At 41.0% G+C, this 64,400-nt stretch overlaps 1 pseudogene across 1 annotated transcript; it reads left to right on the top strand.

Moving 5' to 3' along the window:
- Window positions 1–9,162: 9,162 nt before the first annotated feature.
- On the top strand, window positions 9,163–58,247 carry LOC308328860 (VPS10 domain-containing receptor SorCS1-like; annotated as a pseudogene). The gene is made up of 27 exons: window positions 9,163–9,870; window positions 18,297–18,364; window positions 18,974–19,073; window positions 19,332–19,490; window positions 21,339–21,412; window positions 24,232–24,296; window positions 25,092–25,210; window positions 25,563–25,652; window positions 27,137–27,316; window positions 31,153–31,299; window positions 33,009–33,111; window positions 33,420–33,496; window positions 33,829–33,920; window positions 38,256–38,363; window positions 39,217–39,334; window positions 41,039–41,172; window positions 43,554–43,667; window positions 44,167–44,338; window positions 46,865–47,051; window positions 47,185–47,318; window positions 47,636–47,759; window positions 49,229–49,348; window positions 52,531–52,658; window positions 55,246–55,345; window positions 55,985–56,093; window positions 57,350–57,504; window positions 58,189–58,247. The product of its transcript is annotated as a VPS10 domain-containing receptor SorCS1-like (transcript).
- Window positions 58,248–64,400: the final 6,153 nt, after the last annotated feature.

A 64,400-nucleotide genomic window follows, 5' to 3' on the forward strand; every position in this document is an offset into this window, starting at 1 on the left:
TTGTGACACTGTTTCTTTCTGCTCCAATTCTTTGCTCATTGAGTGTCTCAAATTTAACTTTGAGAGAGTGACAATGTGCCATACGAAGTTACAGGTCAATTTCTAAAATGATACTGAATACAAACAACATGAAAGTGCAGTGGTTTGGTCTTATTTATGCCAGGTATGTCATATTATGTATGGCTTGTCAGTAAAATGGTGATCCTGTATCTGAGCCCTACAGTGTGTGATTGGGTGGACTTCCTGACTGCCAGACCCCAGGTGGTCAGAGTGGGAAAACACACGTCTACTTCTCTCACCGTCCTTCTGGTTTTTAATTCATTAAGGCACCAACGGACGCGTCTGTGTATGCTGCCTGTGCCTTAATTAATTATAAAGTACAAGAAGGACTTTTAAGTGCTGGCTATTATTTTCTTATTGTGAGTCTTTGTGAGCCTTTCAGCTTACTGAGTCGCTTGCTATACTCACCTATATGTCTACAACCCCTATGTGCGGCTAAGAACAGTGAAAATGCCACCGTCAAGTCTGCTGACAACACAGTGGTGGTCGGCCCTAACTCAAACAACGACAAGAGGGCCTACCAGGAGGAGGTAGATGGTCTGACAAAATGGTGTGGGGAAGATAGTCTCTTCCAGAATGTAGGCAAGACCAAGGAGATGATTGTACAGAGAGACAAAGCTACTGATCAACAGTGAGCTAGTGGAGAGGGTATAGCTTCAAGTATACCTCGGTGTGCACATCACCAATTAAGGACCTGACCATGGAGTATGCACACAGTTACTGTGACCAGATGTCCCCCTTTTCGTGGGACAGCTTATTTCCAAGCCATTTCAGCTGTCCTACAAACTGAGACCTGTCCCACATTGTGACTGGCAGGCATCAGTGTTCAAATGCCCTATAATAGTTAGTCCCCTAATTGGGCCTTCTACTGTAAATCTCTCTCAATGTAACCTTTCCTGCAAGATGTGTTTTAAGCCTGTTAAAATATCATGAGTAAAAGTACCAAATCGGCCATACCACCTATGACCAAAATTAGTATTTTAACACATTTAGGCCTGAGGCCGATTCTAAAAAGGCCTTCTAAAGTTTTATGAAAAACGTTAAATATCTATATAGCAGCATCAAATTGTTTTACATTTTTGAATACTGTACATACTGTACAGAACCCCAAAATGGGTTCCCGGCCTGAAGGGGTAAGTAAGTAAATTGTAAAATTTATAGAGCACCTTTCGAAACAATGTTACAAAGTGCTGTACAACAAGGTAAAACAATCATGTTAAAACAAGGGCATGAAACAAACAGTAGAAGGTAAAACATTGAGATGCAAATAATTCAAGTAAAAATACATCATTAAATAAAGTGCTGACGAAATAAATACGTTTTTAACAAGTTCTTAAAACCGTCGACCCCACTTTGTGGCAGGGGATTCCACAAAGTGGGGGCAACCACTGCAAATGCACGGTCACCCTTTGTTTTGAGTCTAGTTGTTGGAATAGACAGAAGGCCTTTTTCAGAGGACCTGAGAGAACGTATGTTTGGCTTTGCATGCAGTACTTCAGAGATGTAAAGTGGAGCCAGTCCGTGTAATGCCTTATATGTTATTAAGAGAATTTTGAAATTGATCCTGGATTTGACGGGCAACCAATGGAGTGCAGCAATGTGAGATCTGCGGGGTGTGTTCGTGAGAATCCTGGCAGCTGTATTCTGTACGAGTTGAAGTTTATGGATTGAGGAGGAGCTGAGGGTGCATGGCGTAGAGTCCATTACAATAGTCGAGGCGGGAGGAGATGAAAGCATGGATGATTCTTTTCTAGGTCTTGGGGAATGAGAACTGGTTTGATTTTTGAGAAACACCAAAAGGGGTTCTCGCCCAGAATACAAAATGTGAGACGCCAGAGAGGTTTAATAACAAAATTATGGGAAATATTAGGCCTATGGTTGAATATGACATAAAGGTATTTAATAGCAATTTAAGTAATAAGTTGCTAACCCCGTCCCGTCCCATTTGTCCCACGCAACAGATACCTCTGTCCCTCAAATGAACAGTTTGGATATATGGTCACCCTAACACAGAGGCCATGTAGGAGAAAAACGAGGAAGCGTCTGTACCAAACGAGACAGCTGAAAGAAAGTCGGGTGTCACAAACTCACAAAAGATGTAGGAGGAGTAGCAAAAGCAAAAACTGTATTTTGAAGAAATTGCACAAAATGGCGATATGGATATAATATTGAACAATATTCCTTGCCTACACATCACCAATGATGCCAACATGATCTTTGTGTGGTTTATTTTGCTGAGCTGTGATTGATGTAGCATTAGGCTGAGCTGTGACTGAGTCTACTTTTGCTGGGACATACTTGCATGCATACAGACCACTGTTCTAGACAGATGGCCCATTCAGTGTCATAAATCAGCTTTCGGTGTCATAAATTAGCTTTATCACATTGTGGGGTCTTAAATTAAGACCTCTTAATGATGAGGACCCGGCCAAACCAGTTTTTGAACAATAGATAATTCTCTACCTCTATAAATATCCAGCAAAGTGACTCGGAGTGTAAAAACATATTTTCGTCAAGATTCAAAGCAAATCAAGGTCATATAATCTGTCACCTGTGTTGCTTAATTTGATCACTACAATAGTTACTAGTGTATTATCGACTGTTAGTGACTCAAATTAAGCAATGAGTAACTAGTATGTCACCCATGTGATGTGGACATAAAACTGTTCCTTTAATCAATCAGTCAGCACTTCCATCTGCTTGACTAGTATAATACCACAGTACTGAATTTATATCCACATGAAGTGAAACCTTAGGCAGCGTGTTTGGCAGTCAATCAGGCTAGGCCGTCAGTATGACTAGGTGGTGACGATGTCGTCTACATTTCATGAGCATTCATTAGTCAGGTTTCACCTAACAAAAAAGTGAAGCAGCCTTAAAAGACCCAATTTTACACAACCCAATTACCGGTACAAAGAGAAGAAGTCCACAGTAGACACTTTCTATGCACATACTGTACAGTAACAAAAAGGGCAGATTCATGGTGCTATTAGCTCAGTATCTTTTCTTCTATTCGTACAAGAATTATACTATACTATATCACAGGGTCTATTTCACAGTTTAGTTATGGTTGCACAGAGCCAATACTTTTTCGCCCCATGGCAGGATTGAAACTGCACAGAAAGTCTATAATGGCCCTATAGCTTAAGATAGTCCTTGTGATTTCTCAAATTAATGTGTAACATGTAGGGCTTTTCATCACACAATATACACAATATCCCGAAATATGTTTCATGGATTGGCCACTCTAGATGTTTCACAATGGAATGAAGACACAAATTAGTCCACTGGTCAGGTCAACATGCCATGGATACTTGGCATGTTAATAATAATAATATTGTTTTTATCATTATTATTATTATTATTAGTAGTAGTAGCCTAGTAGTAGTAGTAGTATTATACTCATACATGTGTGAAATCTTGGTCTGTGTGTGAGTGTGTCTGTACTCTGTAGTTCACGTATCTCGAGAAGACTGACGACGTCAAACTCGACGTGTGCATCACCGATGATCCGAGGGAGTGCCATGATGCCCAGCCTCTAGTCAGTCGGATAGGCGGTTGTCTAGAACCGCCAATCCAATCAATACAACACCCAATAGCATATATGGAGATCTGATTGTCCAGAACCGCCAATCGAACCTAGTCTATGCCCATATATTGGCTGGACCAACTTCAAACTCAGAGCGTGCATCACCAAGGACCAGAGGGAGTGATGCGCCAAGTGGGGAAGTCTGTCGGAACAGCGGATCTCCCCCAAATAATATATATATATAAAACCACAATTCCCTAGACATACAACATACTGGAAACTAGAAAGATGCAATTCTTGGATATTGTGGTTGCACTGATACGAGCCACGAGGAATCCGCTGGGAAATGATTCTGAATTTCGTCTTGAATTCTTCATGTACTCTTTTTTCTACATTTGCACACTACTGTAATTCATGGGTTCATACAAAAGTTCTGTTTTGATGAATTCTGTCATTTAAATTACAAATGTAATGATGTCACTCCTGTCTGATTGGACAGAAAATGGACTTTACAGAAAAGGTTACAAAAAACGTCCATTGAACTCGATGAACAAAAAAGGTTAACAAAAACAGGTTTACTTTAGCTGGCATAAAGGTTCTCAGAACAATAGTGTGTTGCCTACACTACAGCAACCACACTAACTTTTTGTGTACCGGTAATATCCTTTTAGCACTATAGTTGTTTGTAAGGACTATAAATGTGTCAGCATCACTTCATAGTGTCAGGTCAGAACAATATTTTCGATGGCCAGGTGGGTTTGTGAGGCAAGGTAATGGCCGCAACGTGCAGTACAAGGATCTGTTCAGATTGTTATCTGTGATGCGAAAAGCAGCTCTGCGTGAGTTCAGGGACAGCCGTAGGGGTTCACACAGTAGTGAAAAGTGTAGGGGTCATCTTCAGCTGATGGCATTCTGCCCAGCTTTCTTTGAGCTCAGGCTGTGTGAAAGCGCGGTTTGGTTCTGAGAAGCTTCAAGAGTAATTTGCGGACACTCATGTATCGAGAGATCTCGTTCTAATCTACACAACTCTGTAATTTAAGCCTGATGTCACACCTTCCAGACGAGTAGACGCCCATATTTGGTCATTTGGGTGCCGATGTCACTGTGATGCACTGCAGATGTTTGCGCATGGCAGTGGGGGGGCATTGATGGGAGAAAATAACATTCTCATCTTACTCCCACAGTTTTAACAACAGGGGCTGCTGTATAAATCCCCACTTTTTGGGGTATTTTTTGGTCACTGTACGTTTGCACATATTGTACAGTGTGACATGCGTCCTCTGTATTCTGTCTAGTCTACGGATAAAACAAACAAGTTATGCTGATTTGTATCTGTACAGACCGTACCAATCTGTTTCTCACATGATCGTGTGAGAAGATATACTACACACCGCTATGGTGTGAATTGTGCTGGAGTACAATCCACACCTTAGAACACATCTCACCAATTTTCAACTTGGTGAGAAATCACTACGAACTGTCTAACGCAAAGCTTGCATCACCCTCCACTGTGAAAAAAGAAAAGACAAAGACATTTGAACCACCAAATGGATATAGCCTGCAGGCGTTTCATAGAGGTCAAATCACTTAAACTCCTGTCTATATTTCATGTCACTTTATCTCTCAGTGACGTGAATGAAATGTTATGTTTTGAAAAGGTGATATTTCCTTTTGGTGCCTCAGAGCAGTTGGAGCCGTTGTGGTTTTAGACTGGACAGTAGTATTGTATCGTGTTCTGTAAGAGTATCCCTCTGCCACACAGGTTGAATAGCACATTGCTTTATGCCTGCATGGCTGACATCTCAAAGTGGATGTCCACCACTTCAGCTCAACACAAAAAAGCACACTTGTGTGAACTTGAAGTGAGAAATGAAAAATGTAATCCATTTATTGTCTCCCCATGCCTTCGGCCTGGTGGAAACAATAAATGGATTACATTTTTCATATCAGTTAATCTCCGGCATCGTTGGCCCGGTCGATGCCAAACTGTGCACACACACTCCCTGGATGCCAATGACAAACCTCTGCCCCAATCTTTCCACAATGGCCTTTTATAGCGCCACCATGAGGCCGATTTGTGCTAAACACATTTCTTTATATTACTCACACATTTTATCCATCACGAAAATCAGTATACCACTTGAAACTTCAAATCAGCCTCATGATGGTGCTATAAGAGGCCCAGTCACATATTTTGTATGCACACTCCCTAGATGCCAAGGAAAAACATCTGGACTGCATTTTTCTAATCTGCCTTTTATAGTGCCACCAGGAGGCCAGTTTATGTGAAACAATTTTTTTATATTAGTCCAAATATCACACAAATCGGTACACAATCACATGTTCATGTTCATCATTATTGTTATGTGATCAAAAAGGATCTGTGCATAGTATATTATTGCGACGGTAGGTCGCAGATTATTACTATGAAAACCTGCAAAACCTGTCTATCCACCATATATGCCGTCAGTCTGTGATGCCTCGTGAGTCCACGTCACGCCACCATATATGGCCGTCAGTCTGTCACGACACTGACCTCATCAAACCCTGGATAGCCATACATGGAGAAGAACACTGGATCCTCACCTATATCTGCATATATGGGGCCGGCCAGCAACTCTACATCTGAGCTCACACCTTTAGATCTCCATATTATGATATGTTGATCCTTTCCCCATCAGTCTTTCCTCTTCCATGTCTCCCTTTTGGAGAGAGAGCGAGTGCATTTTGGAATTATAATGATGAGAATCACTGCTAGAGCACTGTCATATCTTTTCAAATGGGGTTCCCTGAAAATGAATTCATTTTACACTCTCAAGAGTTAAAGATCTATATAATAAGGGTCTATTTGGTTACTCTCCATCATTTAGCTGGGGACCACCTGGATCCCCCTCAAGGACCACTGGTGGACCCCGGACTACTGGTTGAGAACCATCTATTCTAAGCTTAATGAATTAATGAATTAATGAAAAATAAACATTTTTTTTCGCACACGCGGACTCTGTCCCCAGCCTGGTCCCCTAGTCAAAATATGGCCCTTGTGGAAAATTAATTGGGGAACCCTCTACGTTGAGGAACATTGCCCTATTATAGCGCCACCAGGAAGCACATTTTTGCCTTTTGTCCAAACATCATAAACGAGTCGTGGAGCTCCGAGGAGCACTTTTTCTAGTATTGTGTTCTCTTCACTGGATTCCGGTTGCTGCCCAGGCCAGTGCCCACACCCAGTACAAAACACTCTTTACCTTCAGGACATATCCAGCCCCACACCCAGTACAAAACACTCTTTACCTTCAGGACATATCCAGCCCCACACCCAGTACAAAACACTCTTTACCTTCAGGATATATCCAGCCCCACACACCCTTAAAAGTTTCCATAGGGAAACTCTGCCATTACTCTTCACTTTTGTAAGTCACAATGGATAAGAGCGTCTGATAAATGCCTAAATTGTTCAACTTGTGATTGATTTGGTTTTTACTTTCCATTCAATTAAATGAAATGGAACAATTCACTAAGGGCCGATTGATACTCCTATTTTAGAGCCAAATAAAAGTCGGTTCGGCTCTGTAGAGCCTATACAATGTGACGTCATTTGAGGTTCGGTGCTACTGAAATTTTCTGACGAGCCGAAATCATTTCGGCACTACAGCGCCGAAACAGCCGTATGAATCGGCCCTTAGATCCCTTTCTTACCTTTCACACTGCCTGATTGCAGGTTTCCGTCTGTGTCTTGGGCTCTGGTACATGGAGAAGAACAGTTCATACTCAGTTGGTGTGACAACTGGCAAAGCAGAATTTCTGTTTTGAGAAAGACAATGATTCATCTCAGTTTCAGTTGCCATGGTGTTCATCAAAAATTGATATGTGGGACCTTTTTGGCACTCTCAGAATTAAATTAACACATGTGTATCTCTGCAAAGTGAAATGACTAAGTTGAACTCATGTTCCTCTTTTAACATATGATTTTTGAGCAATTCATGCAAAATCACACCTAACTTTATCTTAATATGGCTGCTGGCTGCTCAACACAATATTTTAGTATATCAACATGGTGTGTATTATTTCATAAGGTCCCCACCTCCCATCATAACTCAAACAAGTGTCCTTTAGTTGCATATACACAAACATGAATAAACTTACTGATTCAAAATACATGTGACATTAATACATTAATACATCAAACACTGTCAGCATTTTCACTAAGAGGGCCCACGCCTTTCTCTGATGAGGCTATGCTTTTAGCTCACCTCCTAGTTCAAAGTTGAGCTTTTTAACTCAAGTCCTCCACGATTTAAATTCTCAATCAGCCATCAATCTGCATTATAGACTGGTTTGCTCTTGTCTGGTAGGGGCTAACTGAAACAGATTGAGACAGCTCTCGCACGAAGCTGCATCACTAATGGCCGCCAATGAAAGACGTCTCTGTGCTGTTGACCCTGTGTGTTGAACAGGAGCACGTCCCAGTTCAGAGCAATGGGCCGGGGGAACAGCTCAATACAGAGATACTCTTTGCCATCAGTCACCAGTCAACGGCATCCTCATCCTATTGACTAAATGTTAGCCGGCAGAAACAGAATCTAATCAAACAGTTACAATTGGCTCTAGTTCTCTTAATGGTCTACATTATCTTGCTGGATCAAAGCCCAACATATTTAAAATAAATATGAAGAATATATTCAAAGGGCTCTGTATTGACACATGTTCATTATTCTATTCTTTGTTCGCAGTATGTCTGCTCTCATTCCAATGATTATTTATCTGTGATGTTTGTCTACCATATAAACACCGCAATACTAACTCAAGAAGACAGCTATAGCCTACTTAATATCTATGGGCCCAAAGTTTGGGAACATTACTTGAATTAATTTAGTATGTTTTCTACATTTCATGTTAATGATAACATGAGAAATTATGGAATGTATTAAGACAATTTGTAGCTGAGCTCCATTCATTATCTTACATAATGACTTGGACAGTGAATGCAGGCAAATGCTTGATTCTTCTAATAGGCATTTGTGTGCTATAGCCTGCAAGGGCTGTTATCAGGAACTTCTAATAATAATAATAATAATAATAACACTGAATATTGTGGAAAAGTGATGAAGGTAGGCCCTATATAATTCAAATGAGATTTCTTGTTTAATCTCGTATTGAGCTGTTAAAAAAAAATATGCTTTTTTATGTGAAGCTGGCCCTATTTTCCAATCTTACCTCAGAAACCATTGGGTAAGCATGGTCTAATTGATTAATGATCTATGCTTAATTGACATTGTACATAAACATAATTTAAATGTAAAACTAATCGAGTGCAGTCATTATTTTTTCCCCATCTCAGTCGAGATAGTCTAAACAGGGGGGGGGGGGGGGGGAATTGCCCCTCTCTCCTCTCATGCAGGATCCAACCCCCAGCTCCGCCTAGTCAGTGCATCGTTTTCATCAGTACTTGGGAAGACTTGTCCATCACCCCACAGTGCATTACACACTCTCGACTTTACCAGGCGAAATTAGGGGCATCCTAAAGAGTAGCTATGATATGTTTTGGGGACATTTGAAAGCGGAATCTACGTAGAATGGAGATGAGCTTCGTTTGTTGCCTTTCTAATCTGATTGCTAAATGGATTTGGCTCTTCTCCTTAACTTCCATACTGGGCATAACAAAAGCGGAGATAAGGTGCATCCCATTCCCATCATGCAACATACCTACAGTCCAACACTTTCCACGGGAGCTCTCGGCGCTGGATGTGGCTGATTATGGCGAGATACCAACTGAGGAGTTCGTCGGATTTGCCGAAAGGCTAATGGGTCTGAAATCTACGAACAGAGACCGAAACGACAACGTCGAGGAATTTACCGGCAGCGAGGAAAGTTACCGGGAAAATAACTCTGTTTGTGTTGAGAAAGACGCACTCGAAGAGAAACTTTCCACTTCTCACGAGCCTCGTGGATCCGGTGGTCCACGCGCAACGACCGTTGCCTCCTCGGGTGACAACAATTTGACCGAGGAAAGCAAAGACGATGAAAAAAGTTACAAGCTTTACAAAGAAAACGTGGTACAAGGTGATGCGATCACAAATACCATTGTAGCTGGCTTAAGGAGCTGGTGCAGGAGACGAAGGCGCAGCGCGCCGACTGCTGAAAGCATGGGAACGTGGTCCGCATTTCCATGGAGCGGCGAGGAGGACCAGCAGGAGTTCCACCTGACCAGCTCAACATTCGCCCTCGCCGGAGACTCGGCTCATAACCAGGCAGTAGTGCACTGGTCTGGACAGAACAGCAGTGTAAGTTTCTCGTGTGTTGTTAACTTGTTCTATTATTACGCACGGCACCACTGCCACCACACACGCAAATAAACAGATTTGTTTTATTATTTTTTGGTACTAGACTTGTTGATAGGCTAACTGAATTAAATATCAGACTGTTTAGTGGTGGTGGCAGTGGTGTGGTGAGACTCAGACGTGACGTGAGAGATTAGAGGATCAGGAGTCTGAGAAATTAGCTGGAATCTGAGTTTGTGCGTTTGGTTTGTGGGTTGGAAGAGATTTTCTTCCTTGTCGTTCACTATCTCTCCATCTCTCCATCTCCATCACTCCCTGTCTCCTTGCCCTGTCTCCTCTCCCTCTTCTCTCCTCTTCTCTTCTCTCCCTCTCCTCCCCTCCCTTTCTTGTGTTGTGGTTCTGTATATTATAGTGGCAGTGGGCTTAAAATGAGAACTTTCTATTTCACTTGAGTATTACAGCTTGATAATTTGTTGCATTGTTTAAATATTCATATTATGGCGGTTTATTAATCCTCCTCTCTCTGTTGTTGGTGGTTCAAAACGCGCTCTTTTGATGTGACATAAGTAAGCCTTGCGAGCCATGTGGTTTTCTGTAGCATGTGGTGGCTTGATGTACAAGTACATTCCTCAGCCAGCCATGACATAAAAGTACACCCCCTGGACATGGCACTAGCATGTCGCAGGGAATTACTCCCAATCCAATTCTTGATGCTGAGTGTCAAGCAGGGATGCATTGGGTCCTATTTTTAGTCTTTGGTGTGACCCGGCCAGGGGATCGAACCTGACCTCCCGATCTCAGAGCGGACACTCACAGTAGATGAGAGATAGGCACTACTTCAACTCACACCTTTTCTATTTCTATTTCTAAAGTCCTGAGTGTTAATTTAACTCTGAGAGAGTGTATAACACTGCCAGCTCAGTGGCATTGAAGGTAGAGGATATACCACAAGATAAGAGTTCAAGAAAGCCTAGAAAGGTCATGTCTTTTGGTGTGTAACATTATAATACTACCATTCATCCCTGAAATGTCTTTCCAAGCTCTCCATTTCCTGTCCTGAAATAACTGTCATTAATATTGCTGTACGAGAACCAACATATAAATGTTTCAAGTTCAATATATATATATTTTTACTTTGATATTGATGACACATTTTGGTCAGAACACGTCTTTAATCTTTAGTGGCTCACACGCACTTAGGCACAAATAAACCCCTTCTTGAATCATTCACCTTTACTATGAGACTGCTGTCTGCTTCAGGCTGGTAAAACATTCTTGCTCATCAGAGACAAATATATTCTTGTTTTGAGCTTGGAGCGGCTATGCTAATGTCCTAAGCCTAGGGTTTGGACAATATATTATATAGGCTATGCCATAGCCCTAAATATATTGTCCTGTGAAATGCAAGCATCAAGGCAGCTTCTGTGCATACCTTTTGGCTGCAGGTCGGGGGGGAGCTCCATTTGATATCTAATCTCACTTGATAATGTCTAATCTTGCGTTCATTGTTCAGACCGCACCCAGCCACCCCCCACAAATTGAGGCATCCAGATTCAGCAGGCAACCAAAGCCTAGCTGGAGTTCTAGACTAGCCTTCACTTTTACTGAAAGACTAAATGATGGAAAAGCTAAGTGCAAAGAAGCAGGACGCTCCGTTTCAGATGACTTCTCAAGCTAAACCACATCCACATTGGACTGGGATCTCTGCAGAGAGGACGTCAATAACTCAGACGGTTTCTGTTCTGCTTGATAGGTGTTGCTGAAGAGCAGACTTTCACTTTGCCGTCTAAATTGAATGCAGAGCATTGCCTGTTCAGGGATCAGAAATAAAGAGTCCCAAAGCCGCACAAGGTTGCTGATAATTATAATCTCATGCTGGACAAGAGTAAAGTTTTAATGAATCAAATATTTTAGGAACAATTCAGCTTCTTAGGCATTGATTTGCACATTTGTAATACCTGCAATTGCCAGGGTGATTCACATTCACACAGTTACTGGAGCAGAATTCTAAATAGACAAGGTTTCTTCATTTCCAAAAATGCATGATTTAACATTTAACTCTCTAGAGAGGCCAGGCAGTGAGATCAGGACATTAGTGATTTCTCTTTTGTGATAGTGTAAAGTCGCTGCATATTTAATAACCGAGTTGACCTGTTATCCACCAGAGAGCCAGTCATTCTGACTTCAAAGAATCCCCACCCAGAGCAACATCTGGTCTACTGGGAGACATTGCTTTGTTAATTAAGTGATATAAATTGATGTGGCAGACAAAAGCCTCCGTACAATACACATATAACTATGATATTATTGATGTATTCCGGCTTGTCCATTATGTGCTTCCACATAATAGTCATCCTCACAGAGGCCTGCACAGTATCTCCATCTCAAAGGCAATAAACAATTGAACAGGAAAGGACAGTTCTTTCTCTTGTTTTTATAAAAACGATTAGCGATGCAGTTTCATGTGGTGATTTTTTTTTACAAGCGAGAGTTCATGCCTCACGCTTCACTGGACCCACAGGGGTCTTCAGATATTTCCAACATCAATGGGAATCTTTTGGAATGAGTTTATTTCTTTTGATGAAATAAATGTCATGATTTTTATAATGAAAGCGAGTGTTAGGCCTACTAGAAGTATTCCTCTCCCTATTAGAATCAGATGCAATTATTTCTTCTTTAACAATAAATCATTTTTGCAGCTCATAAATGGGGTAATAAAGAAATTGTATAACCAACATTGTATAACCAACTACCCTAAACCAAACAGTTTTTGTTACAGATAAGTATCTTGTTGATCTTGATATTGAAATTCTAGTGAGAACCACAGTTACAATTATTGTTTTTATGGAGTCGTCCATCTGTTTAATTGTGCTCACTTGACTAATTACAGCTGATGAGTCTGGATCAAGGGAGTGACTGAATTGCAGTGTGTACTCTGTCTTACATTTAATTTGTCTCTTTCACGTGTTCTCCCTCAGTTACTCTGTCTTGCCTTTCATTTTCCTCTTTCACAGTATGTTCCTAGTTCCTACCACACTATACAGCACTCCTCCGCCCTCAGTCACCCCTTCTCTTTCCTGATACAACACCTTCATTTCACAGCATTAATCTCTCCAACCTAAGCCCTTTAAGTCCCCATTAAAGCTCTTTTCATTTTTCAATAATGGTCAGATTCATTCCAAATCATTTAAGGATTATGGGCTCGAGATTCAATTTGCGTATACACGTGTGTCAGACAATCTCTTTTGGACATATTTGCGCTAGTTTGGTAAAACGTGGGCTACATGTTAACTGACGTGATGCTTCAGAAACAGTACTACCTTTGCCTAGATTCAGATGGGAAGATATAAAAATACCTATGGCACTACTGAATAAATAGAATAAATTGCATTGTCCCAATCTATAGGGCATAGCATTTTGTTCCACAATAAAAGGCCATTCATAGAGATTACCAAAAATATTTATATAAATTATTTTAAGCCTAGAGTCAAGCCATATCCTGGTGAATCATGACCATAAAACATTTGATTCTGTGAAAACAGATATGCATATTCAATTACATATTAAATTATTTTATTTTTATATAGGCATAACATACACACACACACATGTCTGAATATTGTTGGAAATCTATGGGAAAAAGTAATGGCTTTTTTTGTGGAACCACAAAATGGCCACTGCTATGCCCTATTGGAAATGTGATGGACACACTATTTAACACAGGTTTAACTGCAAAAATGGATAATGTACCACAGCAAAGCTGCATTAAATATTCATCAACCGCAGAGCTTCACCTCATACTGTACGCATAGCTTCTACCAGAATGCAAAAAAGGTTTTACAGCTGGCACTTGACTGGATGCAAATTATATCTGACTCTAACACTGGATGCTTCCCAAGAAAATGCATAAAGCTAATTGCGAGACAGGAGGTAGGAAGTAATTTGTTGCTCTTTTCCAGACTGCAACGGGTTGTTTTATTGTGTATGACAATGTCCAGCAGGCTGTGACTTTTGGAAGCTGTAAAGGCTACTTTATTGAAGGTGCATAAATCTCTGGAGCCCAACGTGGACACGTATTTGTCACCACTGGTTTAACAAGCTACATGGATTAGCCCTGTTAATGGATTCCATACAATTCAGCACAAAATGTGCAGATGAAAGTTTACTTAGTCAGCTAATCATCAATCTGAAATAGTTAAATAAATAAATAATAATAATAAAACATATCTCGTATTCATTTTGTGTTCAGTGTTATAAACTTGGCTGCCAAACATGGTTTCTGTTTAGTGGTTTGGTAGAATTCACATCTGAGAAGACATCGTGTCAACTGTCAAACAGACACTGTCAAGGCTTCACAGAATGGCTGCGTACAAACACCAGCACATTCCTTGTTCTCAAATCCCTTCCCATAAAGTTGTAAAATCACCGTGGGACTGTTCATTTGCTGTTCGTGGGACTGACCTCGCCCTAAAGGGCACGGCCATGCTGAAACAACAGGTCTGGGAATGCCCATATATGGACTTTCTTTTTACATTTTCAGGCTGGGTAGGGCGTAAAATGTGTGATTAGTAAGGCCAGGCGGGGCCTTGGGCCAGCCCAGTTAGGGCCCAGGTAGGGCCGGGCCTTAATTGTAGGGCCTGGCTGCTGGGCACAGCTGCGCTAATAACTTTGGGGCGGGCCCGTCTAGAGTTTGAATCAGTGTCAAAAGGGAGACATCGAAGAGTATGGGCGGGCGGGGAAGATCAATTATGGGATGTCAGAGAACAGGTCAACTCCATATGGAGAATTCATCATCATCATTTTTCGACCGCGGTCGAGATCATGGATTTCACAATGCCATGCCAGACTTCCCGGGCCCTTCATTGCCATCCCCAGTTCCATGAGAATTAAGGGTTTGAGGTCAGATGTAGAGTTGCTGGCCGGCTCCATATGCAGATCTAGGTGATGATCCAGTCTTCTCCATGTATGGCTATCCAGGGTTTTATGAGGTCAGTGTCGTGATCTTCATATGGAGACGGCCATATATGGAGCATATCACGAGGCGCGACGGACTGAGTGACAGCCATATATGGAGCATGTCACAAGGCATGACGGACGGACTGACTCATAGTAATCTGCGACCTATGGTCGCAATAATATATATATATATATATATTTATTTTATACATGAAGTGGGGGTAATGTGTGATAAAGAAATTAGCACTGCTGTCAACGAAGAGCTGCCCTGGGAAAACATAACCGTTGTCCCACAGAGTGGAGAAGGAGTCATCACAGGTGCTGCAGGCCCCGTCGTGCAGCTTTTGCACTCTGGGATTTGGTCCCTTTTAGCCTGGATAAACTCCAGTGTCAGTCATGGACTTGACCACATCATCCTCCGTAACCGTGTTTAATGGCTTGGATTCGGCCACGTCTGACATCAACAGTTCCTTCAACAGCTAGTTCAATCGTGGGCGATACGGCGGCTGACCAATTAGTGCATCAACTATTTCTGCGCTAGGCTTTGGCAGTGTAATTCTGTATGGAACAGAAGTAGAGGGAGTCTGCGATTGGTTGTCACACTTAACATTTATGCTTAAAGTCATACCGTGTACCAATTATTTTAGTAGGCAGGGTTTCTTTTGGCGACAATCCTTGTAGCTCTGCATTTGACTGTACTTGAGTACCACTAGTACAGGGGTAGGCAACCTGCGGCTCTAGAGCCACATGTGGCTCTTATATCCTCCTCTGTGGGCATTTTTTTAAATAGCCTCAAAACATTTCTTTTTAAACAAGCATTTGTGGATGGTTCAACCCATGTTTTATTATGTACTTATGTACTGTGAGTCCTCTCTGTGAAAGGTGCTATATAAATAGAATGTACTTACTTATAGGCCCTCTCCCGTGGCTCCCAGTTGCTACGGCAAAGAAGTATGAAAAGGAATAAGAGGTTTTCTTTTTCTTTTCTTTAATTATTTTTACATTTAATCATAATTATTGAATTTGTAGGAGGCATAACGTTATTCTTTCACCACCAATGCTGCTAGCTTACTGGTACTTGATATGCTTTGAGAAATTAGCAAACAATAAAATGTAATATTGAAAGACCAGAAAAATCCCAAATAATTAAAGTTTGCTTTATTAAAGCCAAAAATGGCTCTTTTGATAATAAAGGTTGCCTACCCCTGCACTAGTACAAAGGTAATGCTGCACGGTCCTAGCACATGAGGATATTTTGGAATATAACAATCAGAAAGTTGTCAAAACCCATTGATTTGGAAAGGTTATTGTCAAAAGTATACCTCATTTCACATCACAGGGTTGTGTGTATGACAAGGGATGTGGGGGGGTTGTCCTTTACTGGTCGGTATCTTAGGACGAGTATATATCTTTTTAATGAAACAGAAAATATATTTCATATTTCAAATGCATTTCAAAGTGAATCAGCAGCCATTTCTATTCCATTTGTACTATATTTGTATTAAGAGTTTAAGACTGAGCCCGCCGTCTGATACAAATCGTTTTTGTTTGTTAATCATTTAAACTCCCTAGTATAAACTTTACCTGAATTGGCCCTGTACGTGGTCCCTTTTTTATTCTCTACACCAAATCTCCTCACCAAAAATTACCGTTGTGAGCTTGTAGATGAGAGGGAAAAGGGAGAGAGGAGTCTATGTCAACCAATAAGCTGCTGGGTACCAAAACCTGAACACGATGATTGACATGTCACTTTGTGGCTTGCACGTTGTCAGCTCAATATCACAGTTTACTGCTTGTATATCACTGAAACAACCATTTCACACACAATGGGGTTCTCTGTCATGCTGTGACCTTGTCACATTGTGGCCCCCAGCCAGGGCAGTGAGACAACCATCCATCTGACCTTTTGACAACATTTGATTCTGAACCCTAACAGTAAAGCTATTACCATCTTCTTTTTTGGTTATAAAATGCATCACCATAAAAAGTGAAAGATTTGTGCTTGATGGAAGTTTTAAATGAAGAAAATGTTAGATGATAGATCTTTGCTTTTTTTTTGTTATTGTTATTGTCAGTTCAGTTTATATTGCAAGTCTCTCCACTAGAAATAGAGTCACCATCTTTGCTATTTTGTGTTTGATGTCAGTACCTAGTAGAGACCTGCGGATGGCGGCTTTAGCCACGGTTGGCGGATGGTGCGGTTAATATAAATAGGACGACATAATTAATGCGGTTGGATAACGCGTGAGTTGAGTTATGAGTTATTATGCCCTCATATATTTCCATTGTGGTGTCCCAAGCCAGTAGAGACCTGCGGATGGTGCAGTTAATATAAATAGGATGATGTGGTTGGATAATGGGCGGATAATGCATTTGCTATTGCCGGTGACAAAAAACTCCATCCGCGGGTCTCTAGTACCTAGGTATTTGTACTGTTTACTGTGCTGTACAGTTTACCATCTGAGTGAATGGTCATTAGCAGAAGCTTAGTTTATCAACAGCCATTAAAATATTCAGTGCAGCAGGTTTCAGGCTCCCTGTAAGCACTCCCAGGAGAGTAGTATCATCTTCAGTTTTCATGACTGCATGGTGTGGGACATTACTCAAACAACTTTTACAGCTGTATAAGGGCGAAGGGTGCAAGGTGAAACACCCTCTTCTGTCTCTCTTGGAAGGTGTGAAAGACCTTTAAAATTGCATAAGATGCAGTGACTCACTGTTTTCATGGACTTACATCATTCCATTGAAGGGAATTCTATCTATCCATATTGTCGTCTAGAGTAAACGATATGTTTATGTTCAGGATATCTAAACATGAGCCCATGGATCAATAATTAAGTTGAGAACATGGGCATTGATTTGGCTCACATGCTGTGTACAATCATTTCTGTTTTTTAAAGACACACAAAAAAAGAAGACAAAGGGGGTGTGGGGTGGCCCAGCCATTCATTAACATCTGGACCAATTTACATGGCTTGAAATTTATGGCTTTTCATTTGTATTAGTAAAGGCCTGTGTAAGCTCCATATAACTAAGGCATTTTTTATGACCCTCTTCAAAACAGATGTCTGTGATATTTTACGAGGCGCAGCCATGCCGTTCCTGGCATGAATGATTGATGCATTGTTTACTTATTTATTCATGTATTTATAGAGCAGCAGTCGTTGTCTCTTGCTTTGGGACAAACCCACAGGGTTTGACGTACTACATGCTTTAAGGTTCTTCACCTTAGGAGAAGAATACATGTCATGCTCAGGTGAACAAACAAAAAAGAGAAGTCTGACTTACCATCAGTGTTCTGGTTTGGGATTTGTTAAAGCTCTGTCTCTTGGGGTGTTAACAGAAGCTATCCTAGATGTTTGTTTATTTTCATATTGTTCGACATACATCATGTTTAGAGGGTGGATTCGGGGGATTTCTCAAACACACTGCACGTCTCCTAAGCCATTAATGTGATATATTTTCTTTTACAGGTGATTCTCATGCTGACAAAATTCTTTGACTTCAATGTTGGTCGAGTGACTGAGAGTTCTTTATGGAGGTAAGAATGACTTCCATCATCCACAAGTCCCCCCTTGTTGGCGTGATTTACACTTTATGGATTATTACCTCCCTGAGTTGAAAGGGAGACAGATACAGTGAGACAAATGCGCAAACTCCACATTATGGCTCTTAGATAATTACTTTTCAAACTGCCTGCATGACTCCCAAATGATTACTTTCCCTCTTTGACAAACAAGATAGAAAACAACAGATGTCTCAAAAACACATTTTTAAAACATTTCATGGAAATCTACACATATTTTCTTCTTGAAATATAGTCTGTCCAAATATGCAGACTTCACTACACAATTTCATGCCTGGTTATTATGCATCATTATGGAAGGAATTGAGTCAGATATCTCTGATAAGGTTTAACGAACAATAAAAAAATACTATAACACTATAACACCTCGTCAAGCATGTCATATTGGATATTCCTGTTTATTCAAGTCATTAAAAGAATCTCCATTCATCTGGAAAATTACCTCATGACTTTTGTGTTGCAATTTTCTGCTTGCGTGAGAGTCTTAATGATTCTATCAGTGTACTAACTAGTATGCAATATTCTGTTCTTCAACACCCTCCTTAACTCATCATTTAATTTTAGGTCAACAGACTATGGGACCACATATGAAAAACTCAATGAAAAGGTTGGGCCAAAAACGATACTGAGCTACTTATATGTGAGTCCGAACAACAAAAAGAAGGTAAGCTGCTATATTAAGCTGCGTATTATTGTTTTGCACAGTTACAAAGTTATTATAATCTTCTCACAAAAGGATTCCACAGACTGTGTGTTTATCTCTGGCACTAAATTGCACATGCATACCTAAGCCCTGGGGATTGGATGGCATCAAGGCAACTTGCTAATGCTCAATTTAGGCTCGGACGTATGACGGTGCCTATTACGACAAAGAATGGATCAGGCTTAATTCCTGCCATCCTGCCATCGTGTCTCATCTCAGATCATGTTGCTGACCGACCCGGAGGTGGAGAACAGTCTGCTTATTAGCCTGGACGAGGGAGCATCATATCAGAAACACAGTTTAGCCTTCGACATCCTCAGCCTCCTCTTCCACCCTGAGCAGGAGGACTGGATTCTGGCTTACAGCCACGACCAGAAGGTAATGATGTGCCAATCAAGCAGTTTTGAATGAATGCTGAATGATGGAATACAAAGGGATGGATGCTAATGGCTTCTGAAAACGCCTTTTGACTTATTTGATATTGTGAACTGCTCTGCTCAACATTGTCTAATGGCCCTCGTTGGAGCCTCTTTTTGAGTTGCATGCGCACTGGCTCTGTGGCAAGCCCGGCGGGGAGTGATCAAAACAAATATCTTGTTTAGATCTTACGTAAGCTAAAGTGTGTGTGGCCGGCGCTCCTTGAAATGCCTCATTCTCCTCATTTTGTCTCATTATCAGGATGTGGTCTTCACTAGCAGAGACATCTGTCACTACAGCCAGAGTTGCATTTGGCACAGTAGAGATGGCTAATCACCTGTTTTCTTAAAACAAGCCATAGGGTCTGGTTGCAGGATCTAAATACAGCGTGTCCTAGTTTGAATGATTGTATCCCAGAAGAAAGACATTTAACGAGGGAAGCAGCAAGGCACGCATCAAACAATACACAAGCTCACCTCCTACATGTACTGATGCACACTCGTGTGTGTACAGTGTACACTACACATTCGCGCGCACGCACGCACGCACGCACGCACGCACGCACACACTACATCATTCTCAGTGAGAACTTTGCTGTCTGGTCTACTCAACACCAGAGACATCAAACTATTTTCGGGGGGGGGGGGGGGGGGGGGGGAGAGAAACGGTCTAGGCGGGGCTGAAAAGTAAGAATGGGGTGAAGACAACACTTTCAACTGAGAGTTATCAATGAGCAAAAAAAAGAGCAAAGAACTGACATATGTTATTCTCTTTTATTCACTCTGTATTTATTCTTTATTGACAGCAACAATAGAGGGTTTGGTGTCTGGCATGGTTGCTTCATTGACTCTGTGAGTGTGTGAATGGATGAATGTAATTTAGTTTGGCTAAAGGTGCTCTATAATTGCACCATCTACCATTTACAATTTATGTATTATACGTACGTCCTTAGTACTCGCAGCGTGCACAATAAATTTGGCGCTGATCGGTCCAGTGGTTTATCAGACAGGCAGAGAGACAAACACAGACCCTTTTCTAGACAACTCTGTGACCCTTCAGTGCCACGCCATGAATAAATATATAATAGCAGCCGATATCAAATATTTACTGATGCACTCACTGTCATGTATTTTAAACTGTACAAGGATAAGCCCAAGTTATGTCAGTAATTCCAGTAAAGCGGACTTCACAAGACACATGGCTGCTAGATTGTAGCTGGGAAGATGACATATCTTTAGAGTACTAAGTCCAACTGTGCAGTAAAAGGCAGACTTTTGCAGACTAATAGCATTATGCAAAAAAACGTTTCACCGACAGTTAAGTGAGGCATTTTAACATTGGCAATTAGGCAGGATTCCTGCTGAGTTACAGTCGGGAGAGAGGTACCCATGGAAAATGAAGCCAAGGTGCCCTATCTGTGAAAAGTGCCAACCTGCCCGCCCCCTCCCCTTTATATCTCCCTCGCTGTCTCTCTCTCTATATTTATCTCACTTTCCCATTCTTGTAGCAGAGATAGATTGTCGAGCCTATGTTCCAGTATTGTTAATTTTATTCAAATTTTTTTGAAGCACCTGTACCCAAAGTATTTTTTAATTATCTTCTTCCTAAATTGCAATGACAATACCCCAAGTTCACCCCGATCTAAAAGAAAAAACACACCCATGAGATTATCCTCATTATCCTTAATTCGACAACACTGTGCAACTGACAGCTGCTTGAGCATATTTTTTTATATTAAATGAGGAACAGGACATTTTCCCAGGTTATTTCATACGGGTTGGGGTGATGTCTTAATTCTTCTTTTTTCAGCTCTATGTCTCTGTTGAATTTGGGAGGAGATGGCAGCTTGTGCATGACAGTGTTGTCCCCAACAGATTCTACTGGTAAGATCAACAATCACTCCTTTGGAACGAAACTGTCAATCTTACTGGGACATAAATGCTGCAATATCACTTACAATTCCCCATATTCTAGAAGTAAAGTGGATAGAAAAGTGGTTGTGGAGAATTATGCATTAACAAATAAAAACATTTATGTATAAATAAATATTACAGTACCATCCCAATGTTCCCATACAGTACAATGATAGCGGTGAGATTCCTTCTCTATGCATTATTTGCATACTGTATGCTGTGCCTGCTCAACATGCAGCACATGCCTGCAATCGTCTAGATATTGCATAGTGATAGTTGGGGAAAGATGGAGTAATATTTACCAGGATATTGCCTGATATTGCAGCAACATTGCTTGTCGTCTGATAATATGCAATGCCCTGAATCCATTCATTGTGACTGGTTAACACTGACCCATCAAAACCATTTATAACGGTGTCTGACAATCAAAATGTGCCAAACGGAACGGAGTGAACAGACACATACGTGTCTGCAGTCACCTATCTATCGTCTATCGGTCCGTCTATTATCCATCTATCCAGGTTTGTGTCCAAGCCTATTAGGATGATGTCCCAATCACATTAAGCTTAATTATAGGCCAAGTAATTTCATTGCATTTCACCTTTACGGAAATCTGGTTTTACTTCTTTTTGACTGATTTCACAAACGTGTGCACTTGGGTAAGTGATGACAAAGTGGCTTTTAGAGAAATCACAAGAGCCAAAGAAAGGCGCAGAGGAGGCAGTTTCTCAGCCCAATAAAAATATTATTGGCCCCTTGTTGAAAGCTTCTGATATTTTAATCCTCAAAGGGATGAAGGGATATATTAGTGCTCATCTCCTTTGGGGGCTGAGAAGAAAAGTATAACTTCCTTTGGCTATTTCCTTCAATTTCACCAGCATACTGCCACTAACTTACATACAGTTAATGGTTGTTTTAATTATTATATTGGTAACAGAACAAGGGTATGCACGTGACATCATCATCAAACCAGGAAGTTATGCAGGAATGCCTACTGAGTTTCTGGCCTTGACAGCCCATGCATCCAAACAGAAAAGTCATATCTAATTGCATTAAACGACATTAAACAATGTTAAACTCACTTTGCCTGTCACTTTGACACTCAATTTGCCACTCGATTTGCCATTCACTTCATGCATGCGCATACCCTCTATAGAGAGTATTATTATGAATTTTCCAATATACATACAGTCTGCTCACAGTAAAATTATCGTCTGTGTGTTGTATGGCTAATGCATGTTTTATCATGTTAAACTCCTGAGCCCTGTCTGGGACGATATTTTTATCGAACATAAATTGGAGGAGTTTGTGGGGCTCAGTCATAATAAACATTTCATAGAGAGATGCTCTGACCTTCTGTCCTCTGTAAGATAGGTGGATCAATAAACATGCTAGAAAAAGGTACTAAACACAATTTGAAGACGGCTATCACTAGGAATGTGCTTTCACCATAAACTGTGAGCATCTTATCTAACACGTCTTCCGAAAAATATTTGCAAAACGTGTTGGTGACAGTCTGGCATGTCCGGCTCCACTGTTAAATCCTGAATGTTACTTTAGCTCTGAAGGTGTTCTATAGATGGAACAAAGTCTCAGAGTTAAATTAACACTGATGATTTTACGGTGTATACGCTTCCTAAGTTACGTAACATCGAGGGGGACCTATTCATAAGAGCAATGCCTGCTATTCACTGATAGAGTGGATGAAGTATTTGACAGAGAGACCATTAAAAGAGATGAAGGTGAGAGGCAATTACAAAGTGCTGAGGAAAGCAGAATCACAGCTCGTTTTTTTTATATTTTTTATATTATGGTTCAGATGCTGCCATGTTATTGAAAATGAGAAGAAACCCATCTTCAGCCACAGTAGCAGCTATTAATGCAACAGGTGGTCACTTGCACTGAACCTCAGAATCACTATCGACCATATACATATATTCAGCGTCCTGTACATCTTCCCAGTAAATTATAGGTCAGGTATAGCTAGCAGGTCGGTGTTTGTGGGAGATAGTCATAATTGCGACCGTAGCCCGCAGTTTACTTTTAAAACCTGCAAAACCTGTCAGTCAGTCACGCCTAACCTGTCAGTCAGTCAGTCAGTCTGTCAGTCACGCTTCGTGACACGCTCCATATATGGCCAATACATAATTCATTCCATATGTTGATCTGACCTCATCAAACCCTGTACACTCAAGAAACTGCCCCTGCTGCTACCCTTAGATCTCCATACAAGGAGCTATGTTGAGCTATGTTGAACTGACCTCATCTGACCATATCTGACCCCTGTACACTCAAGACACTGATCCCGCTGCCACCCTTACATCTCCATATATGGAGCTGACCTGTTTTTTTATTTTTATATATTTTTTATCCCACGATTTTGTAACACATTTTTCACCCCTGTGTCAATCATCTAATGTGATCCTGGAGCAACGGACTTAACTCATGCTTCCTTCATGCTTGAGTGTCCAAGTTGCTCCTTTACACCTGACAGGGGGGAGTTTCCCTGGTTGGACGTAGCGCGTGGAAGGTACACGTTATTCCAACCAGTTCCTTTCCCCTCCATCAAGGAGCTGACCTATTTTGACATTCCATATATTGATCTGGCCTCATCAAACCCTGTACACTACAGGACACGCTCCATATATGGCCATTACATAACTTTTACACTAATTAAGATTATTTATTTTATTTGAAATTTATTCTGAGGATAATCCCCTTGAGGTGCGCATCATCTTGTTTTCGAGGGGATCCTCAAAAGATGTTTATTATTATGTTATTTATTACAGGTCCAAGCTGGGTTTAGACAAAGAGCCGGGAATGATCCACTTGGAGACTCGTGTGTTTGATGGACGTGAGTATTCACATAAAGTCACCTTGGTCAGACCACTTTTGTGCTGAGAAGACTTAAAAAAAACATGGTACTGTAAAACAACAATGGTGCCAATAGCAATAATATTTCAAACAGAGAAAGTGATTAGAAATTGCAGTAATACTGCAAATAGTATTTTTCAATAAGATGTAATTGCTGCACCTGTGGAAATATAGTGAAAAATGGTTCTAAATCATATAAAGTTCCCTATGGCTTCTCTTTAACATCCTAAATGCTTTAGATTGTGTTGGTTCAAACTGTAGGCTAGTTCATCATCTTTCCTATTGAAATAAGAAGAGACACCAAATCGAATTACCTTCTGCGCTTGTGCCAACCTTCATTGTAATTCCTGAAGTCTAGTTCCAAAGGATGCACAGGGTAACAGATCTTTCAGTGCACTTACTGTAACTCTTTTACCCCCCCCCCCCCCCCCATTTGAATTGGCAGCATTGAGACTTTCTTCATACGATTAAGCTAATTCATTTTTCAAGGGACTATAGGCTCCAACTTGGCCACAGTGTAGAGAGGGGCACTTCCATAAGGCCTCCGGTGTTAATGCCCTGTCTCTGGGGAGGCCACCTCATTTGGCTCCAGCTAACACAGGGGGACAGCTCTCCACTTTATCTATTAGTGACAACAGAAATTGGCCGTCCAAGTTTTGTCCGCATCAGCATATAATAAGAAATGCTAAACCTTAATTGGGGACAATGGAAGGTTGTTTGTTTTGTTGTTTCGCCCTTGTTACATTCCTAACACTAATCTCATGCTTAACTACAGGGTCACAGTACATAACATGTAAACTGCAGAACTGCTCCGATGCAAACAAGGGCAAGCCCTTCCCAGGATTTATCATTCCCGATTCCCTGGTGGTTCAGGATGAGTACGTTTTCATCCAGGTGGGTTTTTTATTGCAAGATCTGGCTCCATTAAAAGACAATTAAAAGCTGTAAAACCACCGCGCTGAATCGCATCTTAATGTAGAGTCCTGTTTTTCATTAACTAAAAGTGGCCATTATGTTGAAGAACGTAATGGCATCTCTCAGTGTTACATATCCCTGCTACCACACACACAGTGCTCCGTCCTCATTAGTGGTACATCTTAGACTCTTCCTAGCTTTGACATTTTTAAATATTTGATACTGTACATAATTATAGATCAATGAAAACAATGACAACTGTTGTGATTATAATAATAGACACTCAGATTGAACCTGGTGAATTTCAAATCTCGCTGTATTGCTTTTCTAGGTGCCAATGGGTGGTCAATCTGTCCACTATGTGTCCTATAAAAGAAACACGTTCTACCCAATGAAGCTTCCCAAGTACACATTGCCAAAGGTAGGAAGGCTGAAACGTCATATTGATTCTTTAACATGCACATTTGCAGCGGAATAAAGGGAAGGAATAGAAGTTTAGAACCAACAACTAGCCTATGGGCCCTATCATATGCCTATTTTCCAACCAATGCAGTTGTCATTTTACACCCAGCACCCGTGTATTCTAAATAACAATTGACCTTGTGCCTATTTAGCGGCCATGAACATGTTCGTCTTAAAATAATAAGGTGTGGTCTGGATTAAGATGTGCCTACGTGGCTTCACAGTGCACACACACTTATTGCAATAAACATCTATCCCATTTCAACACAATAACACTCATATCAACATAGTAGATGACATTTGTAGGGGACTCCGCTCTGCATTGAGAATAATTCATGATCTGGGCCAGATTATCAATATATATTGCATTGGATAAGTGCCTGTTTTCTTTGCCCGGAGACGAGTGGTGAAGAGATACCGGGGAGAGAGAAAGTTAGAAAAAAAAGCATCCGTTTCAATTAGTAGCCTACTCTTTATGACAGAATATCTTCCTGTAATAAGCCTCTCATCCTGCACCTCTCATCCTGAAAGAATGTTGTGAAACCATTACCTCCTGGCTTTCTTTATCTGTCTCTGATTAATGGACAGCAGCTAACAGTCGTCAATATCCATAGAGCTCCGGCTTGCACAGGACGCGCATAGATAGCAGTGTCTGTCACGCTTTAATTGGTGGTTTAAATTATGAGAATGAGCAAGTGGTTTAGTTGATATCATGGATGTGTCTCACATTACTAATACTACTGCTAGATGGCCCCACACTTACACTTTTCCACAGCAGAAAACAGTTTGCGTCACCTCCAAGTCGTCATCTAAATAGCAATGTGCCAATAGCTTTGTCTTCAAGGGATTCAACGGAATGGGAGAAGACACTGATTGGTTTATTTAATATAATGCTCAAAACACACCCACGACTAATTTAGATGCTTAATACAACACTGTGTCATGCACAGGGCTTTGTGACCAAATAACGATGACGCACTTGGTCTGACTTTGAGACCATATGCCTAGAATATTGGGCCCTATTTACTTTCTAGGCCCTAGAAAGTAAATAGGGCCCAATATTTGCCCTCAATATTCCTGCTCTGTCTTGGTTATTATGGTCTCCTGTTGCTGATGAACTGTAGATGACACCTTCCCTGACTCAGGAATTTTCCAAACCCCTAATTATAATTATTACATTTAGCTGATGAATCTTTTGAAAGTACTTTCCCCTCATTATTATCATTTTAATTTGCATTTTCAGTTTTTTTCTGAAACTGTGCATGCATTGACCATTGGCATAATGCTTTCCCAAAAGTTAAGCAATTTATTAGCTTTTTGTCTCAAGCTATGGGATTCTGTAGTCATGGTCCCCAAATGCTGTTTACATGTGTACAGTATGCCTTTTCAGTCAAGTCAACCAATATCTTTTTTACAATTAGAATCGTGTCTTCTTTCAACCAGGACCTGCAGATAATCAGCACAGATGACAACCAGGTGGTAGCCGCTGTTCAGGACTGGCACCACAACGACTCATATAACCTGTACATGTCAGAGTCCAGGGGCCAGTTCTTCACCCTGACACTGGAGGACGTCGTGAGCAGTGGAGGACCCGAGGGCAACGTCATGATAGAACTCTATGAGGTAGCATATATTTTATGCCTATTATTTGTTTCCCAAACAATGGGTCGATAGTATGGGTCGTGAGTAAAGAAAATGTTTTTAATTATTATTTCAACATATTTTCTAAAATAATAATTCCCCATAAATGTAAAATACTTTTAAGAAAATGTGAAACTAACAGACCTACAAGCTCACAACGCATCACATCACGTTGTGAGCTTCAGGCTATTTTCTCTATTAACCCCGTTTTCTGAAAAACTTTCAATATTTATAAATAAATAAATCACACCCGTGTGAAGTGAGGGGCGCTCTTATCATTGTACACATCATCTCATTCCGGCCAATCAAAATTTGCGCCCTCACCTTCGTCTTCAATGTTTGTGTTATGCAATGCTTGTGTTTACTTTACACAAACACTCAAAATTGTCCAGTCATTGTCAATGGCATTTAATGTTTGTGGCAGTTCAAATATTATTTTGCGGGGTCCCCTCGCCAGTTCAAATATGATTAATATGATTACATGGATTAAAGTTCTCAGTCTCCACAACTGATTAAAGTCTTTTGGATTCCAAGTCGAAATCATCATATTTTTACATATTGTGTTAATTCTTGGGGAGGGGCTCCTTTCACACATCATATACAGTAATAGGACTTGGCCGCACATGTTTTTTCAGTCGTGAAAATGTATTTTGCTTTAATCCATGTGATTCTTTTTGGGGTTCCGCAGTTCAAATATGTTTTTTTGGGGGGTCACCAGTTCTAACCCTAACCTTAACCCTAACCCTATGATAATTTTGGCGGGTCACAGCCTGAAAAGGTTGAGAAACACTGTGATAAAGCATAGAACAGTGGTGCATGAACTGAGCATCGGGACCCAGCCTTGGGGGTCGTGACTCGTGAGAGATATCCATTGTGTCGTGGACTCATGTAGGCTACTAGAATAGGCCTATTCATTTAAAAAAAGACTATACAAGTGTTGTTTACTCTACTGGACTATGTTACATTGTTGATGTACCTTTAAGGGCAGTGTTTGGTTTGCCTTGAGCATGGCTCAACAGTTAAACAATTAATTATCATGATTATTGAAAATGTTCATCAAATAAGAAAGTCATTTTAATGACTATTATAAACCATGATGCTTACAGTGTTCAGTGCTCAAGTACAGAAAGTAAAGATATAGAAGACAGACATCTTGGTTATCCAACCAGTCATCCATCCATCCAGTGTTTCACAGTAATGGACAAATGAACCATTTCTTCTAATGAGGATAGGGACGAGCAAGTGAATGGATTGTACCAAGAGATAAAACCATAGTAGGCTATTATTATTGTTATAAATAATCCCCATTCCACGTGTGCCCCAGTGACTCACGGAGTAAGAGCAGTGTTTCCAGATTTAGTGAGAGAAATAAGCAACCAGGTCTAAAAAAAACAAGCACATCTATTATAGGCTTTACAGTACATGAGCACATACTGTATAGCCAATTTTCAAGCTCAATCGCGACGCGTAGATCTGCTGTTTTCACAAAATCTTAAAATAAAATTAGTTCAGTCAGACAACTCACGAATAGATTTAACCAATATTTATTGTAGAATGAGAATACAAGTGTGCATTATGATATTTGACTTGGCGTTCGGCTCTGCTGCATTTTCTCCCTGCTCGGCACAATCAAACACCATCATTAAACATTAAGAGCAGGGAGATAGATATACAATAAAACCCCCCCATGGGGAACATAAATAACAGAGCCCACCGGTGGTGCTGGGGTGGTGGTGGGAGCAAACATCACATAACAACCAGGAACCATAGCAGAAGGAAGGCAGACTAGTGAGCTTAAGTAGCCCGCCCAATTGGTCAGCTGACTGCCACGTCAGCGAATGACATGTGGGACTTGCACACACTTATACTGTACACCCACATAGAAATTCAGCATGTTAACCCCTTGAGTATAGAATGTGCCTTTGAGCACAGCATGAACTCCCTCGAGTGTGACTGACTGAACTAACTCTGCAGGCTACGTCTCATGAATATTTGGAATATTTCTGAAATCTGGTACGGGGCTCCCTGGCACAAATTGGAATTTAGGGACAAAAACATATTCATTTGGGGGTCCGTCCATCCATGATATGAAAAAAATTGAGAAACACTGGTTTAAATAAAAATCACACCTGTGTGAAGTGAGGGGTGCTATATCAAAGAACTCATGTTGATTAGGTGATGTATTGGTGACTGTGTAAAACAAACGGTGCCAACACAAACATTAAATTCTCTTTATTGCATTTAATGTTTGTATTAGGGACAAGATGATGTAAATGTTCCCTTGCACCCCTCCAAAAAAAATCACCCGTGTGAAGTGAGGGCTGCTAATATATTAAAGTCTAACTCATGTTGATTAGGTGATGATTACAAAACAAACATTGAACTAAAGACAAACATTAAACCTGTGTATAGGGGGTGCTAGCGCCGCTCAAACTGTTCTGTAAGTTCTACTAGCTGCAGCCTCAGTCTGACTAACATGATCTAAAATGGATGAAACTCGGATTATTTATAATGTTTTGCAAAACATCCGTTTTTCAGGTCCGTCAAGGGATGTCATCCGCTAATTAAGGCTGCATGCATGACACTGACATTAGATATGATCGAGTAAATGCTCGATTTTTTGCCTGAGGGAACGCATGCACTTAATTGTGCCAGCTTGAAGGGATACATCACTCTCTCCCAAGTTAATTGTTAGTCCAGGAGCTATAGTAATTAGCTATAGCTATAGTAAATTATTCTCGGGAACCTGACAATATTGTATCGGTTCTAAATTCTAAACCGCTTCTAAATTCCCATCCTTTCCCCAGGCCATTGTAAATAAGAATTTGTTCTTACGTCACTTGCCTGAAAGGTTAAAAAAAAGGTAAAAAAAAAAAGGTTAAATTAAAATAAAAGCATGTCGTGGAAAGAGGAACAGGGCAAATAGAGAGCTAATGTATTCTGAGCTCAGAGTTTTGCTGGCTCTATGTGTAGGTTGGTGAGAACTTTGCCTGACCTTAAACAGATGGTCTACTTTACCCCGTAGCATCTGAGTGGCTGGCTGCGTCACATACAAGTCTGAGCTGCTTTTTTCTCTTTTGCCCTTCTGTTATGTTAGAGTCTCCTCAAATAAATAAGTTAGCAGTCTCTCTCGTGAAGACAATCCCACAGACCCATACTCTGTACCGTACTGCCAGTACAGTATAGAAGTACAGTCTAACCTGCCAGTTATGCATGGCAGGTAATAAACAGCCCTAAATGGCTTCAGAAATATACTGCAGTATGTGTGTTGACAGACATGCTATATGAGCTAACATTATTAAGCTCAGAAAGCGGTTAATGCAAATGCATATTTCATTCTAGATTAGCCTCATCCTCAACTAGCAATCTTACAATTCAGCTCAGATTGCCGTCAGCAGTGATTACTCATACTGCTCACTGACCTCCATCTGTGCAGACTTTATGCCCCCAAATATTCTGCTTCACTGGCCGACCAGCTGATGATATTAAAAGGTCACTCCCACTTTGACAAACATTTGTGCTCTTTAGACAGAAAAGCATCGTGAGTTGAAGTTATAGCTATGTGTGTGTGTGTGTGTGTGTGTGATTGCCTCCGTCTCTGCTCCTGCAAACACAAAGAAATTTGTCTCAGGGCTGTGCCATATGTTGTTTTGATTCTGGGTAATCCTGCAGATGGTTCAAAATAGTGCTCTCTGTCAGCAGAAGCAAGCATGTACAAACATCGCTCTTTCTCAGAACAAGGCCTTCAGCTTTACTTAAGTTTGAATAATTTATGGTGCTCTCTCTCTCTCTCTCCTCTCTGTCTATCACATTCGTAGGTAGCTGGGATTAAAGGCGTGTTCCTATCGAATAAAGTTGTGGAGGACCAAGTTAAAACCTATATCACGTACAACAAGGGGAGAGACTGGCGTCTGCTACAGGCTCCCATGACAGATCTCCGGGGAAACACGCTTGATTGTGAACAGGTACGGTGGATCCTCACAGGGGACTGCACTGGTTGAAATGGATGCCTTTTGTCAGTCTACACACGCAACATGTGTAGGCACAGTGCACTGAAGTTGTTTAATTTCCCCCCCCCTCGCCAAAACATTAGACAATGTCGTGGAATTCATATACTACAATAAATAATAACGGTCACTTTATTGTCTCCACCAGGCCGAAGGCATGGAGAGAGAGTATGTTTTGCACTCCATATTCCATCCTAATTGGCTAACATTGGCTTTCACAGTTTGCAGGATTGGCCCGTTTTGAACAAAAAGCCTCAAATCATGAACGTTGCGTGCAATTTGCGTGAAATCTTTCACAGACTTTCCTACTAAGCTGAGGAATATACCCCACCCTTTTCACAATGGCCTGTTATATGCAAAACACATTTTTGGAACAAAATGCCTCAAATCATCCAATTGCCATCCAATGAGTAAGAAGAAATGGCACCCTTTTCACATTGGCGCCACCAGGAGGCCACAACCTGACCTGCCCTGGTGGAGACCTGTGCCCCGAGGGGCACTTTATCTAGTTGTTACATGAAATTAGGCTTGAAATTGGCTATATAATTTTATGTAGGCTGCTACAGTACTGTATGTCTGGTTTTAGGGCTGTGACTAGTCACCGGGAGCCATACTGTAGCTGTTTCCATGCATAGTCACCCTAAAGAACCCATTAATTCCCACTGCTATCAAAATAAAGATTGCACCATCAATGTATAAGCCCAAGAACCGTACGTGCTAAACTTTATCTAAACTTCATCTATTTTAAATTATTCCAACCTTTCTGAGCTGAGGCCACATAGAATCATAAAGTAGGTCTTTTGATGGTGAAGCTTCCAGAAATGTTTATGTTTACCAAGATACGTACAGTAGTCACAAAACCTTAAGGCTAATGGAACTGCAATGATTAATATGTCATTAATCAGTTTGTTAAGTGGGAATAATAATGCTTAGTGTGCGCAAACTTCTATTTTTTCAGTCCAGTTTTCAGTCCACACTATTTATCCATAATGTATAAATGATAGATAAGGGGTCAGGACAACGAGGCCTTTTCGTGGAGGGGTCAGAATGAAATTTGGACTTCAGTTTTTCGTCTGTGGTAGCCTACTTATATGTCCATGTGTGGTCCAGCCCTGCTATGAAATGTAGCATGTGCTAATAAAAACAACTTAATACTTCCTTAGGTTAACATGAGCATCAAAGCAATATTTTTAATACTTTTTATTAACACATTTTATTACAATCCATAGGGCTGGACCACACATGGGCAAATCATTAACTTGCGACAGGAGTTTTCCTTATTAAGTGAAAGATGAACAATTTCTAAGATACATTTTTAAAGTTTTATTATTATTACACATATTTAGATTTTATTTGAGAATAACAAAAATCTAATGTTTTAATTAGAACTGTCAGGCTCACTATTTAAAATATTTCCTCCTAAATCAGCCAGTTACTGTAAGAGCTCCTATTCGCATTAAGATGTTCTGTGAGTATGGCCCAAATTCAAACAAATACTAACAACAATTTCCAAATACAATATGGATTAAACATTTCATATAGGTTATACTGTTGTTTTGACTGATAACCATATGTTTTCCATGCATTGCACGACAGTGTCACTCCCTAAAAGAACAGATGTGTATACTTGTTCCACTGAATATAAATGAGGATTTACTGTTTTTCAGCCATACTGTTCACTGCACCTGCATCTCCATGTGTCTGAAAATCCTTACACCTCGGGAAACATCATTAGCAAAGACTCTGCGCCTGGAATTATTGTAGCATCAGGTAAGGTTTGATCAGTGCAACCATGCCTTTGTTTACTCCCCTTTCTCATTAGCGTCTACCACACAGGACCTCCTGGTCTCTCTCCACTTCATTTCCAGAAGTCACACAGATTCCTCTTCATAGTGCTCATTGTAGTCTCTGCTCTCATGTAAGAATGGTCTTCTAATTTGAAATAGAGCCTGTGTGATTTCGATTTCAACTTCCATTGCAACTTACGCATTCAGCAAAATTGTTTTTGCTGAATGCGTACATGGATGGGTAGATCTATGTTTGAGTAAATAATATGTATGTATTCCCTCTGCATTCAGGTGTGATTGGACCTGAATTGACCAACAATAACGTCAGCATTTTCATCACTTCTGATGCTGGTAACACGTGGAGAGAGGTACATTATGCTGACTGCAAGATATGTGCGTTTATAACCTGTAAAACTATATCAAAGGGAGAATATTGATTTTTCTCATAGGTTTATGAGTCCATAAATCCGCTAGATGAGAAAACCTTTGATGAATGATGCATAACAGCATTGACTGACTTGGGGAGGCACTAGCTTTTGGGAACGCAGCTTCTGATATTGTGGCTGTATCGATTTGTGTACTTTTAACTTATTTAGTGTGTATGTACTCTCATCATGCAGTACAATGCAGTACAACACACACAATGTACATACTGTACATTTAACCGTACATTTATTTAAGTTCCTTTTCATGTCTGTAGGTGTTTGAGGAAGAGCACAGTGTTTTATTCTTGAACCAGGGAGGAGCTCTGGTCGCCATCAGACACACGCCTCTGCCAATTAGGCACATCTGGTAGGTCTCCCCTAAGACATGTTATTGAATATTTCAAAACAGGTGGTAGAGTAAGCTGAATGTTTAAGCACTGTCGCTTCACTGCAAGGTGGTCCCCAAATTAATTCCCACTATGTTTGTGTGCGCCCACTTACAAAATGCTCTTTGCTAATTAGTGTGCTCCACTAAAATATGTTCATTTCACGAAACACACAACATGACCCTTCCCATTTAAATTCCTGAGTGTGAAGCAGATCTCTGAATAATCTCCATTGTCATTGGATTGTTATAGACTTTTACTAGGTAGCCCATTAACCTGTGTGAATAGGCCATTGGTCAAACAATCACGATTACGCTTTGTCTGTGCGTGCGTGCATGCTCCCAAGTCCCAAAGCTGAAAGGCAAATCTTCACTACATAATACAACATTTCAAAGCAATAAACAGAACAGAACAGCGATTTCCTCATCGCGTGACATACTGTAGCACTTAGGCTATGTATAAAAACAGTTGCAGACACTTGGGGGTAAGTCGGCAATCAAAGATTTAAATTTACCGTATGTTATGGGAGAGCAGATCTTTAATTTAAGCTGTAGGTCATTCCACGTGGTTGGGGCACTAAAACAGAAGGCTGTTCCCCACATCTGTGTTTACATTTGGGACCTTTAGTGTGAGCCAGTGACTGGAGCGTGTCCTGTATGTTAAAGGGTTCCAATCCAGCAGAGCTTTAATATGCAACGGTAAAGTTCCATCAATTGCTTTAAAGATATCAATGTTTATTTCGCCTGTCGGCCAAGGAGGGTCAATCCGCTCTGTCATAAAAAAAGCCATATTCCAAGGTACTTGTATTCAGCAACCCTTTCTATGTTAGATCCGTTCGAGGTAGTAATATCCAAGTAAGACGCGTGAACGCGGGAAGCGAACGCAGCTCGTAAATTGCAATAACAATACACAGACACACACACATACACTATTACACACGTTAGACAGCTATGTGTGGTACACACACGTTAGTTAGACAACTAAGCGCTGTTTTGGCAGTCTGACACAGACACACACACATACACACACACGTTAGACAGCTAACGCTAACTGTGCTGTTCTGCCTGGCATCCATAGTTAGGGCTCATTACGTTTGCAAAAAGTTATTAAAATCAATTCCCCTGGCCCTAGAGATAATTTGTCATAGTATTCATAGAATTCAATCACAACACAGAAATCATGATGTGTAAGATTAAGATTCTAATGGCTACTGATTTCAAGTCTAGGACTAAACAGTAATGTGTATTCTACTACTATAGAGTATTGTATTTGCATTTCATGCTTTGGTATATAAAGGAGCTTTCCAACTCCAATGTCTAAGCATCCAACAACCTGTCAGAGTGCATATGGTGCACACCGTTCTCTGAGTGTGCATATGGTGCTGTTAATAAATATAATTTTAATAATGTATTGCCACTGTGTTTGTGGAAACATTCCTAATTAAGCACACTTACTCACTGCAAGAACGATTCAGTGCAGCATGACATTACAGGCTTCCAACAGAATATCTGTAGCCAACATGTGCCATCTGGCTACAACAAACAGAAGGTTAATCAACAGAGACAAAGTGTAATAATAATGTCATTTTGTAGGAGACTTGCAGGCTGTTGAATGGGAAGAATATACTTGTCTTGTCTTGTCTTGTCTTATCTTGTCTGCCTCAGCTGAGTCACACATAATAATCATCACACAAAAATAAATACAGCCAAATTCAGAGATCAACCAATGAATTCCCAATAGTGTAATCACACCCAGAATCTAATCTAATGCACAGAGTTGGGATATTTATTTACTATTTGACGCCTGTGTCATGATACATCAGGTGCACACAATAACACAACAGTCCACACAGATAAAATGCTCAAACAACCAATTACCACAATAAGACTGAGGTCTTATTGTGTTCACACACTGTAGCACTAGCAACCTACTGTAGCAACAATGTAAAAACAAAACACATAAGCACAACTTAGCTGAACGTGCATGCATTCATCAGGTGCCCTACGGTGCTTAAACAGACAGTACTACACCTGTGATTAGGCAATACTATATTATTGTTTCTGATTGTTTATGCCCTATTTGGAAACTAGACTGTACAACACAAGTCCAGGGAGTGTATTCTCAAACCAATGGGTCTTTGGAACAGTGGGAATTAGTTTATGGCATGTAGGCTACAGCGTGCTAACATGTCTTTATTTAGGGCATGAGCTTTAGCCTACATTTTAAAATGTTATTTGAAAACATTTCTTCCATCTTACCTGGCACAAAATATTTTCAGATGGGGCTCCGCAGACAAATACACGCCCAAATTAGCAGCTACGTACACTTTAGAAACAAGGCCAAAAAACCACAACCACTAATATTAGTATAAGCGACTTTCAAGCCCAAAATTATTTATAATAAGCAGACTTGGCAACACAGGCTGAGCTGCGTAGATTTCTCTGTTAAGCCTTGTTCTTGATGTTTTTAACACATGCCCTTTGGTGGCACGAGATTACCGGTAGATACAGTAGAACAGCCTTTCATGAAAGAGACTACATGAGTGTGTGTATTGGCTGATTTATCCTGTGTGAATTCATTTATTAGATCAATGCAGTCCCTGAGGAAGCTTGATGCAACCAAACTCTGCATACCTGGGAGTGTATTCTCAAACCAATGGGTCTTTGGAACAGTGGGAATTAGTTTATGGCACGTAGGCTACAGAGTTTGGTTGCATACCTCCAGTAGTTGGTAGTACACTCAAGACACTGCCCCCGCTGCCACACTAGAGTTCTCATCAGGCCCGAAAATTAAGGCCCTGCCCTAACTGGGCTCTCATCAAACCCTGTACACTTAAGACACTGCCCTCGCTGCCACCCTTAGATCTCCATATATGGAGCTGACCTGTTCTGACATTCCATTTGTTGATCTGACCACATCAAACCCTGTACAATCAAGACACGCTCCATATATGGCCAGTACATAATACAATCCATATGTTGATCTGACTCCCCTTACCAAAGCGGCAGCACTCGCCCAGCAGTCTGCTGTCACCTAGGCGGATGCGTGCATGCAACCTCGCTTCTCGCCCTCAGGCGTCTTACTGGTGTATACCGATTGGTGTGAGATTTATACAAAATTGGCAGTAATAGCAAAAAATATGTTTTCATGGTGGCGCTTTAACTGGCCAATGTGAGACATTTGGAGCAACGTTTTTTACTCATGACCTCCATGAGTATGCCTCCTTGTAGTGTGGCATTTCTTCCTCAGCCTAGTGGGAATGTGCTGGCAAAGTTTCACAGCAATCGGACGCTACATTCTTGATTTGAGGCATTTTGTTCAAAACAGGCCATCTTTTGAAGCCAATCTAAGTCAATCAGGATTAAAATGAAAGTCTGGGTATCGAGGCTAAATCAGGATAGAATATGAAACATTGAGGTAATGTGTACCGATTTGACAAATTATGTTTGGACAAAATCCTTTGAAGTAACATTAAAAATGTGTATTGCAATGATATGCCTCCTGGTGGCGCTATAACAAGCCGATGTGAGATTTTTTAAAGATATTTTGGGGGATTTTTGCCTTTATTGATAGATCACAGTAGGTTGACAGGAAGATGGGGGGAAGATACGCAGCGAAGGTGGTCGGGATCGGGACTCGAACCCGCAACACAGCCTGACAGGGACGCGGGATTGCCAGCCTAGGTACCCGGACCACTAGGCCGGCCCCGGGCCAGAAATGTGTTTTTTACTTTGCCTCCAAGGAGTATGCGTGAAATTGAATTCCGAGCAGGCCAAAGGTGCCGGAGATTAGCTGCTCACAGATGGACTGATGGAGGAGTGTTTATGGAAGTCATGTTTTGTAAAGACAAATTAATCATTTCCCAAATATTTACAGTCATCCATTCATTACCGGTATATTAAAAAGAAAATCTATATGCGGTGTTTCTTCTGGTTACACCGCTGCACACTCACCAAACAGGAGCAAACAGGCTGTATCAGTTGTGCACCGTAGGGAGGAGAAACACTGCAAACCGGTGCAAAACATTTTCAAGTTGAAAGCAGGTGAATTGGATGAACCATAGGTTAATTTGAATGTGAGTCTGCCTAGCGTGGCCATGTGATGGACTGGCACCTGTCCAGTGTTTCCTCCTGCCTTCAGCTCATTGCATGCACCACCTCACTCCACCCCTCCCACCCCCATCTCCTTTACCCTGAATTGGAAGAAGCAGGTAAAGAAAACAGAAGAGACACCTTCAACTTGAAAAGTCCGACTTTGCTTTTGTTCGATTTGTGACTGTCTCTCCCTGGGAATTCTGCCCACTCTTCTCCCATCAGGCTGAGTTTCGATGAAGGCAGAAGTTGGAACAGATACAGCTTCACGTCTTCCCCCCTTTATGTGGATGGTGTGTTAGGGGAGCCCGGCGAGGACATCCTCATAATGACGTAAGAAACAACAAAGTCCAACGTAGTTAGTTTTGTTATTTATATCACACCCCTGAGAAACTTTTAGACATGACCGCAGCATCGTTTAATATATTATGTATGAAACGTAGAGCAGCAATGTGCAGCAAGTTTTTACCAGCCTGTGAAGCAAATTGGACTATATAGCAGTCGCTGTGCTAGTCACGACTTTTTCACGACTTTCTCCTCATTGGCTTCTCATTGGCTGTCCTTAAAACCAATGGGGAATCCACAATGCCTTCCCATACTAGGAATGGGCATAAGAGCTCCGGTAATTTACCGTCGCCAACTTACAGACCTGCTACTCTTCTAAGTTTTAAATTAACACCTTCAATACCTTTTTCATGCAAAGCAAAGGAAAATAACTAAAGAATAGTGGACAAAAGGGTGACATTCATGCGCTCTTACAGGCACTAGCAATCCAACATCTAACTGTAAACATAAAGAAAAACAACTACGGCTTCTAATAAAAACTGCAGTATTTAATAACATATTCAACTCGGTTTAAGAGACATAGCGAATTTCATTCTTATGAATTCATTAATTCTTATCTAATATAATCCTGACCTCATTGCAGCGTTTCTAATGATCTAATAATGTAAAAATGTGGTTCTTGCTCTGGACCTTTTAAGTCAACTTTAGATGTAGGGTAGGCACCTTCATTTTTTTATTTAGTTTTCGTCACAAATCTTTTATGGGGTCCCTGGTACAAAATCTTTTCAGAAGGAGGTCCACAGCCAAATATATTTTAATTTGGCATGAAATAATTTCAGAACCAATTGTCTATAGGAGTCCTTATGAGTCATTTTCTTTCTTTCCTTTTGTGTCTCTACAGAATATTCGGGCATTTCAGTCATCGCTCTGAGTGGCAGCTTGTCAAAATCGACTTTGGTTCTATTTTCAGTCGAAGGTGTACTCTCAAAGACTACGAGACATGGCAGCTAAACAATGAAGTAAGTAACGGCACAATAATGTGACATTTAACTGCTAGAATTGTTGCGATTTGAGATGCAAGCTTTGCATGTCCCGTTCGCATTGCCTACCTGACGTAATGTGCTCTCCACTCGTAGCTTTTAAAAGTAATTTTAGTGACAGGTCCTAAACAAATTCTCCATAACTGTGGATAGGAAATCTAATTAAATCCTTAGGCAGAGATTAAATGTTGTAAACTAAGCTTTTTTTTTCTTTCTTTTTTCTGTGTGACACATTCTAAGCCATGGCCCTCTCTTCCCTGCAGTATAATAATGTTGAGGCATTTATTTTTATTGCTAATGAATGATGCATAGGCTAGTTGTATTGTTATTATCCATAATTTGAATCTTCAAACTGAGATATACTTTATGATAATAGCCTACTGCAGTGGTTCCCAAACCTTTTCATGTCAGGGACCCCCAAATTGACACTCATCAGCCTGTGGACCCCCATTTGAAAAGATATGCCAGGGAAGATATTTTCGGTTCTAGCAGTGATTCACAACCCGTTGAATTTCAAGGACCCCCAGTTTGACATGAATTAGGGTATGGACCCCCATTGAATGGCATTTTATCTCTGAGACCCCAATGTATATTGTAAAATCAAAGTTAATTTAACTCTGTACACTCTCTGAGATACAAACTATAATTTAGCTGGGGACCCCCTGGAACTCCCTCAAGGACCCAACTTTGGGAACCACTGGCCTACTGTTCAGTCATAAAATACAGCCATCATAAAATATATAATTTAAGATATGATTGTAATACGGACGGTCAAAAATTAAATATATCTTTTATTTTTGACTAAAACTGGACTAAAACCTTTTAAGTTTTCGTCGACTAAAATTACTAAAACTGACTAAAACCCTTAGGAGTTTTCGTCGACTAAAACTATCAATGATAGAAATGACAAAATGTGACTAAGACTAATTAAGCATTTTGTCCAAATGACTAAGAGTGACTAAATCTAATAAGCATTTCGTCCAAAAGACTAACTGATTAAATCTAAAAAATGCCTGCCAAAAGCAACACTGTCTCTCTGAATGAGAGAGATACTCTTTAAGAGTTTTAACTTGACTTCTCTATAAGCTGTAGAACTGTATTCACTCTAATTAACCAATACACCATTCATTTGCTATGATCCATGCTTTCATAGAAAGAAAAACAAGTACACAATGGCAGTCATTCTAATAAAACATTTTGCCTTTACACTAGAGTGACATACATTAGGATATTTGCTATTGTGATATGGCATAAGTGTTTTATAAAAATATAATGATCGGATCGGGAAAGATCGGTATCGGTATGTCTCAATCGGAATCTCAGTCCTTGGACAAAATGGTGCAGTTTGACATGTTTCATCCATGCTTGTTGACAGTTGACATATTGTGTTGCCTCATAGTGACAGTTATGTGTCTGGTGGCTCTTTAACTTGTGCTGATACTGTAGGTCTTATCACCATGTGTAATTCTATCACGCCCTCGCCCGGGGCAAATAAAGCCTGGATATGTGATCAAATGTAGCACATAAAGTATTCTGGTCTATTTGATATCCTTGCAAAAGCAAAAGAAAACAGACAACTGAAATCTTTATCGCTTCACCCTGTCATAAATGATGCTTCATCATTTATGACAGGGTGAAGTTTGGTGAAGCTTTCTGTGTTCTTTGTTGTTGTTATTGTGCTAGGGTGAAGTTTGCATCATGGGGGTGAAGAGAATCTTCCAAAATCTGAAAGCTGACGTCCGATGTGTCAAAAGCAGAGATCAGCACATCTCACACATGTCAGACCCCTGCCCGTGCACAGAGGCAGATTTTGAGTGGTGAGTCTATTCCTCTGCAGGCTCCAGTGTTCACTTTATTGATCTCCATAGACTGCATTGATGCCGTAAAACTGGGACACAAGAATAAACCAGGAAAAGTTCAGTTCCAACGCACTTTATATCTTTTTCTGTAATAAATAACTGAATATAATAAAAAATAAAAAGATATCCATTATGTAGAAGTAACCTTATTTCATCAAATCAAGGGGTAGTAATGGAAATTAAATGCAATTACAGAGTATGTTATTCCTGTCATCACAATCAGATAAATGACCATATTTCTTCAGGGACAGTGCTGGCTTTTAAATTTGATCTGGTGATGTTGACTTGGTTGTGAATGAGAGTTGGATCTTTTCCCCTAGAAGTTTGCTGTTGATGTTGTGCAACATATCCTGAGAGCCAGGATTATTTTTAGCCCCACTAGTGGCAGGGCTCTAAGGACAACCCTGTCAATCAAGTCGCTCTGGCCATCTTTCCAAGACTTTCGTCACAAACAATGTATCTCAGAAACGGCTTCATGAATCTCAGTGGGCGGTCGCACAGCCTCTAGGGGCTGCTAGCGAGGCTTCTAGAGGCACTTTTAGACTCCATGCCAAAGCACCTCTTGTACTGTCCCCCAGATGTGACAGAGGACTGGCATAGGACCAGCTTTGTGGGTGTTCTACTTTGCCTTTGCAGAGGCCCTATGGCCCTATGTTATTTTTGGTTGCAGAGTTATGTTAATTCATGCCCTGGACCCGTTTCTGATAAATCTGCAGCAGTTGTAAGTTAGTATACTTTAATATGGGTTATTTACACATATTAGTATAATATAAATCAGTGTAAATGATTCTAGATACAAAGCGGACAACAGTTCAATTCGTATTAAAATAGGTTTAAAATAGGTGCATGATAATTAAGCAATATTACACGAGAGGGTGTGCGTTACTGTCATTTATGGCACGCCTGCGTTGCTGCAGGAACGAGCCGATGGGCAAGTTCCGTAAGCAGCGCATCGAGTGTAATATTGCGATTATACCCTTATAACTAAGATATTCGATGACAGATGTAGCCACTATATGACCTAAAATATCCTGTGTAGACACCTAGCTTAGCTAGTAGCCAATGCCTGCGGGGACTGCCAAACACAGCTGTTTTTTATGTTTTGATTAGGTGTATGGTAGTCTCTCAACACTCACGTTGACTCACGGCAAATTTCGAGGAAAAACAGGGGTCGCTGTTTTCCCGAATATTTGCAGATGGGATTCTCAGATTGGGTGTACGTACGGTGATGCTTGTGTGAAGCACAGGTAGAGAGCTATTTCAACCAATCAGATCCTGTGGTATAATGAAAATTATCACAACATTCCATGTGGCGTCTCTGGCCAGCCCAGTTATCTCTCGGCAGCGGCTTTGTCATAGCTTATTGCTCAGTTCAGTGTGTTTCTTCTTGATTTATTTCATTTTTCTGTTGTTAACTTCACCAGTGGTCAGTCAAAGGCACGGACTACTAGCCACCTGCTTTGGTCTGTACTCTTTTTCTGAAGTGCCTGATAAATATCAACTCCAGCTGTGAGTTAGACCTCAGAGAGATGTTCATGATGAAAATAATGGTGACAGCAACGCACATACAGTACTCTGTCTAGGACCTAGACAGAGGCACAAATCTCCAATGGTGTGGGTTGTAATATACTTTACAATTACATGTTGCCTTGTGCAGGAATATATCCCTCTCTAACCACAGGAGATACAGTTATTTTTAATGTATGTATGTATGTTCAATGCACTCAATCGCCACCGCAGAGGCCCTAGGTTTGCTTCCTGGCAGCAGTGCCTCCGGGCTTGACCGAGTGCTCCAAAGAACCCTATTATTGGCAGTTGTGTTCACGGGTGGGAAGCCGCCAGCGGATTGTATTCTTATCGCTGCACTAGCGACACCTGTTGGTTGCTTTTCAGCAGGGATGGGAGATTGTGAATCTCTGTGCACAAAGCACATTGTGCCCTTCCAGTGAAACTCCTTGTTGTCATGTGAAACAAAGTAGCTGCTGACTCCATGTGTATCTGAGGGGCGACGTGGTTTTCTACACCCTCCTCAAACGGTGACAGTGCCAACATTGTGGGTTGGCAGCGACAAGGTCTACAGCACACACACAGAAAGAGGGGGGGGGGGGGGGTTGGGAAATTGGGAAGAAAATGAAGTGAAGTGACTTAAGACCTTTTAATACCCCCCCCCCCCCCCCCCCCCCAAAATAAGAAAGAAAGAAAAGACCAGTACTGTATCAAAGGCAAACTATACTATAAAAAACCCAAGTTCACTTGTTTTTGTGGGTCACGGCCTGAAAATGTTGAAAACCACTGCTTTTTGACATTGCCTTGTGGGTTTTATGCTCTAATCCACACAGTGACTATGGGTTCCAGAGGCAGCCTGATGGGAGCTGTTCCCCAGCGTTCTGGTTCGTTCCATCGACCGCATCCAGAGACTGTGTCACTGGAGACACTTTCCTCAACACCACCGGGTACACCAAATGCATCTGTGTTGACAGAGGAAAGAAGTAGAAATAGAAGTAGACCGCGCTTGAATACCAAACAGCACTGTGAGCTCAGTCTTTCAATTCCAGTCATTCTGTACAGGAACAGGTCAGAATTATACATTAGCCAGTAATGATTCTTGGCCCACAAAAAGGGAGGTGTGACTACAAATTAATTGCTTGTATTTATTATTTCCTCTGTGTGTACGACGTGTGTGCGTGCGTGTGAGAGAGAGACCGTGACTGAAAGTGTGTGTTTGTGTTGTGTGTGTGTGCATCTCGGTGGCTCTCTATGCATGTGCATTTTCATATGTGTAGTAAATGTACAGTATGGCAAGCAGATAGAGGTTGTGCAGTGTCCAGGTGTGAGTGTGTCGTTCTGCTTGTGTCTGACTCTGTGCACTGATCTGTATTTTTCGGATCTGTGAGTGTGCAGTGCTTTTACCTGTATTCTCTTTGTGTGCTCCTTCAACGGCGGGTGTCACAGATATCGCAGGGCTTTGTCCAACAACTGCACAGCGGGGACCCTGTGGAGGTACAGCCCCAGGCGACAGAGATGTCCCAGTCAGGCCCCCTGGGGGCTCCAGCTTCTCACCAGCGAGGGAACCATGGTAGCCACTCTGGGGAAGAATGTCTCGTTCCTGATTTTCCTGGAAGAGGTGCTGCTCTCACCTCAAAATACTGTGTATTTCGTACATAGTATAGAAATTCACGTACTGTAAAGAGTCACGTTAATTTAACTCTGAGAGTGTACAAATGCTCCCCCCCTCTCCGTCACTCACCTTAATTTGCGCACCGGACATACTCAAACATGTGGTGCACGTCCCGCCGTCCCGGGCCCAGAGCGGCTTGGAGCGGCAGGCGGACATCGCTGCTCTGACCCATTTTAAAACCCCACTCCTGTCACTCCGCTCGCGCTCATGCTCCGCTCATATGCTCTGCGGTGTAGTGAAAGCTATGTTCAGTCCCCTTTGAGAGTTTTGTGTATAGCATGAATGTATAGAGATTCCATAGCCATAATTGGCAAAACATGAATAAGTAAGACAAGTCTAAAAGCCCCACTAGCAGTCCCTAGAGGCTATGCTGCTCCTTACATCCACCCACCCTGGTTCATAGCCCAATCAGGTCCCCCCATACATCTTTGACATATCAACAAAGGAAGAAGAGTTGTTGATTGTTCATTACAAGAAAAGATAACTATAATTAGTGGGCTACACAAAATCAACATTTTGCTTGTGCCTCAGATGCATGGACTAGATGAAGACATGCATTGCTTACTCTTGGATGTCTGCTAATCGTTTTGATGATTAGGACTGCATGGCATTACATCCTTTGCGAGTTAAAGAGCATGCGCTACTCATGTTCCTTCTGGTAATTTCTTTACCGGGTGGGTGCACAGTCTAGAAAAGTTCTTTACAATCAGAGGGATTACCGGGACTCACGGAAATGTCCTTCAGGCACTTTGTACTTAGTTGGCATGGGCAGCTCCCAGAACAGAAAAACACAAAGCCTTCTTCGATGGTTAAGAAGGCTGTGTGCCGAAATGTGTTTGTTGTTCTGTGTGGCTGCCCGTGCCAAATAAATACAAAGTGCCTGAAGGACTTTTCCATGAGTGCTGGTACATGTAATCCCTCTGATTAATGCCTTTGTTTCACACACAAATACACACATGGTACAAATACAATAATTAGCCTAACAGAAGTAATTCTAATAGTTTTAGAAATTCGCATTGATAATTTGTGATTGCACAAAACAATGATAATGCATGAGATTTGTCACATAAATGACTCAACTCACAGAGGGCAGTCCATATATTAGTAATGCTCAGGTATAGTAGCTGTTCACTTAAACGGTTGTTATCTATTTCTCCATTTCCAAATAAACTCACTGACCGAATGCCAACCGCAATGTTTACTATATATTTTCTTTCAGTGCCAAGTCATGGCCACTTTGTTGAGCCAACCATCCATAGGTGTGTTGAGTCACTGAGTACCCGGTTCGGGCGGTTGACAATTTCTAAACACTACTACAATACTTTATGATGGCTGATTTATACACTGTTTTGTGATCAAATAGACATATCTCCATGTTGTCAGACTAATATCGCACTGCATATTCGCTACTGTGAAACTTAGCTATAGTGTGAAGTTCTACAGGGATGCAATAGCAAACACAAAATAATGAGTTCTCACATCTGCAGTGTGAGAATGACATGCAGGCTATAGCATTCTATTATCTAAGCACACAGTGCACTTACAGTAAAAGCATTTTCATAGTGATTAACACTAATGGCATACACTCTCAACTCTAATCACTTTTACATGTCATGTAGCACAGCTTGATGCATATATAATGTTCTCTAATTTACTTTTTCTTGCTGACCTCACCAGTGGTACTGCTGGTCCATCAAAAGCAGTAACTGTTGACCTGCATTGGCATGTATTTTTCAAACTCGAAATGCTTTTTAGCAGAGAATGTGTGGGTAAAAAAGGTTAAATACTGGCAAACCACTTAAACCCTATTCCCGAATAGTTGAATCCATGTTGAAAATAAATAAATAATATATATTTTTTTCATAATAGCATTTACCGTGAAACATAACGCAAATTACAACAAAGCAGAACATTCAACACACGACATTCACCTACACAGCACAACACATGATATATTAAACCACAAAGTGGAATTGATCAAATCTAAACAACAGGCCCATTTTCAGTGGAACCAGCAGAATTGGGCATTTTAGTCAGGACAAGAAAGATGCCGAGAGTTGTGACATGCTCCCTGACTCCACCTGCTGGTTTCTAGGAAGTGGGTCTTTTCAGTGCTGTCTCCCTTATACTCCGTAGTATGATGGAGTATGATGATAATAACACATCTTCAAAGCTTTAAGATGCATTCTTGTCAGCAAGCGATACCACTGTGCGAGTATAAATTAAGCTTTATTGTTACTGCCTCTGAGCGTGATTGGAACAAAGGCCATGTTGTGTAGCAGTGTCAGAGGCAACAACATATCAGACAGACACGTTATTGCCTGAAGATATTATCTTCAGGTGTACATTCACCAGCTTAATTGCTGTGGAGATAAATGAGCCCCACACTCTCTTGGCAATTGTGGCACTCTCAAAATATAGCTACAACAAAATTCAGTGTAATAATGTGTTGTGTACATTCTACTCTTATAGGGCCTCGGCTCGTCAACAAGCATAACAGTGGACTTTGGTGATGGTACGACCGTATCCTACGCTAACATTAGCTCTATTGAGGACGGCATTGAGCACGTCTACAGTAGAGTGGGCATCTACCAAGTGTCTGCTACAGCACGGAACAGTCTGGGGTCTGACCGGGTGCTCCTCTACCTCCACGTCACCTGTGAGTGAGGAAGAAACGTTGAGCCTTTCTGTTATCAGCATTCACCAGTCACCAGTGTGAGATAGTGCATAAGTAGTTATATCATGCATACTTATAATGTCATAATGATAATCTAATGATTATGCTACTGAAGGTGGACTGGAGCAGGTCCAGCTCTTGGCTCCCTCGGTGGTCGTCAGGAACAAACCAGTTAACCTGAGCACGGTGTTGCATCCCAGCAATGCAGGGACAGTCACCTATTACTGGTGGCTTAATAACAGAACTGAGGTCAGTCTTGTACTTTTTATCACTACTTAATGTCTTAATGGTATACTTGGTTGCACACTGTGCCCCACGGCAGTGGTGGAAAAGGTACTCTAATTTACTTAAGTAAACTTAAGTAAATGTACTTAGTTACTTTCCACCACTGGAACTTGGCACAGTGTGATGTGTGCTTGTAGAGCTGCTATTTACGGTGTGTGACACCGGCGCACAATCAAGTATAAATTGGTCTTTGCTGCTACTGTACCAACTTTATAGCCGCAGGGCGGCATTCCATGTGAGCTATATTTATGAATCCATTTTATTCTTTGTTTCTCTGTCAGCCTGTGGTGTCTTTGGAGGGAGGGATGTCCTTCACTTTCCACACAGAGGGAGTTCACACAGTCACTGTTCAGGCATTGCTCGGCAGTACTGTCCTTCAGGACAAAGGGACTGTGATTGTCTATGGTGAGGCCCTGTTTCTGTGTACAACACAAACCCAGCAGTGGTGGTGATCTAATATAGGCTGGCGTCAAACTGCCTAACACTCGGATGGGCTTCATTCTGAAGGTCCTTACACACTGGGGGTGTTTTTAATTCAATTCAATTCGTATTCAAAATCAGGTTGATTTTTCACAGCAAATAAAGGCATCAACCTTATGAATAGTTGTCTCCGCCAGGCTGAAGGCATTGCAGGGACCATATTTTCGCCACTATCCGTCCGTCCGTCTGTGTGTGTGTGTGTGTGTGTGTGTGTGTGTGTGTGTGTGTGTGTGTGTGTGTGTGTGTGTGTGTGTGTGTGTGTGTCCGTCCGTCCGTACATACGTACGCCCGTCTGTGTACAGCGACTCTCCGGAACCTTTGGCCAAATACTGTGCTCACATACTCCCCGGAGGGAGGACCAAATAATTCACATTGGCCTGGCCCGCCAGGAGGCCGATTTTTGCAAAACAAATGTTTTGACTTCCGATATTACTCCTACATATTTTCTCATCATGCAAATCGGTACACAATATCTCTAGTGATGTGATCAAGACGGATCATATCATGTCATATTCCATCCTGAATGGTTAAGGTTGGCTTCCAAAGTTTGAAGAAGAAAAAACAATTTGTCTGATTGCCCACACATTCCCACTAGGTCCTACATTCTTCAAATCTGCCTCATGGTGGTTTTTACCTATAACTGGGCCAAGCAGTGTGAAACTTTGCACCACACTCCCTAGAGGCCTGACCAAGAGAAAACAGACAAATCCATTGAGCAGTGCCTTGTAGGCCAGGTGTAGCTAAAGCTGCGCTTAAAGGGACACTTCAAAAAATATATGTTAATGACGTTTAGAAGCTTTAGATCACTTTCCTGGGGGTATTTATGTGTGTAATATGTGGTTTTAGATATTTTAGATTGTAGCAGTGAGCCTGTTGTCTCTGATGTCATGGACACTGGTCTCACTACGTTCCTGGACTACAATTCCCATAATTCTTTGGTGCACTGCTCCTCCTTGTGGATAGGGGGGAGAGCTGTCTTACTGAGACAACATGTAGTCCAGGAAGGAAGTGAGCCCAGTGTCCATGACATCAGAGACAACAGGTTCACTGCTACAATCTAAAATATCTAAAACCACATATTACACACATAAAGACCCCCAGGAAAGTGTTCTAAAGCTTCTAAACGTCATTAACATATATTTTTTTGCAAAAAGGGTGAAGTGTCCCTTTAATAATGGTACACCACAGCTATGACCACGCCCAGGGCACCCCTGTGACATCACAGCCGCTAAAGGGTGCTATACACCTGGGTCACAGTGTTTTCTGTGTTCCAGAAATAAACCAATCAGCCGGGCAATTTTTATGTGAAATTCTGAAATATTCGCCAGAGATATTCTTCTTGTTTATGTTTTACGCATTCGGTCAAATGCATTTCTGTCTCTGTTTCACTGCAGAATATTTCCAGTCACACATTTTGGCGTTCTCCTCTAATCTGGATGAGCTGAACCCCGGGGTGGCTGAGTGGAGAAAGGACATCGGCCGAGTTGTCAAGAGCTCCATGGTTCAGGTCAGTTGTAACTGATAGCTGCTATAATGAGCGTTCAAGCCCGACTGATAGATCTGCCTTTATTTAACTTTAACAGCTAAAGTCCTTGTCATGTCTGTCATGTCTGTCATGTCTGTCTGTCTGTCTGTCTGTCTGTCTGTCTGTCTGTCTGTCTGTCTGTCTGTCTGTCTGTCTGTCTGTCTGTCTGTCTGTCTGTCTGTCTGTCTGTCTGTCTGTCTGTCTGTCTGTCTGTCTGTCTGTCTGTCTGTTTCAGCGTAGCCTACCTGCGCTATAGTGAGACCATAGACTGTAAAAGAAATATGGACAAAGCGTTCTCCGGGTCTGATATGGACGTAAGATGGCGATTTACAATTCAAGGACTGACAGGCTTCATGCCTGCGAGTCCTTGAATTGTAAATCGCCATCTTTCTAGATCCGTTTGGGCCCAGCTGGCCATTGGCTGGTCCAGACAACGAGGCGGGACTTCCCCCCCTTCTTCTTCGTTTGTTTTTATTTTGACTCGAGCGGGGGTTGGATCCCGATCATAGACTGTAAAGGTAGCCACGCCCCTCAGAACATACTCGACATTTTTTTAATAAATGGGACCATAATTTTCCTAAAACAATATTATGACATGAGAAATGAGACTTTAAACTAGTGACTGGAAGCAGAAAGTATTAATGACCATGTTTAATAAGGTAATACAGTCTAGGTGAAGTTGGGCCCAAATACATGGACCTCTATGGAGCTATGGGGTTTTTTGGGCCCAATGACAGCGCCACAACAGGCCATTATATGAACTTTCAGGAAGTCAGGATTTCCTACTGGCTTCACTGCCCCCCTGAGTGAGACAGGACAATTTCCTCCCAATCAGTAATGTGATCTATTACATCGCATAACCCACACTGTACATAATTTGGTGTTCATATATTCAGAACGGGTAAGGTCTAGTTATTTTAATTAAAAACACATTCTTTCACATCCATCTTTCTTGACTGATGTGGATGAGCATTGAGAGCATTATGGCAAATGTTACATGATGCGCATTTCACAAATCAGCACCCATCAACCAATAGAGACAATTATATTAGTAAGCATGGGAACACACATTTTATTTCACTTTTAATTTTAATTTCACGTTATAATATGCACATATTCACATTTCTCATCTTAAATATGGGGCCAGAGCCCCCTATGTGTCATCCATCAAATTGCAGATGGACAGAGAGACGCTTCCGGACTCCTCTCAAATCTCAGGAGAGTTTGTTGCTGGGATAAAGAAAGGTCGATAACAAAGTAGATTCTCTCCTGATTTGTCTCGCTTAAAAGAAGCCATTTTAGTGAATATCTTGGAAATATTGTGTGCCTTGTGATGATTGGGTCCAGTATTTAATTCAGTGACCATGGAGTTAAAGAATGGATCATAAGCTGTGGTCACATTCATTCTCCAATTGGAAATGAATAGACCCCAAACATTCTTCCCGTCTCCTAATAATGTGTCCACCCCCTTCACGCAGATACAGGAAGTAAAGTGGAGTTCGTGCCTCTTAATATTTTCCTCTTGAGCAATATGCAGTGGTGGAAAGTGTCAAGTATCAATAGCACAATGTAGAAGTACACTTCAGTTAAAACTATCAATGGCACAATGTAGAAGTACACTTCAGTTAAAAGTATCAATAGCACAATGTAGAAATACTATAAAGTAAAAGTCTGATATTTACTTGAGAAATCAATCAAAATATACTTAAAATACCAAAAGTAAAAGTACTTATTATGTAGAATGTCCCATTTCACAAGTTTTCAGGAAAAAGATAATTTGAAAGCAGCTGGTCTACAAGCTAATGCGTTGCATTGCACCGCGTTGTGTGCTTGTAGATCGGCTACTTTTAAATAGCTGAAGTATATAGTAGGCTGAATCGGTTAATGTATGCTTTGTAATAATAATAATCAAAACCTACAAAGTAACTAGTAATTCAAGTTTTAACTGTTGTAGTGGCATTCAAAAGTACAATATTTGCGTCTGAGGTGTAGTGGGTATATGTCATATAAGTTTTGGACTGATGACTGACATAAGAGGCCACATCCCAGGGGGGGCCATGCTCAGGATGTGGATGATTCCATTGTTGTTGTTTTTGTGAAAGATTTATACAATTTGCAATATAATGAAATATCCAAAATAGCTAGGGACTCAAGGGTGAAAGTGGTTACATTTGCAAATATATTTATTTTTGAAATAGCTTAGGGACAAAAAAACAAACCACTAAGCTCTGGTCTAGAAAGCACAGACAGAAAAATGCTCATCAGTATTACATGCGTAAACTTGTTAAACACTGAAGGCCAGTAGAAGCACGCCCACACACAATGGTTGCCATTTGCCCACCAAGCCGCTGTAAGCCACAAGACTTCAGCCTTGAGAAGACATCAAATCCTCATGTCATGGGCATGGAGAGTGAATATTTCGTGGTAAAGTGCCAAAGTGCCTCCAGTTTTCCTATCCATCGATGTCAAAAAAGCAGCAGGTTATGTAAAAGACCTGGATACCGAGTTATATATATCTCACAGTGGCCCTCGGTATGAAACATTCACTCTGACCTTCTGTCTTGTCATATATTACCATGGTTTACACCAGGACGTTGACAGCAGACCTCTGGTTACGGCGCAAATGCACTTAAAAGCTTTGCCCTTTACCATAGACTGTCAAATTGAATGTTTAACTTGATCTGTATGCTATATCCTGACACTGACAGGTACTTACTGTACATAGATGACATCTGAAGTAGAATACTGAAGACGTTCATATAGTTAGCGCCACCCAATCCCATTTGAGGCTAGACGATACCAATACCATGTCTACAATACAAAAAAAAAGGGAATTAAGGTTCTACACATTAGCATTGTGCCTTCAGTACAGTAGTATTAAATTAACTCTGAGGGTGTCAAAACTGTAGCCTGTTGTAGCATAACATTTCCAGGCTATAAAAAATATCCTTAAAGGGCATTTTTTACACTGAACATATTATTCTGACAAGTTCACCATTTATTTTCTAAAGGTCACAGAAATTCACTGATTCCTATGACCTTTAGAAAACAAAACCAGAAAAGCATAGTCTTTGCTGGTCTTCACTATGGCTAGACCATACAACACAAATCAAATGTGTGAACTAAAACTAGGATTTTGTTTTGTGTGTGTGTGTTTTCTAAAGATCACAGGAATCAGTGCAGACCAGCTGTTGGTCTCAGTACTTCCTGGTTTACCCACGGCAGCAGAGTTTTTCATTGTTCCTGAGAAGAGATCAAAGGACGAATCACCAGATGGCAAGTGGGAACAATTAGATCAGGTACTGTCACAACGTCTATTTAACGAACCATCACAGTCTCAAAATGTACTGTCAAATCTTGAGTGTCAATTTAACCACATTAACCCTGGTATCCTTGTTTTGGGCATGTCATTATACTGTAGTGTAGAGTAAATGAACATAAAAATAAAATACATCCATCCAAGCCTGTTCTATTTCATCAGCTGTATTATAAAGTAAGTGCTATGAATTTACAGATGTGTAAATGTGTTATGGATGCCTTATCACTTTACTGCTTTCCTGTGAAGGTGCCTTTGTCTTTGACTTATAGAAAAGCTAGACCCAGCTAATGTTGTCACTGGCAGTGCCTTTGCATTATCCTTTATAAATACACTATGTAGAGTAACAAAGTGATGAAGAGACAGAGGACAAGGGGACATTGTTTATTATGTTTCTATTTTAGGAACTTAACAGTTGTAGGCACGGCATAATCATGAATCTCAAAACTAAAGATTGAACCGAACTCTTACACGGTTATTAGAGTTATTTTAATTTTATTTCGTTTTTTTTCCTTTTTACTTCAATTTAAGTTTAGTTATAAAATAAAACTTTGTTTTAATTTAGTTTTTTGTAAACATACAATATACTTTAAATTATCTTTTTTTGAAAAGCCTTGTTTTTATTATTATTATTATTATTATTATTATTATTATTAACATACAGTCATAAGGTATCGACTACAGTCACTGATATGTTCTAGGGCAGGCTATAGTTTGACCCACCAGCCATAATACTACAGTAGGTGGTGGAATCAAGTGAGAAAATGTTGCCTATTAGAATACTGTTCTCATTATAGCTCCAGAAATTATAATTGCATCCACAGTACTGACATGGTGTAATCATGCAAAGGTAACGTAAATCGTTTAGATTTGTTCATTTAGCCACATAACTAGAAAACACAGTTCCCTTGATAATACTCAATTATGTCAGTGGTTTCATGGTTATTTTTTAATAATGAGATTTTTTCCCTATTCATTGCTTTAATCACACAGATAATTAATGTTATTTTATTAGAGATAGAGGTGCACTATTACATTAATTTCTCCACTAGCAATGTAACATACAACTTGAGCACCAGAGGGCAATCTTTTCCCATCCAGATACAACTAGATACTGTATTGCAGCATCCCTCACATCAGTAGAAATTACTTTCATTCTTAAATCTCAGTAAGGTATACCTCACAACTTCACTATCATATACTTGTATGAATTTTTACTCATTTATATGGGGCCCATAAACATTTCAAATCATCATGCTTTATGATCATTATAGCGCCCTTAGATTTTTTGCAACATGGAGCTTTGACTCATAGATATTCTGCTGTGCTGTTTATTGCTTTGGTTGCCTTAGAAAGCTATGAAATATGTATGTGAAACAATAAACCGGAGCTGTTGTCGAACTTCTGTGTCCCGGCACAAGGCTCGTTTGTGCATCTTAACAGATAGAAGCTCCATATATTAGCAGTAAACTCAATTCCTCTGGCTCAGAGTTAGACTTGAACTAAGTTAATAGGTATTTAATTACATTGATGCATCATATAATTGCTGCTTTCGAGAAAGGAGACAAACGGTGGGGCATGCAGCCTGTATTGGGAATTAAAGGGATGTATTTATCCAAAGCCTGTCTGATTACCTGGCTGGCAGAGCCTTACAGACAATAGGGTAATAAATCTTCAATTCACTGATGTTCTTCTTCAATGAACGAGTTAGTGTGCATTGCATATGTGTGGCGAGTGCAACTGCGTGGACGCCCGTGTGTGTGTGTGTGTGTGTGTGTGTGTGTGTGTGTGTGTGCGACGTGCGTGTGTTTGTGTTGGCATATGCGTGTGATGTGATGTCTGGAGCAGCTTATTAAAATGTGTAATAGATTTACTGACCCTGATATGCCACTAGAATAAAAAGTAATTATTCATACTGTGTAGAGCAGTCTAATTTTAACCAGTGGAAAGATTTTAGAAAGAGCGAGATGGAATTACCGGTGCATGGCTAAGGACTCAAATGGGTTCTGGGAAGGCGTTTTGGTCTCCTGTTAAATGACTGCTTCATTTAGGTGTGAAGAGCAGGGGAACTCGGGGGCATTTTAGAGTGAACAAATGAAGAAAAAAACTTAAACAGGAATTTTTATATTACGTAGAACATGACTTGATTTCCAATTTGTCCCGAATCAGTGAGCTTTAAAATCACCTAATGGGTAGATTAATTTTGTGAACAAGTATACAAACACACGCCATACATACCTGAACTGTAGATCAAGGAGTCTGTGTCGTCAATGGAAATGGTAATAGATGATATCAGTGATCTCACAACCATTGTTGTCTTAAGGCCAAGCCAGATATAGATGACGTTCTAACCTAACGGTTCTATGCAGCTAAAGTTGACTTATGGTTTAGTTCTCCGTGACATGTCATATCAACGCTTGCTCCTCTTTAGCAGCAAGTAAAAATTATGATTCATAATTCACACTGCTGGGTGAAATGACTTGAGGTTAAAATATTGATGACCATGTAATGGCGCTGCCAGTGCTGCTAACGGAGACGCTTGTCTTTCCCTCCTCCTCCCACCCCTCAAGCTTTCCCAGGTCTTGTTAAGTGCCCTCAACCAAGACCTTATTTGGTTCACAGTCAGGCCAGGGGTAAAGGTGAATGTCTACGCAGCTCGTTTGTCTCCAGGTAAGTCCACCGCACCGCACCTGAAGGCATAAAGATTTACCTTCCCATACAATGTTTTTTTTTTTTAAGTGAAGGGGCATGAAATTGTAAAAACCCTAGTATTGGGTCGATTTGCATAGGATGAGTTATGTTCAACACCATATCGTCGCTGTTGGGTGTTAACCTTGTATATCCAAAACCATTACATTTCAGGATATGGAAAAACAATACCTGTGTTCCGAATGGATCCAAAGTAGTTATTTAGTCACAATGTGTCACAGTGTGATGCGTAATGAGCTTGTATATTGGCTATTTTCACTCATATATATTGCACCACACTGCGTAACACAATGAAGTGTAACAGGGCATGAAAAAAGCAAAAATATTAAATAAATCTAGATACAAGGTTTCTTCCCGACAGTGAAGATATGTATCTCTTTCCACTCAGGAAATGTATGTAGGTAACATTATAACCTTTTCCATTCAAAACCTGCCCTTAGTTTGCGGTTGTTCCCAGAGGGGAACAGCTTATATTACAGTTATATTGTGGCATGCCATCTCTGTAATGCTTGACAAATCTTCACATTTGCTTGACTTAAAAATGTGTGTTCTCTCCTACATTTGACCAGCATTTGCATTGTGTCTCTTTATTTGTCAAAGCCCCGCTTGTGGACAGCAGTGATGGCCGCCACAATGGTGCTGCAGTCATCATGCTAGTCTCAGTCGTACTGATGGGCTTGGCCGTATTTGTAATATACAAGTTTAAAAGGTACAGTATCCTCCTGAATGTAACATACAGTGACACTAAACCGCAAAGTCAAACAGAGAACTTAACAAGGATGAAGTCAGGAGTTCCAGGCTCTCCTCTCATTGGAGTAAATATATATATATAGATTCCCTTGCATAATGGCCCAAGTTATAATCAGTCAGTCCCATTATCCTCAGAGTAAGCACCTCAGTTCTCAGCTCCTAAAACTTTCTGAAACGGTTTCAGACTCTATATAATTCAGAGTTATGGACATCAGCGACACAATAATAGCCCGAGGAATAAGACAATTCTCCTCTGTCTCAATCTGCAGAATATTACTACGAATGACAGTCTAATCAATTCTCCCGGAGACCTGAATGAGTGCCAGAGTCCTGCAGTTATCAATATTCATCTATCTGACAATGTGAGGGTTGACCTTTAGGAAATGCTAAACACAGTCATTCAGGGTGAGTCGCACACTGCAGAATGGCAGGAAAGGTTGAAGAGATAAGTCCTGAGACAACATATATTATACAGCATTGGGTGGGGGTTCACATGGTATAAACATCATCCTGTACAGCCCTCTGCAAAGGAAAACGCTCTATAGTCCCACAGTAGTCTGTCAGCATCCTTGAATTATCTTAACCTCTTTCTAAGGTATAAAATTATCACACACAAACAAATGTGAAAATAGCAAATCTACATCCTCACAGCGCACCGCAACGCGAAATGTTGAGTGCTTATTAACAGATGGGCTATTTTCACTTTTTTGTGCAACATTTTGTGTTGATTTAATGCTTTGGTGACAAAGTGTCGTCTGTCGTGTGACAATTCACTCGGCAACAATAACGCATGTAAGGACAAATGTTATTTTTCACTTACTGGAAGTCAAACGTGACACTTGGAGACTGCATTATTTTACGTGAACGGGAGCAGAAAAAACACCATGAGACCTGCAGAACAACATCAATGAAGCAGCATCAGGAATTGCCAATGAAAGATTGTATGTCAAAAGTAGAAAATGGAATGAAGAATGAAAAACAGATTGAGAACGGATCCGGTGCACCATGCCAAAATGTGAGAGTGCACTGCCCTTTGGAACACAAAACACAATGCAGCAATGCTCTGCTGTCCACACCAGTCAAAAATAGAATATTACACTTTTCATGCTTAGTGAATGGCCTTAGTGAAACAGAGTTGTTTTCTTCCCTCTCCTCCATCACCCTGCCTTTTCAGCTCCAAGCATTTTTGGGTTTTTTCTTTCCTCTCCACTGCAGGAAGATTCCTGGCATCAATACATACACAACGGAGCAGCCAGAAAAAGAACAAGAGGTCATCCCGGCAGTGACCTCTATAGCCATCCCAAGCCCTGGGGGAGCTGTTATGACCTCACAAGAACATGTGAACATCAAGTTGGACTCACAAAGTATAGGTACAAGAAGTCTCCCTTTTATTTCTTTAAGCCTGTTTTATACTTAGTCGTACGATGGTGTCCCTCATCAAAAATAGCTCACAACGAATCACGATGCAATGTGTTCACAACGCATTTGCATCACGATTCGTTGTGAGCTATTTTAGATCTATTTTAGAGCTTGTAGATCTTCTATTTTTGGCCCCTCGGACACTGTCATACAACAGAGGATAATACAGGCAGTTCTCACACAGCATTCACTATTTTGTGGGAAAAGTGTCTGTGTTTTTTATATTTATATTGTGCCCCAAGTACTGTATATCATTGTATTGATATGTTTTTCCAATATACTGTAGCCTACAGTTTTTAGTTGCTGACCTGCTTTTTTAACGCTACATGCTTTTAGAAATCACAGATACCTGTAACTCAACAATTCACACGTGTGAGGCAATGTGCAGAGAATATCAGCAGCAGTTATTTGGTCCCGATAAATTAATTAGTGCTTCAGGAAGGTAGCGGAGTGTTGAAAGCATTTTCATCAAAGGAAATATTGATTGATTTATACTTTTACCCACACAGCTAAACAATATAGCTGCCTGCTACCATCCAAGATAGATGTGTTTGTGCATGTGGAAATACGCCTGTATGCAAATGTCGCTACATAAAATTCCCCCACTGTCTGTTCTCTCTCTTTTCCCTCGCCAGGCTACCTGCCATCTCACACAGACATCAAGCTCCCTGATGAAGCGCCCCATGTGTTTTAATGTTGGGAGTCTATGGCCGACTCGAAAGCAATACATCTTCTTTGGCAGTTACTTCCAGCGAGCTATGAAACCATGGTCTCAGTGAATGGTCTCGAGTGTTTTCCTGCCCATGCATGGATGGACCAGTTCACACTGTGCAGCCCAAAGCCTCCGAGGAGAGTGTACAGATTTATACTTGCTCCTTGAAAAAGGGGGACAGTTTTTTGACTTGAAATACATGTATTTTTGCAAGGACATTGATCTATTCGTGTAAATATTGTACAATCCGAAAATGAGGGAGCTGGAGAGGTTATTTGTCTTAGCTGGTCACAGCAATATGTCTTCTCCAAGAGATAACAACACAGATTTATCGTAATATTTCAAGCTATCCGTTTCTGGTCTCACTTTTGTGATGTGGAGATATTTTAACTGCGTACACACCTTATCTGGTGTGAGACAAGGAGTGAGCCGGATTCCAATATGGTTTGTAAAATCAGGTAATCTTATCAGAAGTTTGTAATAGGAAACCGAGGAGGACTCTACCCTTGTCCCACATCTGTGTATTTCATAAAACCTGCCCCATTGTAACATAAAATCTGATGTACCACGTCAAAACAAACATAAGAGCAGTAGATTAAAGTGATATAGGGAGATGCCAGACCTGATTTACTGGAGCAACTTTGATGGCATTACATTAAATCACACACTGCATAATCCAGGCTATTAATTTCAAGTGTAAAGTGTAAAAATTGATCCATAAGGGTCAGAGGGAAATTAACACAAGATTTTGCAGTGTACTACATTGTACAAGTTACCACATAATGTATATGGTAATGGTGTCTCTTGGCTGTATAATATGGCCACCCATTATACAGATTCTAAGAAGCAGTACTATACTGTAGTATAGGAACCCTCATCAAACATACAGTGTATGTTTTGCATCTGTATCAGTGTTGCACTGATATAGATTATTTCCTTGACTGATGCAAAGCCAAATTGAGTAGACTTCTTAAAACAAAGCAGGTTGTCTCGTATTTATGGTTGCACCTGAAAGGAGAACACAATTTGAATCTTATTTGAATAAGAAGCTGCAATGCAGCAAACATTAGCTTGCTCTAGCGCAGCAAACACGCAACATTGGAAAGTACAATGCATGTAATGTTTTGCCACAAACAAAATCCCCAACTTATGTTCTGTTTTATGACGGCTTCCTCAAACTGACCTGTATAGGTAAGGTTGCAGCAAAATCCTTGAAGCTTTCTCAAGAGTACCTGGCATTTAAAATGTATTTGACATTTATTCATTCAACAAAGAGATGTACCTGTAGCCTACTACAAGCATGTCTCTCCTCTCAAGTTGTGTAAAAGTTATCTTACTTTCTATTGTAGAGTTACTCTCAGTCTGGGCCCTTATATCTATTGTGAATTTGTGACAATAGCAATGTCTTTGTAGCTGTCTGCTTTCTGAGGTTACAGTGATGCAGAAGAGGTTACGCTTTGGTTTGAACGAGGTTTTTACTATACCTCCAAGGAAAACAATCAAAAGGCTCTGACGATCTGCTTGTCTCATTTCCTGTGAGAGAGACAGACAGGGCTCTACCTACGCACAGAGCGACGGTTGCCTTTGGTTGGTCGTTATTGTTATTGTTCATCAAACTTTCCTTTATAAGTGTTGTCAGAATCAGACGTAAGTAAGACAAATTGACTGGAAGCTCCCTCATGCTTCTTCAATGTGATTGAGATGGAGGCATAAACAAGCATAACGTCCTCCATCAGGCAGAATCCGTTATGGTCTCTTAAAACAGATTATCAGAAGATGTGTTTTATTCTCTGCTTGTTGTTTATAGGACTTTTTTAATTTTTAATAGGACTGGACTGTACATATTTGCATGTTTTCCTTCGAAAAACTTGAGGCAGGTGTTTATTGATTTACATGTTTAAAATGTGAACTAGGGCATTTTTATATTTGCCAAATGGCTGGAAACTCATTCATTAAGCATATTGTGATTATTCTGTGGCTTGTTATTTTGTGGCTTGATATTATTTGTTTGTATCTTGCACCAGATAATAAAAGTTGACAAATTAAGCAAAAACATCCATTGTAAAGTAGAGCCCACTGTTTTTCATAGGCCATATAAGCAATATAAGACCATTCATTCTCGAGTTCAACAGTGTTTGACATTTGACTTAGCAAATCAACAGACTTGATGAAGTACCAGCTACTGAATGCAGAGTGAACACAATAGTGAGGTGCTCGACTAAATGAAATGAAAAAATGAGAATGCAAGGCTATTGATTGATACGGACATTTTCAATTTGTCCAATCCATTGCCTTTCCTACTTTATCTGTAGCATGTGTTGCTTAGCATAACCTCAGAAGTTTCCTTGCAACAATTTGCATAATGCCATAGGGCCCACTGAGAGGACAATGGAAAGTAGCCTGGAGTGATTCTAATGGAATAGTTCCATAGCTCTCCCACTGTGCAACAAATTAATTATCCCCTCCCTACTAGGAAATCAGCACACACACACACACACACACACACACACACACACACACACACACACACACACACACCCACACACTCACTTGCACTCGAGGAGGCTTTCATAGACAGGGTAACACCTTGAATGAAAAATGTCCCACAACAATTATAGCCCACAGCAATATTGTGTTAGCAGCAGTGTGAAATTGATGAGCATGTTTTTTCTTTCATTGAGTGTGGCATTAGTGTGCAGCGAATCATCCATTAGCGATTGTCACCGTTCGATTTGATTGTGGACCACATGCAATCCCCTGGACAGCTATTGGAAGGTCCTAGTGTTAATTTACAATGAGTATGGGAGAAAGGCTCTCTGGGTAGTCGAGAGAATGATGAACATTGGTATGCCCCATTGACGTGTCAAAGTGGTCCGACCAGAATACGCAAAATAAAGAAACAAAGGGCCATTTTGCTGTGGCAAACTGAGCGGTACTGGCATACTGTTTTGTTTCACACAAAACAACTACACATATCAGTCTCTTCTGACCTTCCATGCCACTTTGCTATTGCCAATTTCCCCCCCACGTATGCATATATAGTCCCCGTCACTGTCAATCCCGTGGTCTTGAGGAGGGTGTTGACAGCCACACGTCCCCTCTCATACACACATGGAGTTGCCAGCTGCTTCTTTCCACCTGACGGATCATTTCGGGGACTTGGTGCCTCACAGGGCTATAAAGCCCGCTTCTGACAGCGCATCTCCCTTGTCAGTATTTTAATGGCAACATATTGGCTTGTTTTCTATGGCGATTATACAGTACATACGTATGGTCCTCATTTCATTCATACGTTTTAGAAGTGTACTGGCATCCTCTAGCATGTAAACATGACATTAGAGAGGGCATTCTCGACATTGGAAAGGGTCACCTGGCTGGGACACTTGACCAAGTGGCCTTGGCGTAGGCCTATTTGATGAGTGGGGTATAAGAATGTGGTGTTACATTTCGTCATGGGTTTGGTGGGCTTAACGTTAGACATGGTTTTGGTGAAGGTTGGCATGGTTTTGGTAGGTTTAAGGTTAGGCATGGTTTTGGAAGGTTCAATTCAATTCAATTACATTTTATTATAGTGTCAAATCACAACAAGTTGTCTCAAGACACTTTACAACCAACAAAGATCCACCCAGAGCAAGCAAGCAATATTGCGACAATGGTAACGAAAAACTCCCCTTTAGGAAGAAACGTCAAGGTTCTGCTGGTTCAATGTTATATTCACTTTTACTGGAATAGAGCGGTGCCCGTTGGCGTTGGGCACTGGCCTACTTGCAAGTAGGACATGCCCCACCCAGTTATTATGTACAGTATGTGTCCCTTATATGCCCATATATGGAGTTCTTTGTCAGGCATGCCCAAATATGGAGTCTTTGCAGATGTCAGAACAGCATTGTGATGTCAGAACAATCATTGTGATGTCGGAACAGGCCAGCTCCATAGTGTATATGGAGATATAGGGGTGATATCCGGGAGGCGGGCACTACACTCCCTTTGGAATGCGTGTGTTGAATTTGAAGTCGGTGGGGCGAACAGTTCTCGAGTTACGTGGATTACATACGCACGTCCACACAGAGACTTGGTGCATTCATAGATAAATGTTATTTTAGCTATGGACAGCAGTAATGTCCAAAACATTACTGCTTTGTGTGTGAACATGTTTGTATTTTCTGTATCTGGTTTATAGGCATGGTCTTAAAGGTAGCCTTTTTATATTATCTATTATTTTATTATTATCTTGTAATATTGTATTGATGTGTTACTTAGCATAGTCTTTGCAGAACATATCCCACCAACATGTTGCTGCTTGTACCTCAGTACCTCTATGAGTGATTGACAAATAAAGGGAAGAAAAATGAAGCTTTGAAATGTGTCACACTTTCCTAGTCCCTCAGGCGTCTCCCTCAGCCAACTCAGGTGTGGCTGGTCTCAATCAGCCCAGCTGCTCTACAATCATCAACAGAAGCTGCCAATTTGTAAGCTGCTGAGAACCGGCACCCAACACCTTTGTCGTTGACTACTGTGGTTAGTGTAATCGGCAGAGTTTTCAGTATTGTAGGATTTGTGTTTTTCGTGCGTCCTCTGTTTTTTTTAGGCTCTCTCATCCTCAGCACAGTGTCTCCTCCACCGCTCCTTCCACCCCATAGATAGAGTATAAAGAAGGATAGAGACTGAACTGGTGCGAAGCTCCCCCCCCCCCCCCCCCCACTATTCATGTCAGTGGAAGTTGCTCAGTGGCGTTTTGAAGCACCCGGAAGAACCGTCTCAGAATCTGGTCAAATGCGGAAGTGCAACCGAGCGCTCAATGTTAAAGCCCAGCTGCATGGGGTTTCCCGGTCATGAATCCACGGGTCTGCCTTTGGAGCGCCTCACTGGCCCCTTGTTCCACCCTCTCCTCCAAACCCTCTCACCACATCCAGGCTTCCCCTCACGCTCCCCACAGACCTCCCCAAACGTAATGTTTTGTGAATAAATTTCCTGTCTCAGTGTCATTGGGGTCCTGACCCTGGCACATTTTGGCTATGCAGCACCAGTCGAGCTTAACCGCAACATGTAAACAGTTAGGTTCTGCTGCAGGGGCCTGAGCCATAGAATAAGACAGAGTTACGACATTGAGGGGGCAGAAAACAGACCGGTCATGTAACTTGTTTGTCACTGTAAAGCCTATAGACTAATGCATTCCATAAACTTCCGGTTCAGGCCTTTGTCACTATTCGCCAATAGAAGTCTATGAAGAAGAGCCGCCATTGGACTGAGTGACCCCATGAAGTGCAATGGAGTTGTCATCATAACTGTCTTGGCCCAGGTCTATGTCTGAACGGCATGGCCCAGCCACAAAAAAAATCCTATGACAGTAGCGTCATTACATAACATGATGTGGACGCAATCACTGCATTCAATTTAGCAAAATATGGCAGTGGGAGTATTTTTATTCATCTTTTCTTATTTGGATCTGTAGCCACTGGCAATGCCTAGTTTGTCCATCTGTAGATTGATTGGTCATGCCTGCAGCCTGCCTGATGCCTGTCATGTCCTTGTTTCTAGAATGCAGCAGATTTGTTTTTCTTCACCCCAGAAACGTGGGTCTTTGTTTATGATTAAATATAAACGAGAAGCCTCTCTGAGAGTAGCCTCAAACATCTATTGCAAAGTATTTGGAAAGAAAGGAAGTCAGCAGAGGAGCTACTACAGTCTACAACAGTTGTATCCTGAGGACTTCAGCTTTACTGGGCAACTCCACAGCTGCCCTTGATTATGGATTAAACTACGTGATAGAGGGTATGCGCGTGCATAAAGTGAATGGCACATCGAGTGGCAAAGCAACATGCAAAGTGAGTACATTTTTTAAAATGTTGTTTAATGCAATAAGATAGGACTTTTCTGTGTGGATGCATGGGTTGTCAAGGCCAGAAAGTGTTTTTTTTGCCAGTCAGTAGGCATTCCTGCATAACTTCCGGGTTTGATGATGATGTCACACGCATACCCTCTATTGAAGTAATATATTGTACTTTTTTCTGAATTGTCATTTGGAAGCGAGTTGAAAGAAACTAGCTGTTGTGCACTCTGCAGTCTTCGTGTGTGTGTGTGTGTGTGTGTGTGTGTGCGCGCGCGCGCGCGCTGCGCTCTTAACAGTATAATATG

This window comes from Protomyctophum bolini (assembly GCF_963924005.1).
Source record: "Protomyctophum bolini genome assembly, chromosome: 14".
NCBI classification, from domain to species: Eukaryota; Metazoa; Chordata; class Actinopteri; order Myctophiformes; family Myctophidae; genus Protomyctophum; species Protomyctophum bolini.